The sequence below is a fragment of the Rhodamnia argentea genome, chromosome 10 (assembly GCF_020921035.1).
Source record: "Rhodamnia argentea isolate NSW1041297 chromosome 10, ASM2092103v1, whole genome shotgun sequence".
In the NCBI taxonomy this organism is placed as follows: Eukaryota; Viridiplantae; Streptophyta; class Magnoliopsida; order Myrtales; family Myrtaceae; genus Rhodamnia; species Rhodamnia argentea.
This window is the reverse complement of record NC_063159.1, coordinates 21,362,462-21,434,550: the sequence shown is the minus strand read 5'-3', so window position 1 is coordinate 21,434,550 and position 72,089 is coordinate 21,362,462. Positions and strand designations below refer to the sequence as shown.

The window sequence follows — 72,089 nt, the reverse complement described above, 5'->3', positions numbered from 1 at the left end:
AAAATTCCCCTATATAAGGTACTTTCAGCATTGCAATTGTTACTATGTTTGCTTTTGTCTGCATCTTTTCTGAGCACTTCATTTTTATTTTTTTGACTTATTATACTTGCTGGAATATTGGTCGTTGCAATTGACACTCTTAAAATTTTGTGTTTTTTCTTCACATTATTGACGTACAACATGTATCCTAGAACATTGAAAATTATGGTGGACTCTATGAAACTTATATCCGGCTATAAATTAGGTGACAAGGCAATGGGATAGTCTTAGTAGCAAGACTATGGTTGACTTGATCATTTCCACGGTAATTTCACTGTCCATTTAAATATGCTAACTCGGTTTCCCTCTCTTCATGGTTGCAGCACATTGCCAACCTTGCTGGTAACAGCAAATTGGTATTGCCTGTGCCCGCTTTTAATGTTATTAATGGAGGCTCACATGCTGGAAACAAACTTGCAATGCAGGTCTGCAGTCTGCTTCTTAACTACATTTTACTGTTTATCTTTTTTAGGATTTCTCGTTTCTTACAAGTATCTATGAACCTATGCTGCAGGAGTTCATGATTCTTCCAGTTGGAGCTTCCTCATTTAAGGAGGCCATGAAGATGGGTGTTGAAGTATATCACCATTTGAAGGTGCTGAAACTTAGATTTTCAAATTTTCTAAAATATCATCCTCCTCAAACTGTTGAACTGTTAGAAAACATGATTATGGAGACTAATCTGATATTATGCATTAGTTTTAGCAGATGCATGAGGTTAGTCATCTATTACTTTGCATTGTCTTTGTATATCATCACATGATATGAACATAGAGGACGATCAAACATCTCGTGTGAAAGTTGGTTAATGCAGCTTCATCAAATTTTTTGCTATTAAACTCTTTGTGTGACGATTTTTATACTTTGCTCTAGGCTGTGATTAAGAAGAAATACGGTCAGGATGCCACTAATGTTGGTGATGAAGGTGGATTTGCTCCTAATATTCAGGTGAAAGTATTGGTTTATGAAAGCAATGAAATTGGAGCAATTTTTCTTGTCGCAGAATGTTGTTGTTAGTCTTTTCACTGACACTATTATCGTTTTTTGCTAATTCAGGAGAACAAGGAGGGTCTAGAGTTGCTCAACATAGCCATTGCAAAAGCTGGTTACACTGGCAAAGTGAGTTCTTGGACCAACGACTAATATTCTTGGAGGCATTTTAATATATTTGCAGAAACTTACAATTTCCCTTGCTTTTTATCTTCTTTTTTGTTTTGGAAAAAGAGGGAAAAAGAAGGGAAGGGGAGGGGAGGGGAGGGGATGTTTGACTTATATTATTTTTCAGCTATGGAGAGGGAGACTTAGAGAGGGTTTTCTCTTAATGTACCTTTCCCATTTCAGGTTGTTATTGGAATGGATGTTGCTGCATCTGAGTTCTATGGAGAAGATAAAACCTATGATTTGAACTTCAAGGAAGAGGTTAGTTTCTTTCACTGTTTACGGTCAAATGCATTTTTGTGAAAAGAGATAATAGGTGGTAATGCTTCCTCAAGAAAGAAACTCCTGTGAATGTTGAATGTAACTTGAATATTGGTTCTTGTAGTCATCTAGAAACAGGATGTGAAGTGCTCATCCTCCTCATTCTGTTGATTTATGCAGGGCAATGATGGATCTCAGAAGATCCCTGGAGATGCTCTCAAAGATTTGTACAAGTCATTCGCAAGTGAGTACCCTATCGTGTCGATTGAGGATCCCTTTGACCAGGATGACTGGGAGCACTACTCAAAGATGACCTGTGAAATGGGTGAACACGTCCAAATTGTGGGGGATGATCTGTTGGTCACCAACCCTAAGGTGAGCTTGCGAACTTCGTTTATACTACTCTCTCTCTCTCTCTCTCTCTCTCTCTTTCTCTCTCTCTCTGACAAAATCATATCGTACTCTGCAGAGGGTGCAGAAGGCGATTAATGAGAAAACTTGCAATGCTCTCCTTCTCAAGGTACTTCCCAGGTCATCACTTTTAAGCATGCAATTTACGTCTGACTGTATGTACGTTCACCTGACTGAAATGGTCTTACAACAGGTTAATCAAATTGGAACTGTTACTGAGAGTATTGAAGCTGTAAAGATGTCGAAGAGAGCTGGGTGGGGAGTGATGGCTAGCCACCGCAGGTTTGCACAGCCACGAAGCACAGTCAATATAATTTTTACCTATAATTGTGTTGTCTTCTTGCTTTGGCAAATAGTCACTGACGTAATCTATAATACTTCGCAGTGGAGAAACGGAAGACACTTTTATTGCCGACCTTTCTGTGGGTTTGGCCACGGTAAGTACACAACATCAGTTTGACCTGACTTTTTTAAGCGATTAACTAACCAGTACCACTGGCATTGCTCTCTGAATCAGGGTCAAATTAAGACTGGAGCTCCATGCAGGTCAGAGCGGCTGGCTAAATACAACCAGGTTTGCATTCTTCTGTTTATTTACTTTTTTACACTAAGCTGCTTCGCCTGTACTTATATCATTTCTTGTCATTGGATTAGAAAATAAGAAAGAGAAGAGAGGATCCATCTCTATTCTGTCTTTATCACTTACCTTTAATTCCCGAAAGTTGATAACACCAGCATTTCTTAATGAAAATGTAGTGACTCATGTCTGTATATGCACAGCTCTTGCGAATTGAAGAGGAGCTCAGCGCAGAAGCTGTTTATGCTGGAGCACACTTCCGCAAGCCTGTTGAACCCTACTAGAGCAAAAGCGGCATCCTTATTAGTGCAGATCCAGGTGTTTGGCTTGCTTTATCTGTTGAGCAATAATTTTTGTCTGAAGGCGGGTTGAAAAACACGAGACCTAAACTTTCGTTTGTTCAATAATTTTCACTGTTGGATCTTTTTTGAGCTCTAACGATATAATGAGGAGGTACCTTATGGTTTTCTTTATGGAGGAATTATAACTAAGGTCGGCTTTGACATCAATGTCTTATTTTATTTCCCCCTCTTATGATTTATCGGCTTGCAGCTGTTGGTCTTTTTTATGTATTGTTCATTTTCTATGAGTGATTTGTGCATCATGCGGGAAGCCCTCGAGGAAAACTTGCATTGTGGATATGAATCATGGAAGGGGAAAACATAGTTCACTTTTGTTTATGCGTAGTCTCGTAACTCATGAGAGTTCTGTTATTTATTTATTTTTTAAAACTTGATCTAAGGTTTGTTGTCCACTGTCACTGAGATCAGATGGGGAGACTTCATTTTATGTTTGGGCAACTCGTCTTGCAGTCCAAGGTTTCACCCCAGGTTCTCTTTGAACCGCGTTAGAAAGGGTGATCCGGTCGACAGAACGTCTTTTTGGGTCCTTGCCTTGATCTTCCCCCTTAGAAACATCTTTGGTAGCAGATTTTCTTCATTGTCAAAGCCTGTCCGAAGGTATCCCCATCATCTCCATTTCTGCATCTTTGACTGTCTGTGGACAGGCAACTTTGGGTCATCTTCTAAATCCGCCCCTAATCCGTTATGTCTACGTGGTCATCGGTGCTATTTTGTTCGACTTGGTTAATAGAAGATTCAGTATCTTCTGCATTGTTTGGTAAATATGCATATATAACGCGGATACAGCAAGCTGGAGCGGGGGCTCTGGAGCGACGGAGAAAGTGCTTCACCTCCTAATCGATCACTGCGATAGAGAGCCTTTTCTCTGATCACGTCGAGAAAATGCTTCCTCTCCCAATTCCATAAACCGTTTTCAGGGCCTCCTCCATATGCGTCTTCAGCCTAAAGAATCTGTACTTGAGCTAGATCAACCCAGTGCGTGCGCTTTTGATGCAATTGAAACAGTAGGGCTTTTTTGGAAAATATGATAGCAAAAAAAAAATTACTAATTTAAGTGTATTTTTTTCTAAATTTACAGATTTAGGGCATGTGCAACCCAAGCTCTTGCTGCCGCTTCACTGTGGTGCCGTGTTGCCGTGCCGCCCCTCCGTTCGACCACTCGAGCCAACCACCGATCCGCTGTCCATCCTCGTTGTTGCCACAACCACGAATCACTCGTGGTCCTTTCGCCCGTGGGCCGTGATGACTCGAGATCCGTGAACTCGCAACCTCGTGCTGTGCCGCCATGCCATGCCCCTCTCCGCCGACCCACCGCGAGAGGACCCCCGTGTGCCGCAAGCCCGCGAGCCTCGTGCCGCTGCGGCGCCGGTGAGTTGCCGCCATGTCGGTCATCATTGGTCGAGTGTTGTCGCCGTCACGTGTCGTCGTCGCCGTCGTCGCCACCAACCGTCATTAGTTTGTGAGTTAACATCTCATATCCGATTTGATCGTTAATTGCACTTAGGGTTAATTTAATTAATGTTAATCGTGGATTAGATTAGTTGAATGACGATTTCATTTAGTTAACCATGATTGAGTTAGATTAGTGACTATGGTTAGGTTAGTTGACCACGGTTAGTTTAAGTCAACCTCGATTAGTTAAAGTAACCGTAGTTACTTTTAGTTAACTATAGTTACTTTTCATTAACTGTAGTTATTTTTAATTAACTCTAGTTATTTTAATTAATCGTGCTTAGTTTAATTACCCGAAGTCGAGTTGATTGAATATTGATGTGCTAATTAACTGGAGTCGAGTTAATTAAGATGAGTTAGCTAGTTAAAATCGAGTCAATTAATTAAAGTAGACTTTAATTAATTATGGTTGGACTAATAAATTATAATTAGTTTAATTAACTATAGTCGGGTAAATTAATTGAGATGAATTGAATGATTGTAGTCTGGTTAATTAGTTAAGATGGATTTAATTAATTATTATTAGGTTAAATAATTATAGTTAGATTAATTTACTATGATCGGAATAATCAATTGAGACCGAATTAGGGAATTGATTAATTAAGGTACATTCATTTATTTATTTGTTAATATTTTGGTAATGTTTAAATTATTTATAGGTTGTTATCAACAAAATATAATGTTTTTGTGTTTTTATGTTATTTATAGGTTGTTATTAATATGTTTAATTTTTTTTTTAATGTTAAGATTATTAATATATTTTAAATTTTGTTATTGTAATAGGTGTACATGTTAGTATTGTTTATTTATTTTTTTAGATTTTGTTACGAATATGTTTAAATTTGAAGGTATTATTTTTTAATTTGTTAGTTATATAGAAAAAAAATATTTATCAATTTTGAGATGAAAAAATAATTTCTATTTTCTTTATTTAGTAGAATGTCGTTTAGATCTTTTGCGATTGTGTCTTGGGGAGGTAGAATTGTACAAAATGAATACATACATGATTACGAAAGTGGACAGTCTACTATGTTTGGGATTGTAAAAATATCCACATTTGATGAGCTACATGCTACGATTGAGCGTGTATTGAATCTACCGGAGAACTAATATATTCGTAGTTTGATGTTTAGATAACCGGTTCTAACATCCCGGAGTATTAGATATGACATTGTGGAGGTGGACAATGATGTTACGCTTAAGACAATCCTAGAGTTCGCACTTCGGCGTGGTTCCATGGGATTTTTATAGTTTTATGCAATAGTAGATGAACAAAAAGTGATAAATGCTTCAACTGGTGGAGGTTCGAATGTTAATGAAGATGATATTGGTTTGAATAATCGATGCGTGGAGTATGATGATGATGATAGTAATGAAAAATATGACTTGTAGCTCGATAGTGATGATGAAAGCGATGATGGTGATGGTAGTTATATGGTAGATGAGAGTGATGGAAGTAATAATATGGAGGATTACTACAACACCCATTGTAGTAATCTCATTTTGTTGTTGGTACATTTACCGACCTATTTAGGGATTGACTTTGATATGGTGCAAGTAGATACAAAAGCTAAGTCAGGCCGTAATATGTTGTGTGATCCATCGAACGAATTTGATGTTGGGATATTATTTTCATCACGGGATAATATCATATCTCGTAACTTCGGGATTTTATGGAGTTCATTCAATGGGATTTTAGGCATTTGATTGGCATTTGATTACGGTTTTGGTCGAAAGGTGGAAACCCGAGACTCACATATTCCATATACCCGAAGGTGAGTACACGATCATACTGCAGGATACCGCGGTTCTTATAGGATTTCCCATTGAAGGAAATGCGATTACGGGCCCTACTACTATAGATTGGGGCGCTCTTTGTGAGGATCTACTTAGTGATTGTCCACCCCAATTGCGTGGTTCATTGGTCCAATTAGCCTGGTTGAGAGAACGTTTTGGTATAATTCCCGACAATGTCAATGAGGTTACCATACAACAGCATGTTAGGATATTCATTCTACGGTTGCTTGAAGGATGTATCTTTTCGGACAAATCGGATGCTAGAGTTAGTTTGATTTTTCTTCCACTATTGGAAGACCTCGAGCAACCTACTAGATACGGTTGGGGTTCAATAGCACTTGCGTAGTTGTATAACGAGCTATGTAATGCGATCGATCTATTAGCGCACCAAATCAATGGTACCCTATATGTATTGCAGATTTGGGCGTGAGATCCCTTAAGTTGTGTCTCCCAATCCATCGAAACCCGTAACCCTTTACCAAATGCACTTTTTGGTAGTCGGTATGTGATTTATTACATTTTCAGTTCTTGGGTCATAAATTTTTTTCAATGCCTATAATATATTTAACCGTTCTTGTTTTTTGTTTATTCAACTAGAGTTAAGCCTTGTCGCGACCTAAAAAATAAACAAGTTAAATTCCAGGCTAATGGATTATCGGGTTAATTAATTAACTAACCTAACTCGAACTCTCCCAAGTCCATACCAAATCGCAACTTAAGATTCGAATAATTAACATGCAATGTGATTTGAATTTGGAGTCGCCACTAATCATTTTCGGTAGGTCGATTAGAAACTTAAATAAAATAGTGGGAGAAAACTATCTTATTTCTACGAACCAGAAATTTGAATTCGGGGATTTATTTTACGCTAGATTACTCTAACGCTCTTTCGGTACCATTTTCATGAAAAATATTTGATTTGGCAATTTTGATGGATTTTACTTGAAATTCAAAGGTGCAGCTTTTTGGTTTTTTCCCCCTTTTTTTTTTTATGAGAATGTAAAACATTAAACTTGATCAATATAGTCTCTTCACCTGTCGGAGGTTTAATCATTTTATGCTGCTCAAAATCTCTGCGTATTTCCTCATCGTCGTGGTTAGACTACTTTGAGTCATTCGCCTTGCATACTTCAAGATCCACCAGATTCCCCTCCTCATGTTCGCCCTTGAAACATAAAGTGGCGAAAATCAGAAAAACAAACAAGGTTTAATTGCGGTGTGATTTTTTTCGAAGAACTTTATTTTATTATTATTATTATTATTATTATTATTATTATTATTATAAACCGTGGGACATGAATTCTTGAAGAAGTCCAACCCTCGGTTCTTACCTTGATGACAAACTCGTTGGTCGTTGGTTATCGTCATCGGGTTGGTTTGGGACACTTCAACAAGATTTGAAAAACAGTACAATTTTATTAATATGAAATTACATCTTCTAGGAAAGAAAATCCGAGAGTGCAACACGTAATAGAAGTCCAAAAGCAACTCAAAACCTAAAGGAAAACAAAAAATGTCCCACGTAGGGGATTGCATAAACATAAAGATGTTACTCTAAATCTAAACCCTCCAGTAGATCATCACATATGGCATTGACGAATGATTTGGAAGGTTTAGGCGCCAGGTAAGGTTCCTCCTCATGCGCTTCGTCTTCAAATACAATAGCAATGGTTATATCGTCAAAACAACCGGCGATATTGAAGACCCCTTCATCTTCTTCGGACCCTATTGGCTAAACCGCAGTACCTTGATTCTTCAGTGTGTCGGGGAACACAATCCCCAAGTCATCTTCGAGTTGGGTCAAATTATCGTAGCCTCCGACCACTCCAACTGATCGAAAAGTGGTATATAGAGGTGGGGGTAAAGGATCGCATGCCTGCTATCCGGGACCCATTGCGCATCTTCTATGCCTACGTCCTCGGCATCCCGCACCCGCTATGTGAGATTGGCCTTTGGGTTCAATTGGGGTGCGGATCCCTTGGCCATGTCGACCTAAACCGATACTGGGCTTAAAGCCATTGCCTACCATTATCTTAGCCACCATAAGAAAAGTGGTTGACATTTCGGGAATTGTTAAAGGACTTTCTGGTGATGCATGGATGGTGTGTACTATCTCAAAAGCATAGTAGGAATCTTCTTCATCATGAGTCGGCTCGATGTAAGGGATAACCGTTTCATTGAAAATCCGGTGATCTTCCTCTCCATGGACAATCACCAACTTCTGTTGGACCACGAACTTAATTTTCCGATGAAGGCTTGATGGGACGGCTCCAGCGTTATGAATCCAAGGTCGGTCTAGGAGAAGGTTAAAGGCCGAAGGAATATCCAAGACCTGAAAGAGAATGTCAAACAAAGAAGGCCCGATCTGAATCTCCAAGTTGATCCGCCCCAGCATATCCTTCTTTACGCCATGGAATGAGCGGACGGAAGTCTTGGCCGTCCGCAACCTGGCCGTGTCGATTCCAAGATGATTCAATGTGGCTAATGGGCAAATATTCAGCACGACCCATTGTCAATAAGTACCCGAGCTACGTGAGTTTGCTTGTGTTTGATCGTTATGTGCAAAGCTTTGTTATGACCCCGCCTTTCGAGCGGAATCTCATCGTCGGCGAATGCGACCTGATCCTTTAGAAGGATCGTCCCTACAAAGTTCTCTAGTTTGTCCTGTTCAATATTCTCGGGTACGTGAATTTCACCGAATACCTTCATTAAGGACTCCCGATGCTTCTCCGATGATTGCGTAGGTTCAAGTAGGGATACCCGAGCCCGTGACTTCCGCAATCGGTCGACAATGCTATACTCACTCGCCTTGATTACGCCTAAGAATTCCTTAGCATCTTTTGCAATGACTTGCTTAGTCGGTTGGTCATCGTTATAAGCACGTCCCGATCTTGTTATCGGGGTAAGATCGTAGGACCAAGGAACCGCTTTGTCACTAACATACGGAAAAGGCTGGAGCGAGGCAATGACGATTCCGAGTTCATCGTCCGTCGCATCTTCCAAGACAAATATGTCCGCTAACTCTGGGTCATTTTTGATCGAGTTAGTCACATTGGCATCTTCCACCCGAGACTCTTAAAAGGTCCCGAGTTGGGTCAAAGCTACAAGCTCTTGATTCCGATCAATGATAATCTGGGATATAGTGGCCACTGTCTCGGTTTGACTTGCCCGGACTATAAATCCGTTCTTCATGAGAGCGAAGACATTTTCCTTCAACTGATCGAGTGATATCAATTCACCGACCTTATAATATCATGCCCCGATCAGAACGTTGAGAACATCGACTACTTCAACCTTAACAGCACCAACCTGTCCGATCCATTGCCCAAATACAACATTAACTTTACCCGAATAATCTGGCAAAGGATTATTTTGGACATTTGGTTGTTTGTTGCCTTGGAACGAAAATGCCTTAGAATCGAGTAGATCTTGAATCCGATGCTTCAATATGAAACATCCGTCGGTGTCATGTCCAAGCTCCCCGCAGTGGTAATCACATTTCTTTGATGGATCATATCTCGGCGAGCTCGTGTTACTGAGTCGTAGAGGCTCGGAAGTTAGTAAACCTCTCTTACGTAGAACCGCAAGTACCTGTGACGGGGTTCCTAGTAGAGGGGCAACCTGCCGAGGGGACCATTGATTCCCTCTTTGTCGTTGCACACCGAAATTAGCATGCTACCGATTAGGAATCAGTACATCTTGCGCGTGGGTCGTGGGTTTTTGGCCGTAGGTCATGTTGACTCGTGGGGCCGGCTCCTTATCTTTCCGTACGACAAATCTCTTAGTCGTCGTGGTGACATCACCGTACCAACCTTTCTTCATACCGTTCTCGATTTCTTCAGCCATTGCGATGAGATGGCTGAATAACGTGGCATCAGATCCCAAAATTCGAGTTCTCATAACTTGCGGCGGGGTGGAAACGAATAATTTCATGAGCTTCCTTTCCGAAAGGACTGGTTTCGATTGAGATACCACGTTCCTCCACCCGGTGGCATACTGCTTGATTGTTTCTCCTTTCTTCATCTCAAACTGTTCAAGATCTTCTCTGGTGGTAAGCATGTCCAAGTTAAAGCTAAAATGTTTGATGAAAGCATTAGTTGCCTTCTCCCAATCATCCATTCGATAGATCTCGTAGTCCGTATACCATCTCATGGCGACTTCTTTTAAACTAGCTTGGAAAGTTTGAACCATTAGGGGGCCATTGGTCGCATGCTTGTTCATTCTTGCCTAGTACATCCGGACGTGTTGAACCGGGTTGGAAGTCCCATCATACTTCTCAAAGTCGGACATCTTGAACTTCTCCTGCACCGTGACCTTTGAAAAGACAGATCGGTCAATCTGCGGTATGTTGTGAGTCCCCTCGACCTCTTGGATCCTCTGTTCCATTTGGGCCAACAGCTTAGCCGTATCACCATTCAATCAGGGGGCCACAGGGCTGGCTTGGGGGATTGGGACTACAGGCGGCGTGATCGAGCTCATGCCCGTGATGATCACATCTTCTAGTGGCATTGTCTGATAGGGAGCAGCTTTCGGGGCTTTACCGGAGTTGTCCGTATGAGGATTTAAAGCGGGAATGGTTAGCGGCGGGCCGACGATGGATGATTGAAGTTTGGCGGTGAAGGCGGTTATCATTTCCTCCATCTTTCGGAACATCATCCCTTCAAAATGCTCGGTCAAGGAGCCAAGTTTCTCGCCTAGGGCAAGAATGACGGTGGCGTTGATGTCGGGCATTCTCTTTGCGACTAATCGAGTAATATGTGGAGGATCCGCGATAAATCACATGTACGCAGAAACAAACCCAAAATGAATACAGTGAGCAAGAATAACGAGCCGGCCCATGGCGTCCCTCTAGACTCAAACGTACAAAGTAATTATGACCAAAGGATTGAAACATGTAATTTTCATTTTGTCCACTTTTACGAAAAAATTCGTATTAATTCGCACGTTGATCAAAACACGTCCAAATTTTACGAGCTTATAGTTGAGAAGATGATGAACAACTTTTATGTTGGCCAATCGTACTAGAAATGAGCAGATTAAATCAGTTTTAATGCGTCTTTCCGAAAAATCACGTTCAGAAAACTGTTATAACCGCATGTTGTTGAAAAAACGAAGGGCCATCTTAAATTATGAATTTAATTCTGAAATTTTGTAGGATATTAGTTGAAACATAGGCCTACAACTTTCGTGTTTGGCACTTACTCAAAGCTCGATCGTAGAATTTAGTAAAAATCGCACAACAGGAACAAGCCAAATCAGAATTGAGGACAATTGATGAAATTGTAAAAGCTACAGAAGCAAAGTACGAAATTGGAAACAAGACAATGAGATTCTTAAACAATCAACCCATGAAAGTAAATACATGACTCAATTTAAGCAAACCAAGAAATCAAACGGTCTTTCTTTTTTTAGAGGCCATGTGATCTATAGACGAATGGGCCTTCAAGGCACGCCGTAATCATGCATTCACCTTCGCCAAAGCATCCGCCTTTTCTTGGGCCTTCATCACCTTCTCTTCGCCGGCTTTGAGTTGAGCTTGATGGGTATGCTGCATTGTCACGATCGGGATCTTCGGGAGTATCTCGACGGGGATGGCATGAGACTGAATATACCGAGTTGTGACAAAGTAACTCCTCATTTTTTCGATAAGCTCCTCTATGGGCCAAATCACGCTTCGATTAGAACACTCTCGCCAAGCCTCGGAATGACGTCTCAATTCTGCTATGTAGTTCTTGTTCTTCTCAAATTGAACTTGGAATTTGTTGGGCCCAAGTGAAGGCGGGATATTCTCGCGAACCCGAAATTGTCGTGTAACTCGAAGAGGCCGATAGCTGGTTGCTCCATAAATGCCCATCAAAGGCACGGGCTTCTAATTGCCATGGCATAGTCGAGCTTCCACCACTCGGAACCATACAGCTTGCCAAAGGAAAATCTTAGAGTTTGGATTCTCGAATAAATGGACCCACTACGTATAGTACAAGTTTTTAGTTCGATATTGTATTTGTTTTAATCTTAAACTAGGGTTGTCGGTTTTACCCATTTCAAATACAATCATGCTTTCCCCGAATTGAGAAAGTTATAAGAAAAATTAGATTTGTAAAAGCTCAATTGGGGCTCGAAAAATCTTATCTTTTTCTTTCTTGTTTTCTTTTTTGGAATGAGCAAAACGTGTTAATGAAATGAAAGGTTTAGCAATAATGGTGTTTACAAAATTGACCCCGCCACAAGCTTGTTTTTATTGTCCATGCTATCACGGGATCTATAGTATTATGATGGAATGGAAAAATGATAAGTCCGAAAAAGGTTAAGATAAAAATCTTAGATCTCATGAGGCCGGAGTTATTTTCAAAACATTCAAATTTTTTGTCTCTTATGCCCTGTTATCTCATTTTTATTTTGGGTTGGTCCATGATTTAGGTTGATTTAATTGGCACGTGATCTATATACGAATGGGTCGCAACGATATCCATTTCGTGCCTACTTCGAAGCTAGAGCTCAAGAAGCTATGGGGTAAGTTGAAGCCCGATGGCCAGCAAGACGTGCTCAAGCATATCGGGTTCATGTTGCCGATTCTTGACATCGATGTTCAGAATCGGATCATGCAAGAACTTGCTCATTTTTGGTGTCCCGAGACGACCACATTTGTGTTAGGAGGTAAGTTTGAGCTCACCCCCACCTTGGAAGAATACAATATTGCCATTGGAAAATCAATTGAGTTGGATATGGTTGAACCACCTATTCGGGTAGATCCGGTGGTAGTGCTTGCTGAATTTTTGGGTTTGACTAAAAAAGAAATTGAAAAAGTGTCGAGGAGTAACTACCGGGCATGCCCGACTCTGAGAAGTATGATGGGATTTTCAACCTGGTTCAAGACGTCTAGATGTACCAGGCAAGAATGAACAAGCATGCGACCAACCGCCCCCTAATGGTTCAAACTTTCCAGGCTAGTTTAAAAGAAGCTGCCATGAGATGGTATACGGACTACGAGATCTATCGAATGGATGATTGGGAGAAAGCAACTAATGCTTTCATCAAACATTTTAGCTTTAACTTGGATGTACTTACCACCAGAGACGATCTTGAATAGCTTGAGATGAAGAAAGGAGAAACAATCAAGCAGTATGTCACCAGGTAGAGGAACGTGGCATCTCAATTGAAACCGGTCCCTCCGGAAAGGGAGCTCATGAAATTGTTCGTTTCCACCCCGCCGCAAGTTATGAGAACTCGAATTTTGGGATCCTCTACCACATCATTCAGCCATCTCATCGCAATGGTCGAAGAAATCGAGAACGGTATGAAGAAAGGTTGGTACGGTGATGTCACTACGACGACTAAGAGATTTGCGGTAAGGAAAGACAAGGAGCAGGTCAACATGACCTACAAACAAAAACCTATGACCCGGACGCCGGTCGTATGCATTCCTAATCGGCAGCAGGCTAATTTCGGCGCGCAACGACAAAGAGGGAATCATCGGTCCCTTCGGCGGTTTACCCCTCTACCAGAAACCTCGTCGCAGGTACTCGCAGTTCTACGTAAGAGAGGTTTACCGACTTCCGAGCCTCTACAACCCAAGAACACGAGCTCGCCGAGATATGATCCATCAAAGAAATGTGATTACTATTGCGGGAAGCTTGGACATGACACCAACAACTGTTTCATATTGAAGCATCGGATTCAAGATCTACTCGATTCTAAGGCATTTTCGTTCCAAGGCAACAAACAACTGAATGTCCAGAATAATCCTTTGCCGGATCATTCGGGTAAAGTTAATGTCGTATTCGAGCCGGGGATTAGACAGGTTGGTGCTGTTAAGATTGAAGTAGCCGATGTTCTCAACGCTCTAATCGGGCAGGGATATTATAAGGTCGGTGAATTGATATTACTCGATCGCTTAAAGGTAAAGGTCTCCGCTCTCATGAAGAATGGATTCATAATTTGGGCAAGTCAAACCGGGAAAGTGGCCACTATATCCCAGTTATCATTGGATCGGGATCGGGAGTTTGCAGCTTTGACCAAACCCGGGACCTTTCAAGAGTCTCAGGTGGAAGATGCCAATGTGACTAACTTGATCAAGAATGACCCGAAGTTAGCGGATATGCCCATCTTGAAAGATGCAACGGACGATGAACTCGGAATCGTCATTGCCTCGCCCCGACCTTTTCCGTATGTTAGTGACAAGGCGGTTCCTTGGTCCTACGATCTTGCCCCGATAACAAGATCGGGACGCACTTATAACGATGACCAACCGACGAAGCAAGTCTCTGAGAAAGATGCTAAGGAATTCTTGGGCGTAATCAAGGCGAGTGAATGTAGCATTGTCGACTAGTTGCGGAAGTCACGGGCTCAAGTATCCCTACTTGAACTTCTGCAATCATCCGAGAAGCATCATGAGTCCTTAATGAAGGTACTCGGTGAAATTCACGTACCCGAGAATATTGAACAGGACAAACTAGAGAACTTTGTAGGGACGATCCTTCTAAAGGATTAGGTCGCATTCGCTAACGATGAGATTCCGCTCGAAGGGTGGGGTCATAACTAAGCTTTGCACATAACAATCAAACACAAGCAAACTCACGTAACTCGGGTACTTATTGATAACGGGTCGGCATCGAATATTTGCCCATTAGCCACATTGAATCGTCTTGGAATCGACCTGGCCGGGTTGCGGACGGCTAAGGCTTTCGTCCGCTCATTCGATGGCGTAAAGAAGGATGTCTTGAGGCGGATCAACTTGGAGGTTCAAATCGGGCATTCTTTGTTTGACATTCTCTTCCAGTGTTCGGATATTCCTTCGGCCTTTAACCTTCTCCTAGGCGGATCTTGGATTCATAACGCCGGAGCTATCCCATCAAGCCTTCATCGGAAAATTAAGTTCGTGGTCCAACAGAAGTTGGTAATTGTCCATGGAGAGGAAGATCACCAAATTTTCAATGAAACGACTATCCCTTACATCTAGCCGGCTCATAATGAAGAAGATTCCTACCACGCTTTTGAGATAGTACACACTATCCATGCATCACCAGAAAGTCCTTTGCCGGTTCACAAATGTCAACCACTTCTCTTATGGTGGCTAAGATAATGGTGGACAATAACTTTAAGCTCGGTACGGGTTTAGATCAACATGGCCAATGGATCCGCACCCCAATTGAACCCAAAGGCCAATCTCACACACCTGATCCGGGATGCCGAGGACGTGGGCATAGAAGATGCGCAATGGGTCGCGATAAGTAGGCATGTAGTCCTTTACCTCCACCTCTATATACCACTTTACGATCGGCCGGAGTGGTCGGAGGCTACGATAATTTGACTCAACTCGAAGATGACTTGGGGATTGTGTTCCCCGACACACCGAAGGATCAAGGTACTGCTGTTGAGCCAATAGGGTCCGAAGAAGATGAAGGGGTCATCGATATCGCCGGTTGTTTTAACGATATAACCGTTGCTGTTATATTTGAAGACGAAGCGCATGAGGAGGAACCTTACCTGGCGCCTAAACCTTCCAAATCATTCGTCAATGCCATATGTGATAATCCACTGGAGGGTTTAGATTCGGAGTAACATCTTTATGTTTATGCAATCCCCTACGTAGGACATTTTCTATTTTCCTTTAGGTTTTGGGTCGCATTTGGATTTCTATTCTGTGTTGCACTCTCGGATTTTCTTTCCTAGAAGATGTAATTTCATATCAATAAAATTGCACTATTTTTCGAATCTTGTTGAAGTATCCCAAACCAACCCGATGACGATAACCAACGACCAACGAGTTTGTCATCATGGTAAGAACTAAAGGTTGGGCTTCTTCAAGAATTCATATCCCACGGTTAAAAAAAATAATCATAATAAAAAATAAAGTTCTTCGAAAAAAATCACACCGTAATTAAACCCCGTTTGTTTTTCCGATTTTCGCCACTTTATGTTTCAGGGACGAACATGAGGAGGGGAATCCGGTGGATCTTGAAGTATGCAAGGCGAATGACTCAAGCGAGTCTAACCTCGACGATGAGGAAATACGCAGAGATTTTGAGCAGCATAAAATGATTAAACCTCCGACAAGTGAAGAGACTATATTGATCAACTTGGACGATACGTAAAACCCTAAAGAGGTTAAAATCGGGCGTGGCCTTTCCAACGATATGGCTAAACGTTTGATTAATCTCTTAAGGGATTACCAGGATATTTTCGCCTGGTTCTATGCAAATATGCCAGGACTTGATCGATCCATCGTCGAATATCGTCTACCGACCGATCCTTCGGTTGAACCCGTAAAGCAAAGGACACTACCGGCTAAACCATAGCTTGAAATGAATATTAAGGATGAAGTCATGAAGCTCTTCGATGTAGGATTTATTGAGGCAACCCAATACTCCGATTGGGTCGCTAATATTGTCCATGTGCTAAAGAAAGACGAACAGGTCCGGGTCTGTGTTGACTATCATGGACCGAATAAGGCTAATCCCAAAGATGATTTCCCACTCCCGCGCATCGATGTACTCATGGATAGCACAAATGGATTCGACTTATTTTCATTCATGGATGATTTCTCGGGTTATAATCAGATTTTGATGAACGTGGATGATAAACTAAAAACTACATTCACCACTCCGTGGGGGTTGTTCCACTACAAGGTGATGCCATTTGGTCTAAAAAATGCCGGTTCTACTTACCAACGGGCCATGGTCACTCTGTTCCATGACATGATACATAACGAGATTGAGGTATATGTCGATGACATAATTGCAAAGACAAGGCGGGGAGAGGATCGCATAAAAACTCTGACTAAGTTGTTCGAGAGACTCCAAAAGTTCAGGTTGCGGCTCAACCCGGCCAAGTGCGTCTTTGGTACTAGCTCGAGCAAATTGTTCGGATTCATTGTCAATAGTAAGGGCATCGAGATTGACCCATCTAAGGTGAAGGCCATTTGTGAGCTCAAGTCGCCTATGACAGTTAAGGAGGTTCGGGGCCTCATGGGTAGATTGAACTACGTCGCTCGATTCATTTCACAACTATCTGAGACCGCTAAGCCCTTTCTCAAGTTACTCAAGAAGAACGCGCTAGTCAATTGGGATAGCAAGTGCGAGGAAGCTTTTGAAGAGTTGAAACGACATCTCATGAATCTGCCCGTACTTGTTCCGCCAACACCTGGCCAACCTCCGTTACCATACCTCACAATCCATAGCGAGTCTTTGGGCACCATGCTTGCTCAAGTAAGGCGGGAGGATGGGAAAGAACGAGCCATTTATTATTTGAGCAAGAAATTCATGGCTTCCGGATGAATTATTCCGAGACCGAGAAGACATGCGCGGCATTAGTTTGGGTGCTACATAGACTTCGCCAATATACTCTACATTATCATGTGTTCTTGGTAACGGAATGCGATTCTATCAAATATCTGCTGAATCAACCTGCTTTGATCGGTAAACTCGCCAAATGGTGGATCCTCATTTCTGAATTTGATGTTCAATACTTATCTCAAAAATCAATTAAGGGACGAGCCATAGCCGATGCTTTAGGCGAGAGTCCAGGGCAAGACAATGACACATACTATCCCGAGGGTCGAATCATGTCGGTAGATCATTACGTCTGGACCATGTATTTCGACGGAGCCGTGAATTTATCCGGATCGAGCACTGGAGCGATTCTAATATCCCCCGGTGGCTAGCATTATCCTGTAGCAACAAAATTGGTATTTCCTTACACGAATAACATAGCAGAAAATGAGGCAAGCATTCTCGGTCTACGGGCCGCGGTTGAAATGGGGATAGCCTGACTCAAGGTATTCGGAGATTCCGCTTTGATTATCCTTCAGATTGTTGGAAAGTGGAAGACAAGAGATGCTAAATTGCTACCCTACCATGAGTATCTGGATGAGCAGGCGGAGGAATTTGAGGATATCTCATTCGAGTATCTATCCTTGACTCATAATCGATTCGGCGATGCATTGGCTACCTTGTCTTCAATGTTACAAGTCGCCAACGGACTTGAAGTTGACCCACCGAAGATCGAGGTATTAAAAAAGCCGGCAAATTGTATGGCCGTGATTGATGAACCCGATAGTAAGTCGTAGTACCATGACATCAAGACTTATATTCAAAAGCAGGAGTTCCCCGAAAAAAGTACCGTATCTGACCAAAAGTACATAAGGAAGATGGCCTCGAAGTTCTTCCCGAACGGAGAGAATTTGTACAAGCGGTCATTCGATTCTGTCCCGCTAAGATGCGTTGACTCAACCAAAGCGGTTCGTCTGATGATGGAAGTACATGAAGGGATCCGTTAGACACGGTCGGTTCCGTGGAACCGCCCTGTCTTGCCCCACGAAAGGTGGAACCGGAACCGACCGTTGGAAATTCCGGTTCCGAGCCGGTTCAGGTTCGGAACCGGCGGTTCATTCCGGTTCCTTTTTTAATATTAATTTTTAAAATAATAAATAGTAAAATAAACATAATAAATTATAAAATACAATTAAATTGTACATTGTAATAAAATATGGGGAAAAAAAAGAGAGATGAGGAATGGGCTTGAACTTAATGAATTATCATTAAGCGCCTACATATCTTCTTGGGGATAGAAGAATCAAAACCCATGTAGTTCTTTTACCTTTGAGAACCCCAACTTACATCTTCGTCAATTGTCGCTACCCGTTGTGGTACCCGTGGCGGTGGTATCTCCAATATCATCGCTAAAAAATTCGTGTTCACGATCTAGCTCTTGGTGTCGATATTTCGCCCTCGTCCAATCGTCGACACAAGCTTGAGCTTCCACAGAGTCCGGGCTTAATCTTGAACGGCGAGAGTCCAAAATTAATCTTCCAGCACTAAATGCTTGTTCAACCGCAACCGTTGAAGAAGGGGTTGCTAATATTTGACGAGCGATGAGGGCGAGAACTGGATAATCGATTTGTTGACTCTTCCACCACTTCAGGATTTCAAAATCAGTACTATGTTCCGCATCACGAAACTCAAATTGAGTGGTTAAATATTTTTCTAATTCAGAAAAACTACCTGTTGCCCCTTTTTGTTTTTTTTTCCTACTCTTAAGCATATTATACCCTATACTAAGTGAACTACCACCTTCGCTACGTGAGACAGTAGATTGTAAAGATCTAGAATCACTTAAACCATATCTATTACAAAATTCTCCATATAATACTACTATAGATTCTTTAACATTTCCTAGTATATTTGAAATATCTATTGAATTTTTCAAATGTAAACAATCATGATAATACACATTTAAATAATCTAGTAAACCGTCTAATTTAATACGTGGATAAAAAACAATACCAACTAAATAGACAAGAGGAATTTGCAAATAATAATGCAACCATTTTTCTCGCATTACTAAAATAGTTCGACCTAATTTGGTATCATTTTCATATTCACTAGAAACACCACAAATATTAACACACTCTATTAAAAATAAATGCGTAGTAGGATAATAAATACCAGATAAAATCTTAGTAGCATCATTAAAAATTTTCAAAAAATCTAAATTTTTTTTGCAAACGTCTCAATGTTGAGGAAGTAAAGTAATTTCGGGAATATTTTGTGAAATAAATATACACAATAAATCTTTATAATCAAAAGTTTGCCGAAACAACCGTACGTAGAATTCCAACGAATCGGAATATCTTTTGGAAATCTTCTTGCCCTTCTCCCATTTTGTTTACAAAATTTTCCCCATGATTTCATAGAGTAGGGACGACTCCATAAAAATTTAATTGCACCCTTTATTGGGGCGAGAGAAGTGTACACATAAATTTAAAACATGACAAGCACATCTAATGTGAAAAAATTGTCCGCCAAAAGTGTGTTTGCAAATATTTTCTAATTCGGGAATAGAAGCGGTATTTGCGGCAAGATTATCAAAACCAATTGAAAATACTTTATTTATTAAATTATATTCTTCTAAAACTTGCCTAATTATTCTATAAATATTATGAGCCGAATGTCTTTCATCAAAAACTCGAAATGCAATAAGTCTTTTTTGAATCGTCCAATCGTCACCTATCCAATGACACGTGACACCCATATAAGAATGAATTTGCCAAGGATCACTCCAAATATCGCTACCTATATGCACACGTCCATTGAATTCCGCAAAAAATTTTGCTAAAGATTTTTTTCCTTTTTTATAAAGATGAAAAACTTCGCGTTTAAGAGTATTTTTTGGAATAGTTGGCACTTGTGGAACCAACGCAGTATTTATCAAATATTTCATATTAAAATTTTCACTAGTATTAAACAGAGCATGATCAAGGGCAACATATTCAGCTAATGTTTGTTTATAAAGTGCATCGGTGTAACGAAATATAGGATGAGGATTAGAAGTGGCGTACCCGGAAATTTGTTGTTGCGTATTGTCGATCCCCGCTTGCGTTGGATGTTTTTTCGTCAAATATCGACGGAATGTTCCGTAGCCGTCTCCTTTCGTAAATTTATATGTTTGCGAACAATATTTACATTTTATATTATACTTACCTTCGCCTTCATCACGTACCTTGTCGAAGTGTTGCCACAAGTCGGATGTATTATCTCAGCCCTTCCGTTCCGACTCATTTGCCGTTGACGTTTCTTCGATACCAAAGGGAGGATGAAGACTTTCTTGTGTTGGGATGTGCTCGACGTTCGAAATCGGGACGTAGTTGATATTATCGTCGTCGTCTTCCCAATATGCATACTCACGAGGATCATATTCAGGAATGGGATACTTGGAATTTCTCATAGTCATCTTGCCCCGGTCAACATTTCTGCTTCCACTTGTCATTTTTGAGAGAATTGATTGGAAATCCGATTGAGAGAATTGAGTCGGGATTGAGAGAATTGGGAGAATTTGAGCGATTTGAGAGGATTTGAGAGAATTTGAGAGATTGTTCAGAGAATTTGTGACAAAAATGAAGGGGGAGCATATGTATTTATAGGCAAGAATTATTTTTAATTCTTTTTTTTTCCCAACAATCAAATTGGTCGTTGGTTGTGCAACGGCCAAAGAGCCGTTGGTTTTGGGGGGAAGAAGGGGGCGCAGGGCCGGGGCCGGCGCAGAGAGTCGTTGGGCTCTCCGCTCCACGGGCCCTTTTTTTTTTTTTTCACGGTTTGGAATCAAGGTTCCGGTCCGGTTCCCACGGTTATGGAACCGTGGGCCCGGTCAAGCCGGTTCCCGGCCCACGGGCCCAAATGGCATTGTCTAGGATCTGTGGTCCACACATGAACGGCCACATGTTAGCTAAGAAGATTATGAGGTTGGGTTATTATTGGCTCACCCTCAAAAGAGACAGTATTCGGCTTGTCCGAAGCCGTCACAAGTGTCAGATTCATGGTGACAAGATTAATGTCCCTCCGAACGAGTTGCATCGCTTATCCGAACCATGGTCGTTTTCTATGTGGGGCATTGATGTTATCGGCCCTATCAACCCTAAAGCATCCAATGGGCATCGATTCATCTTGGTGGCAATTGACTTTTTCTCCAAATGGATTGAAGCCACATCCTATTTAGTGGTCATGGCACGAAATATCGTGAAATTTATCCACCTGGATATCATTGCTCGATACGGTTCACCCGAAGCCATAATCACCGACAATGACTCGAACTTAAACAACAAACTAATGGACGAATTGTTTAAGGAATTCAAGATCAAGCATCCGAACTCTTCTTCATATCGTCCTCAGATGAATGGAGTAGTAGAAGCCGCCAATAAGAACATTAAGAAAATCTTAGCGAAGACGGTTGAAAATTATCGCGATTGGCATGAGAGGTTGCCGTTTACACTTATGGCATATCGTACCTCGATCCGGACATCTACTAGGGCAACTCCGTATTCTCTTGTATATGGAATGGAGGCCGTTCTACCGATTGAAGTGGAAATTTCTTCCTTACGTATACTGTCTCAAGCTAAGGCGATGGAAGCTAAATGGATCCAGCAGAGGGCTAGCCAATTGAATCTGATCGACGAAAAGAAACTTAAGGTTGTATGCCATGGCTAGTGCTATCGCCAGAGGGTTGCTAAATCATTCAACAAAAAAGTTCGGCCTAGATATTTTCAAATCAATGACCTGGTCTTGAGAAAATTGTTGCCAATAGTCCCACTCCCAGAAGGGAAATTCGCTCCAAACTATGGTGGTCCATATATAGTAAAGAAGGTACTCCCTGGTGGTGCTTTGATTCTGGGCGAGATGGAAGGTCGTGTCTTTACCAACCCAATCAATTCTGACGCTGTAAAGAAATATTATACTTGATTCACTCTGATGTTTTCATAATCGAGTTATAATATTAATACAGATTCATGAGTCTTTCACATTTGGGCATTCGTTTGTTTCCTCACTACTAATCTTTGCCGAGAGATTGTTTCAAATGGGGGAGTCTCTCTAGCCTAATTGAATTGACCATCAGTAGCGTGAGATTTATATATTCACAGAGTAAAAGGGGTTATCTTGCGAAAAAAAAAATATGACGACCAAGACGAAATGAGTAAAAACTTGCATTCATTTCATTCAGCAAAAAACCTTACAAATAGATCATCGAGGTGGGAACGTAAAGCCGAACCGAGCCCTAATGAGCATCACAAATGAGTTTAATCGACTCTCTATACGGTTGATGCTCTGCCTACACCGATCGCTCCGAGAATCGAGATCCGCCAGCTTAAAGAGGAGGAGCTCACATTTCTCTTTAAGCCTGGCTACCTTGTCCTCGTGATACTCGGCAACAAGTTTCGGGTCATGGATCAGCATTCTCCCGCGGGCTATATCCAGGGTCAGATCGTTAAGTCTTTCTTCCAAACAGGTGCATTGAAATTTCAAAGCAATATTGAGCAGATCGCGCTCGAAGAGGGTCCGGGACATGGCCAAACGTCCCACCAAGTTTCCCCTCTCACGAATCAGCAGTGAGACTTGTTCATTACCATAGTCAAGGGCCTTCTTATGATTGTCGCCTACAAGACCGGCCAACACCAAGCTCTCCGACCGATCCCGATAGCAAGCTCTCACAAGTTGGGCCAAGGTAACATCTTGATGAGCAAGATGGTAAGCCTCCGGGAAGTTAGTGAAGAAGGTAGGAAAGATCCCGTATTCCTCTTCTAACTTGGTACCTTCAATAAAAACGGTGTCCATATCCGTAAACATAAGACGGATTTCGATTTCGGCCTCCGGATAGTTGGCTATATAAGAGTAGCCCCGACCCAGGAGATTATAAAGTTTCTCACATTTGGCCAAAACTTCAGCCGAGAAGACATGTGCGGGGAGGGAGGCCATTTTTGTTGAAGCGGCTGAAAAAGAATGGATACGAAAGAATGATTAGAAGGCTCAAGACGAAGATATGAAAACGTTAATCGTCCCGGCGTTAAATCCTAATTTAAAGGGCAAGAAAAGTCGTAGCAATAATTGCAGTAGGGACCGGGTTAATTATTTGGGTAAAACAACAGGCGTTTCGTCCGTGAATCATGGATCTACCATCTCGAGCCTCACAAATTCGAAAAGTTGCGAAACGACTTAAAGGTCCCACCACAATTGAAAAGTTAAGAGACGTACAAGTCTACTCCCGCAGAAAAGATTTGAGGGTCCCACCATGTCAAAAGGAAAGGAAGAAGACAGAGCAGGAAACACGAAATCTTGGGAGAAGCACCGGCTTGGTGGTTTTCATCCACGTTAAAAGGGGAGGCTCGGAACATACATGTTTACTCAAATAAAAAAATTTAGAGAGAATAAGCGTACATCGGAGAGTAGAGGATCCCGAGTGAACAAAATTCAAGACGAGCTATTTCAAACCAACATGTTTAGAGGCTACTAGCACTTACTGGAGGCGACCGACCCGGATATCCCGCAGAGCGAATTACCGAGAGGCATTAAAGATTTCGAGGTCCAATCCAGTCTTGAAGCCATAAAACCCAACCCCCTCGACGATGAAGTTCAAAATCTCAGTAACAGCAACAACAATGGCAGCAGTAGCCGTAGTCAACCCCAGAAAAGAAAACATCACTACGCTCAGAGACAAACCAAAGAGCTCGAAGCTTTCTTCAAGGAGTGCCCTTACGTAGACAAGAAACGAAGAAATGAATTGAGCCTGAAGCTATGAATGGAACCCTTGAAGGTCAAGTTTTGATTTCAAAACAAACGGGCCCGATTGAAAGTTCAACATGAAAGTCATGAACTTGCATTTCTAAAGGAGGAAAATGAAAAGCTTCGAGTAGAGAACAAGAGGTATAGGGATGCTCTTAATACCGCCGTTTGCCTTGTCCGTAGCAGTCCTATCGCCCTTGGTGACATGTTCCTCGATGAGCCATATTTGAGCATTGAAAATGCTCATTTATCGATTCATCCCCTAGAGCAAGTTCTCACACAATCAGATTTTATTGGGGATACATCCCATTAAATCGATCTTGCGGAGACAGAACCGATGCCCTTCGAGGAAAGAGACATGCATCACTACAATTGGAGTTTCCTTGATGATGAGCTTAATGTCACAATCGGCCGGTTCAACGCCGATGGAACTCCAAATATGTAGCTTACATGAAGCTTGAGTTGTTTATTATGGGCTCTCAAAATATCGCTCTTTTGAGCACTATTAGCCAGCCCCTACGAATTCTCAAGAAAAATAGGGACATGCATAAATGAATGCACTGTTTGTTACGAAGTCTCCACGTTGGACATTCAATTTTTTTTACGCCTAGAGTTAATCCGGGGGCAAAGAACAAGATTAGCCACGAGTATTGTCATACTTAAATGCGTGAATTCCTTGTCGGATCCGACAACGCCGAAAAGAAAAGCATTGAAAGCATTCACATAGGTGAATGTGAAAAGATTTGAGAAAAAATAGCCGCCTCGTTCGTAGGAGAAAGCGAAAAGATTTGAGGAGAGAAATAATTGCCTCGTTCGTAGGGAAAACGAAAAGATTTGAGGGCTCCTCAATGTCAGAAAAGAAAGAAGATGACAGATTGAGTGAGAGGTAAGAGTTATTACGAAATAGGTCCAAGGCATTAAGACTTAAAAGGAGAGAAAAAGCTGTCCTCTTTGGTAGAGAAAGCGAGAACCTATCTGCGAGACTAACGGATCAAAAAAAAAAAATAATAAAGAACCCGAGGTCTCCATACCCCTAGCGACCCCCGGAACCCGTCACGAAAGACCATCATCGCTTTTGTGATTTTCGGGCAATTTTTCATTGCAAGTCCAAGAACATCTAAAGGTGGTTCTTTCATCTAGCCTTTCGCATTAATATTCTCATCCTTTGAGACCACCACGTACCACAGCCCCGGCCCCGGTCGAAATACCCATTCTCGGTCTGTAAACATATGGAGGATTTTAAAAGAAAAAAAAGTGTGCGTTCGTTCCAGGCGCAAGCATGGGAAGTCTCCTATCCCGAGGATCTGCGAGTCATGGCCATTGATGGCAACCCCATTTCCGTCTCGGTCCTTGTGGCTATGCTGGGAAAATGCATGTACAGGGTTTTAGCTTACGCGAAAACAACGGAAGCCTTAGAAGTGCTAAGGCGATATGATTTTGACATCGTCATCACAACCATGGTAGTGATCGACATGGACGGTCTCGGTCTCTTGAAGATCATTGATTCCGAGTTGGGCATACCGGTCATTGTAGCATCAGCAAGTGATGATCAGCAGTTCATAACGAATGCCATATTGTATGGGGCTCAAGACATCCTAAAGAAGCCAGCATGTATTCGAGTGCTCCAAAACATTTGGCAGCATGTTGTAAGGAAGCAATTATTCGAACCAAAGAACGATGGCCGAGCTAACGACGACGATTTTGTTGGCAAGAAAGCAAGGTCCCTTTGGACCCCCGAGCTTCATTCTAAATTCATTGACGTAGTTCAACAACCAGGAATCAATTCAAGACGACTAACGGCGATATTCGAAATAATGAAAGTAGACGGACTCACTATATGAAGTGTCATGAATCACTTTCGAAGATTTGGAGAAAAACTCAAGAAGCATGAGGAAGCTTGGAACCAAGGCGACCGGAACAGGGTTGATCGGAAAATCAATACCGTGAAAACCTACGGAGTAAAAAATACCCGACCACTTCCCAATATCAATCAAGAATACCGGCCGTACCAACCTTCCGCTGGTGGTTCTAGCAACAGACCAGTTGATCATCCCTACGAGTTCCCGGGCAACGGCGAAGGCTCAAGCTCAAGGAGTCAGACCGCTCATGGCGAAAACAAAGTGGGAAATCTATCGCCGGTGTTAGCAAGTAACAATACCCAATTCGAGTATCAATTGCTCGAAAAATCAGAAGATTACTTTGATGATGAGCTTATCACCTTGATCGCCCGGTTCGGAACCGAAAAACCTCCCGAGTTGTGATCCGAAGCAAGTGATTATGGATCCTCAAACAACGATCGTTGATATATGATCCAAGATAAAATCGATCGATCATTGGAATGGCCAGTAAAAGTGGTGGAACCAATCTCACATGAAAACTCCTTTAATTCCATGTATAGTTCCCCTGCGTGGGATATTTTTTACTTTCTAGGTGTCTAGAATTTATCTAGAGTTAAAGAGAAAATTTCCTCTTCTCTTATCAAATGCATAAGTTCCTTGTTAAGCCGGGTCTATAGCAAATCAATTTGTGGACGACGTCCCGGAACGCCATAAAGAGGGGTTCTGAATAGCCTTACATGGGAGAATACGAATAAAAGACCGAGCAGGCTCAAAGATGGGTAACTCCGTATCGTTCCAATTGGCTTTCATGTCGTTTCGAATTCTAAACTTATTTCATTCTCGACAAGGGATTGCCAATCGCTTTGAGAATAACATAGCAAAAAAAAAACCACCTATGGACGCCAACAAACACCACAGCCTAGTAGTTGGGGGAATGACAGTGGTCCGAGGAGCCTCGGGTTCGATCCTGGGATTTGGCATCAATGTACAAAGATTAATAAAAAAAACTTATTTTGCTTGGCGATCCAAGACCGGCCGAAGTTTTGGCCTAGATGGTTACAGAACTTGGAGAGATAACATTCCGAACATACAATCCGATCCAGATGAATTGATCTTTTCAATTCAAAGTTCGCAAGGAATACATACAAGGGTAAAGCGGTATCGTTTCAACTCTTTTAGAACACGGGGACGTACATTGACGCTTTCCCTTTTGATTTTTACAGGGGTCACCGCCTTCCTAGATAGGGAAGTATCCATTCTCCCTAAAAATTAATGAAATGAGAAATTCTTGAAACCTTTGACAATCTCATGTCTCGAAGTAGACAACACAGTTTCGCAACTCATTTGTAGGACTAGGGGCAACTCACGATCCACGCCCCTAAGAATTTTCTCACTTGCTTGCGAATTTTGTTCGCCAAGATAAAAGGTTGATGCATTTTGTATGCTCGAAAACACTCATACACTTCATGGTTTATGCATGATTGTTTATCATGTTTAATTTACCAACTCTAAATAAGGAGCATGAACTATATAAGATACATCAAATGTACATAATGGGGCAAGACAGGATGATGAAAGGCAATCTTTTTCCAAACACATCCCTTTTTTTCAATTTTCGAATGAACTCATCAAGATACTGAAAAATGCAGCACTAAAAGTGAGGCAGGAGTAAAAGAAAAAGGAAAAAAAAAATGGGAGAGCAAAGGTTAATTCTATAGAAAATTCTTGAGGCATCCGAAAAGCAAAGTGCCTACCAAAAGTAAGGCCAATGCCCATTCAATTCATTGCTCAATACATTTGAATGCACAATTCTCTTGTACATTTCAAGAGGGGTTCCCATTAAGTGTCGAATTGCAAAATGCAATCCTCAGCTCATACCATCCTCAAAACAATGGTGGCACTCGAAAAGGCCAAGATCGGTGACAAGATTGCAATGGGAACCAACATCAAACCGCTCCTCATACATTTTCCGAGCCAAAATGAATCCTTTCTTTTCCAAATCCCCAAATCATAACCTACGGCACAACCCTTCAAAAGTCTTTTCCGACTAGGGCACTTGAGTTAACGTAGAGTTCAATGATTTTAAGCATCGCTCGAAGAAGTTCGAGCAAAATTTCTCTCTCATTTTTGCAGGGTTTTTGACATGTAAACCCGCACAAGATGACGAAGCAATTCATTTCAGCAACCTTAACTCAACTAGAGTCTCTTTTGTAAACCTTTGACCTAGCCCTCATTACGGTCCTATTCAAGACCTCCAGATCGGCTCGATTGTATCAATTGCGAGATTACTTGGATCCTTGTCGAATGCGATGATCGTAAGATTGAGTGATTTTTCTTGAATCCTGCAGACAGGATAAATAGCTTTTCCTCAGAGTGAGAGAAAGCCCTTTCGAACCGAAGTCTCCCCATTCAGCTCACATTTGAGGTATTCATAATGTGAGAACCTCCCCCGCACGAATTGGTAATGCAAACTTGATAGAATGGTTATGCATGAATCATAGTATGATTGATTGCATTATACACATTTTATTTCTAATCATTGCAAGCTCGGCAGAAAAGTTTTGCATGAACTTATTGTTGAATATGTATGCACATGTTACCTCCGACATTCTATGATATGTAATGCATTCCCGATGTTCGAGTTCCCTCCCAAGTTCTCAAACTTCATCCAAGGATTATTGAACGAGCAAGTTATGTTGGCAAATGCCTACTAGGTACGATACGAGCAATCTGTTCCATTCCTTGATTAATCGTTCGGAGAACCCGGGTAAGTTTTCCGAACCCCTTTTCAAATTAACAACTTTTATGATGACAGTTGTTATAATTGAATTCGTGCAATATGCCCTTTTTCGTACTTATCGATTCCATTCGATGGTGCTCCTATCAAATATTGTTCAATTCGGGCAATATGCCTCTTCCGTCAGATCGTGAAGACATATGCACCGATGATCTTGACATCTTATCAAATCATAACGATGTAACTCTTATGATTTCGGTCTCATATCACGAAGATATATGCACTGGTGATCTTGACCTTTAGTCGGCTCATAATGACATAGCTCTTATGATTCTCGGCCCTTTCATCAAATCATGACGACATAAGCACCCATGATTTAGGTCTAAATCAAATCATAACAACGTAGCTCTTATGATTTTGGTTCCCCTTTGTCAAATCGTGAAGACATATGCACTGGCGATTTTGACATTTTTTTCGACTCACAACGACGTAGCTCTTGTGATCTCGAAGGACATACATATCTTGCGCTGTCTCGCACCGAAAAAAAAGTCTCTAGTAACGAATAAGGCACCGATACCTTAAAATCCTTGCACCCGCAAAAAGAAGCTTGGAAATTAAGAGAATCATCGGCTTATAAGATATCCGGTAAAATAAGTACTCTCGTATGTGATCCATGTGCAAGTTTCTCTAACATGGAAAAAAGAGAAGTTTTGGCACATGTCATTTACAGCCTTGCATATCATGCATCACTTCATTACATAAAAAAAAAAAATGGGATTAAAACTCATGCCAAAAAGTTCATTCATCATTTGCACTGTCAAAATTTAGGGTTCAACTTTGTCTTTAAGCGGAACCTCTACGAGCCTCCACTCAAAGAGGGGCAGCTGCTGACGCCTAAATTTTGACTAATCTATTTTTTTTTTGCATAAAAATTAGAACTAATTTTAGTTCTAAACAAAAATCATCTCACATATTTATTTAGCGTATATTACATTGGCATATAATTGAACAAGCAAAACATTTGAGCTTAATTTAACAGGCGTCTAAAAATTTGGGCTCTAAAGAAACATTTTCTTAGGGATTGTATTGCAAATACTTAGAACTTCAGTGATCGTATTGTAAATACTTAGAACTTCGTGAACCGTATTGCAAATACTTAGAATCTCGGGGACTGTATTGCAAATACCAAAAAAAGATGGAGAAAGGAAGATGAAGAAGAGAAAATGAAAATGGAAGATGTGGAAATGAAGATGAAGAAGAGAAGATGAAAATGGAAGATGGGGAAATGAAGTTAAAGAGGAAGAAGAGAAGATGAAAATGGAAGATGGGGAAATGAAGATGAAGAATGGAGGATGAATAATTTTGTCTATAAAAAACGAAGAGTTTTTGAAGAGAGGAGAGGTTTTTTCGGGTGGAAAAAAGAATTGAGAGAGTTTTTGAGATGAATTCTTAGAGAGGAAAAAGAGAGTTCTTGAGAAAAACCAGGAGAGAAAATTCGAGAGTGAAGAAAAGAGCTTTAGTCGAGCATCATCTTCGACAAATCCCGACACATACTTTGCCTCTCGCCACCCAACAACGCCGCTGCTTGCCATTTTCGACGACAGCCACGTTCTTCCAGCTCCTAGATTTTCAAACGAAACTATAACGTGCACGTGAATAAGATTTTGTGTAATAGAAGGTAATCTTCTCCATCTCGATCTACAAAGATGTAATCGTTTGGTTGGAACATTTGTTTGTTTATTTTAGATATGCCACGTGTCCCAAAGTTTAGCATTATTACACGTCAATTTAGTTTTATAAATACTCATGATCGGCTGAGTTTTCTTTCTTTCTAAATCATCCATGGTGTATATTGCATAAAGTTCAATGTTTTACATTCTCATAAAAAAAAAAAAGGGAAAAAACCAAAAAACTGCACCTTTGAATTTCAAGTAAAATCCATCAAAATTGCCAAATCAAATATTTTTCATGAAAATGTTACCGAAAGGATGTTAGAGTAATTTAGCGTAAACAAATCCCCGAATTCAAAATCTCTGGTTCATAGAAATAAGATAGTTTTCTCCCACTATTTTATTTAGGTTTCTAATCGACCTACCGAAAATGATTTGTGGCGACTCCAAATTTAAATCACATTGCATGTTAATTATTCGAACCTTAAGTTGCGATTTGATATGGACTTGGGAGAGTCCGAGTTAGGTTAGTTAATTATTAACCTGATAATCCATTAGCTTGGAATTTAACTTGAGCTGTCGCGACCTAAAAATAAACAAGTTAAATTCCAGGCTAATGGATTATCAGCTTAATTAATTAACTAACCTAACTCGGACTCTCCCAAGTCCAAACCAAATCGCAACTTAAGGTTCGAATAATTAACATGCAATGTGATTTGAATTTGGAGTCGCCACTAATCATTTTCGGTAGGTCGATTAGAAACCTAAATAAACAAGTGGGAGAAAACTATCTTATTTCTACGAACCGGAGATTTTGAATTCGGAGATTTGTTTACGCTAAATTATTCTAACACTCTTTCGGTACCATTTTCATGAAAAATATTTGATTTGGCAATTTTGATGGATTTTACTTGAAATTCAAAGGTGGAGTTTTTTGGTGTTTTCCCTTTTTTTTTTATGAGAATGTAAAACATTGAACTTTATGCGATATACACCATGGATGATTTAGAAAGAAAGAAAACTCAGCCGATCATGAGTATTTATAAAACTAAATTAACGTGTAATAATGCTAAACTTTGGGACACGTGGCATATCTAAAATAAATAAACAAATGTTCCAACCAAACGATTACATCTTTGTAGATCGAGATGGAGAAGATTACCTTCTATTACACAAAATCTTACTCACGTGCACGTTATAGTTTCGTTTTAAGATCTTGGAGCTAGAAGAACGTGGCCGTCGTCGAAAATGGCAAGTAGCGGCGTTGTTGGGTGGCGAGAGGCGAAGTATGTGTCAGGATTTGTCGAAGATGATGCTCGACTAAAGCTCTTTTCTTCACTCTCGAATTTTCTCTTCCGGTTTTTCTCAAGAACTCTCTTTTTCCTCTCTAAGAATTCCTCTCAAAAACTCTTTCAATTCTTTTTTCCTCCCAAAAAAACTCTCATCTCTTCAAAAACTTTTTCTCTTTTATAGACAAAATTCTTCATCCTTCATTCTTCATCTTCATTTCCCCATCTTCCATTTTCATCTTCTCTTCTTCCTCTTCATGTTCTCTTCTTCATATTCATTTCCACATCTTCCATTTTCATCTTCTCTCATTCATCTTCATCTTCTCTTCTTCGTCTTCATTTCCTCATCTTCTCTTCTTCATCTTCATTTACTCATCTTCCATTTTCATCTCCTCTTCTTTATCTTCTCTTCACCATCTTCCTTTTATTATCTTATCTTCACCATCTTCCTTTCTCCATCTTTTTTTGGTATTTGCAATACAGTCCCCGAGATTCTAAGTATTTGCAATACGGTCCCTAAGAAAATATTTCTTTCAAGCCCAAATTTTCAGACGCCTGTTAAATTAAGCTCAAATGTTTTGCTTGTTCAATTATATACCAATGCAATATACGCTAAATGAATATGTGAGATGATTTTTGTTTAGAACTAAAATTAGTTCTAATTTTTATGCAAAAAAAAAATAGATTAGTCAAAATTTAGGCGTCAACAGCTGCCCCTCTTTGAGTGGAGGCTCGTAGAGGTTCCGCTCAAAGACAAAGTTAAACCCTAAGTTTTGATAGTGCAAATGATGAATGAACTTTTTGGCATGAGTTTTAATCCCATTTTTTTTTTATGTAATGAAGTGATGCATGATATGCAAGACTGTAAATGACATGTGCCAAAACTTCTCTTTTTTCCATGTTAGAGAAACCCGCACATGGATCGCATACGAGAGTACTTGTTTTACCAAATATCTCATAAGCTGATGATTCTCTTAATTTCCAAGCTTCTTTTTGCAGGTGCAAGGATTTTAAGCTTCTTCTTGATTAGGACCGTAATGAGGGCTAGGTCAAAGGTTTACAAAGGAGACTCTAGTTGAGTTAAGGCTGCTGAAATGAATTTGTTCGTCATCCGGTCCGGGTTTACAAGTCAAGAACCCCGCAAAAATGAGAGAGAAATAATTTTGCTCGAACTTCTTCGAGCGATGCTTAAAATCATTGAACTCTACGTTAACTCAAGTGTCCTAGTCAGAAAAGACTTTTGAAGTGTTGTACCGTAGGTTATGATTTGGGGACTTGGAAAAAAAAAGGATTCGTTTTGGCTCAGAAAAAGTATGAGGAGCGGCTTGATGTTGGTGTCCATTGCAATCTTGTTGCCGATCTTGGCCTTTTCGAGTGCCACCATTGTTTTGAGGATGATATGAGCTGAGGATTGCATTTTGCAATTTGACACTTAATGGGAACCCCTCTTGAAATGTACAAGAGAATTGTGCATTCAAATGTATTGAGCAATGAATTGAATGGGCATTGGCCTTACTTTTGGTAGGTACTTTGCTTTTCGGATGCCCCAAGAATTTTTTGTAGAATTAACCTTTAATCTCCCCTTTTTTTTTCTTTTTTTTTTTACTCCTGTCTCACTTTTACCGATGCATTTTTCAGTATCTTGATGAGTTCATTCGGAGATTTTCTATTGATCCGACTTTCCAAGTCTTTCTACTCAAAGATGGGCCATATTTGCTTTGGGACGACAATGATCACTAATAAGGGCTTTTATAAATGAATTTGCAGGCTCAAATGGGTTCCGCAAATGGATATAAATGTGTAGGACAGACAAAGAAATGCTCTTCGTCATCCGAAGGCACTCGAATTAAAGCGCAAGTACAATGCAAAGAATCGCCCGAAGATTGATGTTAATCCAAGCAAGAAAATTTCTAACCATTTGCCTCGTGATGCTGATGGAATTACCTCTTTTTTGCCCCAACGTGGGCTGGTTCTTGACAGGGTTGTAGAAGTGAAATCTCCGCTCAAATGGGTTAATCAATGGATAACCTGTAGTGTTTAGGATAGAGAAATGAACGCCCTCGTCACTTCGGTTATCATACCTTTCGCGAGAAAACTCTTTACCTCGAGAAGCGCAGAACTTAGCCACCGTTTATCTCGCTTGAAAAAATGGGACGTGTTTGGAAAAGGATTGCCTTTCATCATCCTGTCTTGCCCCATTATGTACATTCAATGTATCTTATATAGTTCATGCTCCTTATTTAGAGTTGGTAAATTAAACATGATAAACAATCATGCATAAACCATGAAGTGTATGAGTGTTTTCGAGCATACAAAATGCAGCAACCTTTTATCTTGGCGAACGCAATTCGCAAGCAAGTGAGAAAATTCTTAGGGGTGTGGATCGTGAGTTGCCCCTGGTCTTGCAAATGAGTTGCGAAACCGTATTGTCTACTTCGAGACATGAGATTGTCAAAAGTTTCAAGAATTTCTCATTTCATTAATTTTTTGGGAGAATGGATACTTCCCTATCTGGGAAGGCAATGACCCCTGTAAAAATCAAAAGGGAAAGCGTCAATGTATGTCCCCGTGTTCTAAAAGAGTTGAAACGATACCGCTTTACCCTTGTATGTATTCCTTGCGAACTTTGAATTGAAAAGATCAATTCATCTGGATCGGATTGTATGTCCGGAATGTTATCTCTCCAGGTTCTGTAACCATCCGGGCCAAAACTTCGACCGATCTTGGATCGCCAAGCAAAAGAAATTTTTTTTATTAATCTTTATACATTGATGCCAAATCCCAAGATCGAACCCGAGGCTCCCCGAATCACAGTCATTCCCCCAACCACTAGGCCGTGGTGTTTGTTGGCGTCCGTAGGTGGTTTGTTTTTAGCTATGTTATTCTCAAAGAAATTGGCAATCCCCTATCGAGAATGAAATAAGTTTAGAGTTCGAAACGACATGAAAACCAATTGGAATGATACAGAGTTACCCATCTTTGAGCCTGCTCAGCCTTTTATTCGTATTCTCCCGGGTAAGGCTATTCAGAACCTCTCTTTATGGCGTTACGGGGCGTCGTCCACAAATTGATTTGCTATAGGCCCAGCTTAACAAGGAACTTATGCATTTGATAAAGAAGAGGAAATTTGCTCTTTAACTCTAGATAAATTCTAGACACCTAGAAAGTAAAAAATATCCCACGCAGGGAAACTATACATGGAATTAAAGGAGTATTCATCAAGATTGGTTCCACCACTTTTGCTGGCCATTCCAATGATCAACTGATTTTATCTTGGATCATACACCAACGATCGTTGTTTGAGGATCCATAATCGCTTGCTTCGGATCACAACTCTGGAGGTCCTTCGGTTCCGAACCGGGCGATCAAGGTGATAAGCTCATCATCAAAGTAATCTTCTAATTTTTCAAGCAATTGATACTCGAATTGAGTATTGTTACTTGCTAACAACAGCGACAGATTTCCCACTTTGTTTTCGCCATGAGCAGTCTAACTTCTTGAGCTTGAGCCTTCGCCGTTGCCCGGGAACTCGTAGGGATGATCAACCTGTCTGCTGCTAGAACCACCAGCGGAAGGTTGGTATGGCCGGTATTCTTGATTGATATTGGGAAGTGGATGGGTATTTTTTACTCCGTAGGTTTTCACGGTATTGATTTTCCAATCAACCCCGCTTCAGCCGCCTTGGTTCCAAGTTGCCTCGTGCTTCTTCAGCTTTTCTCCAAATCTTCGAAAGTGATTCGTGACACTTCGTATAGTGAGTCCATCTACTTTCATTATTTTGAATATCGATGTTGGCCGTGCTGAATTGATTCCTAGTCGTCGAACCGCGTCAATGAATTTAGAATGAAGCTCGGGGGTCCAAAGGGACCTTGCTTTCTTGCCGACAAAATCGTCGTCGTTAGCTCGGCCATCATTCTTTTGTTCGAATAATTGCTTCCTTACAATATGCTGCCAAATGTTTTGGAGCACTCGAACACAAACCGGCTTCTCTAGGATGTCTTGAGCCCCATGCAATATGGCCTTCGTTATGAATTGCTGATCATCACTTGCTGATGCTACAACGACCGGTATGTCTAACTCGGAATCAATGATCTTCAAGAGCTCGAAACCATCCATGTCGATCCCTACCATGGCTGTGATGACGATGTCAAAATCATACCGCCTTAGCACTTCTAAGGCTTTCGTTGCTTTCACATAAGTTTAAACCTTGTACATGCATTTTCTCAGCATAACCATGAAGACCGAGAAGGAAACGGGGTTGCCATCAATGGCCATGACTCGCAGATCCTCGGGATAGGAGACTTCCCATACTTGCGCCCGGAACGAAAGCACACTTTTTTTTTCTTTTAAAATCCTCCATATGTTTACAGATCGAGAATGGGTATTTCGACCAAGGACTGGGCTATGGTATGTGATGGTCTCAAAGGATAAGAATATTAAGGTGAAAGGCTAGGTGAAAGAGCCACCTTTAGATGTTCTTGGACTTGCAAAGACAAATTGCCCGAAAATCACAAAAGCGATGATGGTCTTTCGTGACGGGGTTCGGGGGGTCGCTAGGTGTATGGAGACCTCGGGTTCTTTATAGACTTTTTTTTATCTGTTAGTCTCGCAGATAGGTTCTCGCTTTCTCTATCAAAGAGGACAGCTTTTTCTCTCCTTTTCGGTCTTAGTGCCTTGGACCTATTTCGTAATAACTCTTACCTCTCACTCAATCTGTCATCTTCTTTCTTTTCTGACATAGAGGAACCCTCAAATCTTTTCACCTTCCCTACGAACGAGGCAATTATTTCTCTCCTCAAATCTTTTCGCTTTCTCCTACGAACGAGGCGGCTATTTTTTCCTCAAATCTTTTCGCATTCACCTATGTGAAGGCTTTCAATGCTTTTCTTTTCAGCATTGTCAGATATGACAAGGAATTCACGCATTTAAGCATGATAATACTCGTGGATAGTACTGTTCTTTGCCCCCGGATTAACTCTAGGCGTAAAAAAATTGAATGTCCCACGTGGAGACTTCGTAACAAACAGTACATTCATTCATGCATGTCCCTATTTTTCTTGAGAATTCGTAGGGGCTAGCTAATAGTGCTCAAAAGATCGATATTTTGAGAGCCCATAATAAACAACTCAAGCTTCATGTAGGCTACAGATTCGGAGTTCCGTCGGCGTTGAACTGGCTGACTGTGACATTAAGCTCATCATCAAGGAAACTCCAATTGTAGTGATGCATGTCTCTTTCATCGAAGGGCATCGGTTCTGTCTCCGCAAGATCGATTTTATGGGATGTATCCCCAATAAAATCCGATTGTGAAAGAACTTGCTCGGGGGGATGAACCGATAAATGAGCATTTTCAACGCTGAAATGTGGGTCATCGAGGAACATGTCACCAAGGGCGATTGGACCGCTACGACAAGGCAAACAAGTGGTGTTAAGAGCATCCCTATACCTCTTGTTCTCTACTCGAAGCTTTTCATTTTCCTCCTTTAGAAATGCAAGTTCATGACTTTCATGTTGAACTTTCAATCGGGCCCGCTTGTTTTGAAATCAAAACTTGACCTTCAAGGGTTCCATTCCTAGCTTCCGGCTCAATTCATTTTTTAGTTTCTTGTCTACGTAAGGGCACTCCTTGAAGGAAACTTCGAGCTCTTTGGTTTGTCTCCGAGCGTAGTGATGTTTTCTTTTCCGGGGTTGACTACGGCCGCTGCTGCCATTGTTGTTGCTGTTACCGAGATCTTGAACTTCATCGTTGAGGGGGTTGGGTTTTATGGCTTCAGCACTGGATTGGACCTCGAAATCTTTAATGCCTCTCGCACAATTCGCTCTCCGACATATCTAGGTCGGTCGCCTCCGATAAGTGCTAGTAGCCTCTAAACATGTTGGTTTGAAATAGCTCTTAGTGCCTTTTGTTCACTCGGGATCCTCAACTCTCTAATGTACGCTTACTCTCTCTAAAAATTTTTTTTTTTGAGTAAACATGTATGTTCCAGAGCCTCCCTTTTAACGTGGATGAAAACCACCAAGCCGGTACTTCTCCCAAGATTTCGTGTTTCCCGCTCTATCTTCTTCCTTTCCTTTTGACATGGTGGGACCCTCAAATCTTTTCTGCAGGAGTAGACTTGTCTGTCTCTTAACTTTTCAATTTTGGTGGGACCTTTAAGTCGTTTCGCAACTTTTCGAATTTGTGAGGCTCGAGATGGTAGATCTATGATTCACGGACAAAACGCCCGTAGTTTTACCCAAATAATTAACCCGATCCCTACCGCAATTATTGCTACGACTTTTCCTGCCCTTTAAATTAGGATTTAACGCCGGGACGATTAACGCTTTCATATCTTCGTCTTCAGCCTTCTAATCACTCTTTTGTATCCATTCTTTTTTTGCCGCTTCAACAAAAATGGCCTCCCTCCCTACACATGTCTTCTCGGCTGAAGTTTTGGCTAAATGGAAGAAATTTTATAATCTCCTAGGCCAGGGCTACTCTTATATAGCCAACCATCCGGAGGTCGAAATCGAAATCCGTCTTATGTTTACGGATATGGACACCGTTTCTATTGATGGTACCAAGTTAGAAGAGGAATGCGGGATCTTTCCTACCCTCTTCACTAACTTCCTGGAGGCTTACCATCTTGCTCATCAAGATGTTACCTTGGGCCATCTTGTGAGAGCTCGCTATCGGGATCGGTCGGACAGCTTGGTGTTGGTTAGTCTTGTAGTCGACAATCATAAGAAGGCCCTTGACTATGGTAATGAACACGTATCACTGCTGATTTGTGAGAGGGGAAACTTGGCGGGACGTTTAGCCATGTCTCAAACCCTCTTCGAGCGCGATCTGCTCAATATTGTTTTGAAATTTTAATGCACCTGGCTGGAAGAAAGACTTAACGATCTAACCCCGGATATAGCCCGCGAGAGAATGCTGATCCATGACCTGGAACTAGCTGCCGAGTATCACGAGGACAAGGTAGCCCGGCTTAAAGAGAAATGTGAACTCCTCCTCTTTAAGCCGACGGATCTCGATTCTCAGAGTGATCGGTGTAGGCGGAGCATCAACTATATGGAGAGTCAATTAAACTCCTTTGTGATGCTCATTAAGGCTCAGCTCGACATTACATTCCCACCCCAATGATCTATTTGTAAGGTTTTTCGCTGAATGAAATGAATGCAAGTTTTTACTCATTTCATCTTGGTCATCATTTTTTTTTTGTGCAAGATAACCCCTTTTACTCTGTGAATATGTAAATCTCACGCTCCCGATGGTCAATTCAATTGGGCCGGAGAGACTCCCCCATTTGAAACAATCTCTCAGCAAAGATTAGTAGTGAGGAAACAAATGAATGCCCAAATGTGAAAGACTCATGAATCAGTATTAATATTATAACTCCATTATGAAAACATCAGAGTGAATCAAGTATAATATTTCTTTACAACGTCAGAATTGACTAGGTTGGTAAAGACACGACTATCCATCTCGGCCAGAATCAAAGCACCACTAGGGAGCATCTTCTTTACTATATATGGACCACCATAGTTTGGAGCGAATTTCCCTTCCGGGAGTGGGACTATTGGCAATAATTTTCTCAAGACCAGGTCCTTGATCCGAAAATATCGAGGCCAAACTTTTTTGTTGAATGATTTAGAAACCCTCTGCTGATAGCATTGGCCATGACATACAACCTTAAGTCTCTTTTCGTCGATCAGATTCAATTGGCTTGCCCTCTGCTGGATCCATTTAGCTTCCGTCGCCTTAACTTGAGACAGTATGCGTAAGGAAGGAATTTCCACTTCAACCGGTAGAACAGCCTTCATTCCATATACAAGAGAATACGGGGTTCCCCTAGTAGATGTCCGGATCAAGATCCGATACGCCATAAGTGCAAACGGCAACCTCTCATGCCAATCGCGATAATTTTCAGCTATCTTCGCTAAGATTTTCTTAATGTTCTTATTGGCGGCTTCTCTTGCTCCATTCATCCGAGGACGATATGGGGAAGAGTTTAGATGCTTTATCTTGAATTCCTTAAACAATTCATCCGTTAGTTTGTTGTTTAAGTTCGAGCCATTGTCAATGATTATGGCTTCAGGTGAACCGTATCAAGCAATGATATCCCGGCGGATAAATTTCACGATATTTCGTGCCGTGACCGCTAAATAGGATGCGGCTTCGATCCATTTAGAGAAATAATCAATTGCCACCAAGATGAATCGATGCCCATTGGATGCTTTAGAGTTGATAAAGCCGATAACATCAATGCCCCACATAGAAAATGGCAATGGTTCGGATAAGCGATGCAACTCGTTCGGAGGGACATTAATCTTGTCACCATGAATCTGACACTTATGACAGCTTCGAACATGCTAAATACATTCTCTTTCGAGCGTGAGCCAATAATAACCCAACCTCATAATCTTTTTAGCTAACATGTGGCTATTCATGTGTGGACCACAGATCCCTTCATGTACTTCCATCATCAGACGAACCGCTTTGGTTGAGTCAACGCATCTTAGCGGGACGGAATCGAATGACCGCTTATACAAATTCTCTCCGTTCGGGAAGAACTTCAAGGCCATCTTCCTTATGTACTTTTGGTCAAATACATTACTTTTTTCAAGGAACTCCTACTTTTGAATATAAGTCTTGATGTCATGGTACCACGGCTTACTATAAGGTTCATCGATCACGGCCATACAATATGCCGGCTTTTTTAATACCTCAATCTTCAGTGGGTAAACTTCAAGTCCATTGGCGACTTGTAACATTGAAGACAAGGTAGCCAATGCATCAACGAATCGATTATGAGTCCTTGATAGATATTCGAATGAGATATCCTCAAATTCCTCCACCAGCTCATCCAGATACTCATGGTAGGGTAGCAATTTAGCATCTCTTGTCTTCCACTTTCCAATAGTCCGAAGGATAATTAAAGCGGAATTTTCGAATACCTTGAGTCGGGCTATCCCCATTTTCAACCGCAGCCTGTAGACCGAGAATGCATGCCTCATATTCTACTATGTTATTCGTGCAAGGAAATACCAATTTTGCTGCTACGGGATAATGCTGGTCACGGGGGATATTATAACCGCTCCGGTGCCTAATCCAGATAAATTCACAGCTCCGTCAAAATACATGGTCCAGACGTAATCATTTACCGACATGATTCGACCACCCTCGGGATAGTATGCGTCATTGTCTTGCCTTGGACTCTCGGCTAAAGCATCGGCTATGGCTCGTCCCTTGACCGATTTTTGAGATAAGTACTGAACATCAAATTCATAAATGAGGATCTGCTATTTGGCGAGCCTACCGATCAAGGTAGATTGATTAAGCAGATATTTGATAGGATCGCATTCCGTCACCAAGAACACATGATAATGTAGAGTATATTGGCGAAGTCTGTGTAGCACCCGGACTAATGCCGCGCATGTCTTCTCGGTCTCGGAATAATTCATCTCGGAAGCCGTGAATTTCTTGCTTAAATAATAAATGGCTCGTTCTTTCCCATCCTCCCGCCTTACTTGAGCAAGCATGGCGCCCAAAGACTCGCTATGGATTGTGAGGTAGAGGATCGAGGGTTGGCCAGGTGTTGGCGGAACAAGTATGGGCGAATTCATGAGATGTCGTTTCAACTCTTCAAAAGCTTCCTTGCACTTGCCATCCCAATCGACTAGCGCGTTCTTCTTCGATAACTTGAGAAAGGGCTTAGCGGTCTCATACGGTTGTGAAATGAATCGAGCGACGTAGTTCAATCTACCCATGAGGCCCCAAACCTCTTTAACTCTTGTAGGCGGCTTGAGGTCACAAATGGCTTTTACCTTAGATGGGTCAATCTCAATACCCTTACTACCGACAATGAATCCGAGCAATTTGCCCGAGTTAGCACCAAAAACGCACTTGGACGGGTTGAGCCGTAACCCGAACTTTCGGAGCCTATCGAACAACTTAATCAGAGTCTTTATGTGATCCTCCCCCTGCCTTGTCTTTGCGATCATGTCATCGACATATACCTCGATATCGTTATGTATCATGTCATGGAACAGAGTGACCATGGCCCGTTGGTAAGTAGCACCAGTATTTTTGAGACCAAATGGCATCACCTTGTAGTGGAACAACCCCCACGTAGTAGTGAATGTAGTTTTTAGTTTATCATCCACGTTCATCAAAATCTGATTATAACCCGAGAAACCATCCATGAATGAAAATAAGTCGAATCCAGCTATGCTATCCATGAGTACATCAATGCGCGGGAGTGGGAAATCATCTTTGGGACTAGCCTTATTCAGTCCACGATAGTCAATACGGACCCGAATCCGCCCGTCTTTCTTTAGCACTAGGACAATATTAGCGACCCAATCAGAGTATTGGGTTGCCTCAATAAATCCTACATCGAAGAGCTTCATGACTTCATCCTTAATCTTCATTTCAAGCTCCGATTTAGCCGGCCGTATCCTTTGCTTTACAGGTTCAACCGAAAGATCGGTCGGTAGACGGTGTTCAACGATGGATCGATCAAGTCCCGGCATATCTGCATATGACCAGGCGAAAATGTCCCGATAATCCCTTAAGAGCTCAATCAAATGTTTAGCCACATCGTCGGAAAGGCCTGCCCCGATTTTAACCTCTTTAGGGTTTTCAGTATCGCCCAAGTTGATCAATATAGTCTCTTCACTTGTCAGAGATTTAATCATTTCATTCTGCTCAAAATCTTTACGTATTTCCTCATCGTCGGGGTCAGACTCCCCTGAGTCATTCACCTTGCATACTTCAAGATCCACCAGATTCCACTCCTCATGTTCGCCCCTGAAACATAAAGTGGCAAAAATCAGAAAAACAAATAGGGTTTAATTGCGGTGTGATTTTTTTCGAAGAACTTTATTTATTTTTTTATTTTTTTTAAATAGTGGAACATGAATTCTTGAAGAAGCCCAACCCTTAGTTCTTACCATGATGACAAACTCGTTGGTCGTTGGTTATCGACATCGGGTTGGTTTGGGAAACTTCAACAAGATTCGAAAAATAGTGCAATTTTATTGATATGAAATTACATCTTCTAGGAAAGAAAATCCGAGAGTGCAACACAGAATAGAAATCCAAATGCGACCCAAAACCTAAAGGAAAACAAAAAATGTCCCACGTAGGGGATTGCATAAACATAAAGATGTTACTCCGAATCTAAACCCTCCAGTGGATCATCACATATGGCATTGACAAATGATTTGGAAGGTTTAGGCGCCGGGTAAGGTTCCTCCTCATGCACTCCGTCTTCAAATATCGCAGCAATGGTTATATCGTCAAAACAACCGGGGATATCGAAGACCCCTTCATCTTCTTCGGACCCTATTGGCTCAACTACGGTACCTTGGTCCTTCGATGTGTCGGGGAACACAATCCCCAAGTCATCTTCGAGTTGGGTTAAATTATCGTAGCCTCCGACCACTCTAGCCGATCGGAAAGTGGTATATAGATGTGGAGGTAAAGGATCGCATGCACCGCTACCGCGACCCATTGTGCATTTTCTATGCCCACGTCCTCGACATCCCGGACCGGCCGTGTGAGATTGGCCTTTGGGTTCAATTGGGGTGCGGATCCATTGGCTATGTCGATCTAAACCCATACCGAGCTTAAAGTCATTGCCCACCATTATCTTTGCCACCATAAAAGAAGTGGTTGACATTTTGTGAACTGGCAAAGGACTTTTTGGTGATGCATGGATGATGTGTACTATCTCAAAAGCGTGGTAGGAATCTTCTTCATCATGAGCCGGCTCGATATAAGCAATGGTCGTTTCATTGAAAATCCGGTGATCTTCCTCTCCATGGACAATCACCAACTTCTGTTGGACCACGAACTTAATTTTCTGATGAAGGCTTGATGGGATAGCTCCGGCGTTATGAATTCAAGGTTGACCTAGGAGAAGGTTAAAGGCCGAAGGAATATCCAAGACTTAGAAGAGAATGTCAAACAAAGAAGGCCCGATCTGAATCTCCAAGTTGATCCGCCCAAAGACATCCTTCTTTACGCCATCGAATGAGCGGACGGAAGTCTTGGCCGTCTGCAACCTGGCCAAGTCCATTGCAAGACGATTCAATGTGGCTAAAGGGAAATATTCAGTGCCGACCCGTTGTCAATAAGTACCCGAGCTACGTGAGTTTGCTTGTGTTTGATCGTTATGTGCAAAACTTTGTTATGACCGCCCTTCGAGCAGAATCTCATCGTCGCCTAATGCGACCCGATCCTTTAGAAGGATCGTCCCTACAAAGTTCTCTAGTTTGTCCTGTTTAATATTCTCGAGTACGTGAATTTCACCGAGTACCTTCATTAAGGACTCCCGATACTTCTCGGATGATTGCAGAAGTTCAAGTAGGGATACCTAAGCCGGTGACTTCCGCATCCGGTCGACAATGCTATACTCACTCGCCTTAATTACAGCCAAGAATTCCTTAGCATCTTTCTCAATGACTTGCTTAGTCGGTTGGTCATCGTTATAAGCGTGTCCCGATCTTGTTATCATGGCAAGATCGTAGGATCAAGGAACCGTCTTGTCACTAACATACGGAAAAAACCGGGGCGAGGCAATGACGATTCCGAGTTCATCGTCCGCTGCATCTTCCAAGACGGGCATGTCCGCTAACTCTGGGTCATTCTTGATCGAGTTAGTCACATTGGCATCTTCCACCCGAGACTCTTGAAAGGTCCCGGGTTGGGTCAAAACTGCAAGCTCCTAATCCTATGCAATGATAATCCGGGATATAGTGGCCACCGTCCCGGTTTGACTTGCCCAAACTATGAATCCGTTTTTCTTGAGAGCGGAGACCTTTTCCTTCAATTGATCGAGTGATATCAATTCATCGACCTTATAATATCCTACCCCGATCAGAGCGTTGAGAACATTGGCTACTTCAATCTTAACAGCACCAACTTGTCCGATCCCTAGCCCGAATATAGCATTAACTTTACCCGAATGATCTGGCAAAGGATTATTCTAGACATTCAGCTATTTGTTGCCTTGGAACGAGAATGCCTTAGAATCGAGTAGATCTTGAATCCGATGCTTCAATACAAAATAGCTGTCGGTGTCATGTCCAACCTCCCCGTAGTGGTAATCACATTTCTTTAATGGATCATATCTCGACGAGCTCGTGTTACCGGGTCGTAGAGGCTCCGAAGTCGCTAAGCATCTCTTACGTAGAATCGCGAGTACCTGCGACGAGGTTCCCGGTAGAGGGGTAAACCGGCGAGGGGACCGTAGATTCCCTCTTTGTCGTTGCGGGCCGAAATTAGCCTGCTGCTAATTAGGAATCTGTACGACCGGCATCCGGGTCATGGGTTTTTAGCCGTAGGTCATGTTGACTCGTGGAGCCGGCTCCTTGTCTTTTCTTATCGTAAACCTCTTAGTGGTCGTGACGACATCACCGTACCAACGTTTCTTCATGTCGTTCTCGATTTCTTCAACCATTGCGATGAGATGGCTGAATGACGTGGCAGCGGATCCCAAAATTCGAGTTCTCATAACTTGCGGCGGGGTGGAAACAAATAATTTCATGAGTTCCCTTTCGAGAGGGATTGGTTTCAGTTGAGATGCTACATTCCTCCACCTGGTGGCATACTGCTTGATTGTTGCTCCTTTCTTCGTCTCAAGCCGTTCAAGATCTTCTCCGGTGGTGAGCACGTCCAAGTTAAAGTTAAAATGTTTGATGAAAGCATTAGTTGCCTTCTCCCAATCATCTATTCGATAGATCTCGTAGTCCGTATACCATCTCATAGCAGCTTCTTTTAAACTAGCTTGGAAAGTTTGAACCATTAGGGGGCCGTTGGTCGTATGCTTGTTCATTCTTGCTTGGTACATCCGGACGTGCTAAACCGGGTTGGAAGTCCCATCATACTTTTCAAAGTCGGGCATCTTGAACTTTTACGGCACCGTGACCTTTAAAAAGATAGACAGGTCAATCCGGGGTATGTTGTAAGTCCCCTTGACCTCTCGGATCCTCTGTTCCATTTGGGCCAACAGCTTAGCCGTATCACCATTCAGTCCGAGGACCACGGGGCTGGCTTGGGGGATTGGGATTACGAGCGGCGTGCTCGAGCTCATGCCTGTGATGATCACATCTTCTAGCGGCATTGTCTGATAGGGAGCAGCTTCCGAGACTTTACCAGAGTTGTCCGTAGGAGGATTTAGAGCAGGAATGGTTAGCGGCGGGCCGGAGATGGATAATTAAAGTTTGGCGGTGAAGGCGGCTATCATTTCCTCCATCTTTCGGGACATCATCCCTTTGAAGCGCTCGGTCAAGGAGCCAAGTTTCTCGTCTAGGGCAAGACCGACGGTGGCGTCGATGTCGGCCATCCTCTTTGCGACCGATCGAGTAATATGTGGTGGATCCGTGATAAATCACCTGTACACAGTAACAAACCCAAAATGAGTACAGTGAGCAAGAATAGCGAGCCGGCCCATGGCGTCCCTCTAGACTCAAACGTACAAAGTAATTATGACCAAAGGATTGAAACATGTAATTTTCAGTTTGTCCGCTTTTACGAAAAAAAATCCGTATTAATTCGCACGTTGATCAAAACACGTCCAAATTTTACGAGCTTATAGTTGAGAAGATGATGAACAACTTTTATGTTGGGCAATCGTATTAGAAATGAGCGGATTAAATTAGTTGTAATGTGTCTTTCCGAAAAATCACGTTCAGAAAACCGTTATAACCGCATGTTGTTGAAAAAACGAAAGGCCATCTTAAATTATGAATTTAATTCTGAAATTTTGTAGGATATTAGTTGAAACATAGGTCTACAACTTTCATGTTTGGCACTTACTCAAAGCTCGATCGTAGAATTTAGTAAAAATTGCACAACAGGAACAAGCCAAATCAGAAGTGAGGACAACCGATGAAATTGTAAAAGCTACGGAAGCAAGTGAGAAATTGGAAACAAGACAATGAGATTCTTAAACAATCAACCCATGAAAGTAAATATATGACTCAATTTAAGCAAACCAAGAAATCAAACGGTCTTTCTTTTTTTAGAGGCCATGTGATCTATAGACGAATGGGCCTTCAAGGCATGCCGTAATCATGCATTCTCCTTCGCCAAAGCATTTGCCTTTTCTTGGGCCTTCATCACCTTCTCTTTGTTGGCTTTGAGTTGAGCTTGACGGGTATGCTGCATTGTCACGATCGGGATCTTCGGGAGTATCTCAGCGGGGATGGCAAGAGATTGAATATACTGAGTTGTGGCAAAGTGACTCCTCATTTTTCCGGTAAGCTCCTCTATGGGCCAAATCAGCTTCTGATTAGAACACTCCTGCCAAGCTCAGAATGATGTCTCGGTTCTGGTCCGTAGTTCTCGTCATTCTCAAATTGAACTTGGAATTCGTTGGGCCCAAGTGAAGGTGGGATATCCCGCAGAACCCGAAATCATCGTGTAACCCGAAGAGTCCGATAGCTGGTTGCTCCATAAATGCTCATCAAATGCACGGGCTTTTGATCGCCATGGCATAGTCGAGCTTCTACCACTCGGAACCATCCAGCTTGCCAAAGGAAAATCTTAGGGTTTGGATTCTCGAATAAATGGACCCACTGTGTATAGTGCAAGTTTTTAGTTCAATCTTGTATTTGTTTAAATCTTAAAATAGGGTTGTCGGTTATACCCATTTCAAATACAATCATGATTTCCCCGAATTGAGAAAGGTGTGAGAAAAACCAGATTTGTAAAAGCTCAATTAGGGCTCGAAAAGTCTTATCTTTTTCTTTCTTATTTTCTTTTTTGGAATGAGCAAAACGTGTTAATGAATTGAAAGTTTTAGCAGGAATGGTGTTTAAAAAATTGACCCCGCCACAAACTTATTTTACCGTCCATGCTATCACGGGATCTATAGAATTCTGACGGAATGGAAAAATGATAAATCTGAAAAAGGTTAAGATAAAAATCTTAGATCTCATGAGGTCGGAGTTATTTTCAAAACATTCAATGAGGAAAGATAATGGGCATACCCGGCGGTTACCCTTCAGCACTTTTTCAATTTCTTTTTTAGTCAAACCCAAAAATTCAGCAAGCACTACCACCGGATCTACCCGAATAGGTGGTTCAACCATATCTAACTCAATTGATTTTCCAATGGCAATACTATATTCTTCCAAGGTGGGGTGAGCTCAAACTTACCTCATAACACAAATGTGGTCGTCTCGGGACACCAAAAATGAGCAAGTGCTTGCATGATCCCGCTCCGAACATCGATGTCAAGAATCGGCAACATGAACCCGATACGCTTGAGCACGTACTGCTGGCTATCCAGCTTTAACTTACCCCATAGCTTCTTGAGCGCTAGCTTCAGAGTAGGCACGAAACGGATATCGTTGCGACCCATTCTTATATAGATCACGTGCCAATTAAATCAACCTAAACCATGGACCGGCCCAAAATAAAAATGAGATAACAAGGCATAAGAGACAAGAAATTACCGCTCATAGAAAGAAAATGTCAATCACAAATACATGCGCATGAATTGTGGATTCAAATTTTAGTTCTTTTAGCAAAACGAAATGAAAGACAGAACGACATGTCGCGCCCTCGCGCACGTTCATCATGAATAGTTGCCACATCGCATACATAGTCATGACTAGTCGGGTCCAATCATCTCGACTTGGTTCGGTCGACAATGGCAACTTTCATGCATCATAGCCTCACGTGCATGAGAACAACCCTTAAGCCATTTTTTGAAGAATTCGGGATCCAAGTAGGATAACTTTTAGCGAAGCCTTACCGTCAAGGTTAAAGAACCACATAAATACCATCCTGAAACTATCGGGTGACCCGGGTTCCGTCACAAGTCAAGGTGGTGTATTGCAATTATATTAGGGGCATGCACGACATTTTAAAAGCAATCAGCACTCCAATAGTTCAAAAATTAAAATTCTCATCACCAAGCCTACAAAACAGAGGTTAGCCACAGACTCCTCCCCTTATAACTCCCTTTCCTACAAAACCATTTAACACCTAGGGATTAAAATTCAACCAAGATTGCCAAATCAAGTGATTTTCTTTTTCATGAAATTATCTAGCCTAAGTCCTCTTTGGGTCCCCAATGAGTCGCCAAGTCTGTCGCGACTTAAAAAGTAAACAAGTTAAATTCCAAGCTAATGGATTATCAGGTTAATTAATTAACTAACCTAACTCGGACTCTCCCAAGTCCATACCAAATCGCAACTTAAGGTTCGAATAATTAACATGCAATGTGATTTGAATTTGGAGTAGCCATTAATCATTTTCGGTAGGTCGATTAGAAACCTAAATAAAATAGTGGGAGAAAACTATTTTATTTCTACGAACTAGAGATTTTGAATTCGGGGATTTGTTTTACGCTAGATTACTCTAACGCTCTTTCGGTACCATTTTCATGAAAAATATTTGATTTGGCAATTTTAATGGATTTTACTTGAAATTCAAAGGTGCGGTTTTTTGGTTTTTTCCCCTTTTTTTTTATGAGAATGTAAAACATTAAACTTTATGCGATATACACCATGGATGATTTAGAAAGAAAGAAAACGCAGCCGATCATGAATATTTATAAAACTAAATTAACATGTAATAATGCTAAACTTTGGGACATGTGGCATATCTAAAATAAACAAACAAATGTTCAAACCAAACGATTACATCTTTGTAGATCGAGATGGAGAAGATTACCTTCTATTACACAAAATCTTACTCACGTGCACATTATAGTTTCATTTCAAGATCTCGGAGCTGGAAGAATGTGGCTGTCATTGAAAATGGCAAGCAGCGGCGTTGTTGGGTGGCGAGAGGCGAAGTATGTGTCGGGATTTGTCAAAGATGATGCTCAACTAAAGCTCTTTTCTTCACTCTCGAATTTTCTCTTCTTGTTTTTCTCAAGAACTCTCTTTTTCCTCTTTAAGAATTCCTCTCAAAAACTCTTTCAATTCTTTTTTCCTACCAAAAAAACTCTCCTCTCTTCAAAAACTCTTCCTCTTTTATAGACAAAATTCTTCATCATCCATTCTTAATCTTCATTTCCCCGTCTTCCATTTTCATCTTCTCTTCTTCCTCTTCATCTTCTCTTCTTCATCTTCATTTCCTCATCTTCCATTTTCATCTCCTCTTCTTTATCTTCTCTTCACCATCTTCCTTTCATTATCTTCTCTTCACCATCTTCCTTTCTCCATCTTTTTTTTTTGTATTTGCAATACAGTCCTTGAGATTCTAAGTATTTGCAATACAATCCCCGAAGTTCTAAGTATTTGCAATATAGTCCCCGAAGTTCTAAGTATTAGCAATACAGTCCCCGAGAAAATGTTTCTTTCAAGCCCAAATTTTCGACGCCCTGTTAAATTAAGCTCAAATGTTTTGCTTGTTCAATTATATGCCAATGCAATATACGCTAAATGAATATGTGAGATGATTTTTGTTTAGAACTAAAATTAGTTCTAATTTTTATGCAAAAAAAATAGATTAGTCAAAATTTCGGCGTCAACATGCCCGACAGATAGCTGAGGTCTCCACTCATACTTTGCCACATCTGCGGTACCAATTTGATAGAATGGCATCCGCAGATATAAGTAAGATAGCGACCAACGAGTTCAATGTAATGTTAGTTTGTAAATTAATTATTTTTGCAATTTGTTCATTTAATTTGATATGTTTTAATACAATAACAGATTATGTGGGAGCCCTACACCGATCCCACTCTCCGGACTCTACCAGACATCTGCTTACAGGGACAACACATTTGGAGAACTCGTGTCTCACTCATCCGTTTTCATATCGTTGAGTGGCATTATCCAAAACGAGTACTTCGACGGTTTGGTATGAAATAACCAATACCTATTCCTCCCGTGATCCAAAAGCCTTTCATAATACTGATAAGGCAATCCGAAAAGAATTGGGTCCATTTCCACAGACGATGAATTGATATATGGGACAATCATCATAATCATATTGTTCCCGGTATTCCCGCAACGGAGCCACTTCATTATTATTCAAAATATATTGAGTGGTACCATAAACACGCACGGAGATGGATTTCTTATGAGGGAGGCGCAATGGGTGCAGTGGTTCATGAAACATTTTTAAATTACTTCATTAATTATTTTTTTAGTGACATAAATTATTGGCATTTAACAACTTCTGTTGACTTTGATTTCATGAACAGATGATGGCATGGAACAAATCCTACAATTAAGTTCTGTTACATCTCGCGATAACACGCAGGCTACAGCGAGGATAATTAGGGCAATATTATTCGCATATGATGAGAAGAGGTGAATAACAATGATACCAATACCCCAACCAGCACCTGCAGTAACATTCATTGGACCGCATGATGATGACCCACCCGAGACGGTTCGGTCGATCCAAAGAACTACTCGAGCTCATCCAGCTAATGATGTCATCCCCTACCCCGTGGCCTATCATAGACAATCACATTTTACAGTCCCCAGTAGCACGACGCATTTCACTCTAGGGTTCGGCTAGTTGGCCCGCCAATTTTATGAGGGATCCGCTTTTGGCTTCCATGAAAATCGACAGTCTCAAACTCCCGCTCAAAATATTTTCCCTACTCAAGGAGCATTTGATAATTCTCAGAGTTGTTATGGACAAGATATGTCATTTCATTTCTCTCCTTTTTACCCAAGTCCTTCTACAATAGGATATGTACCGTCTCGGCATGGACTATTTTCCCATTTTGATGATGTATCCACATCACAGCTACGTTTCCCATCACAGGATATGCCCTCGTCATATACACTTTCTACTTATTCGAAACCTCGTCTTCATCCTCGTCCTCGTCCTCGATACAACACTAGACCCGCCGAACGATGGAGACAACCCGATTGGGGAACAAGAGGCCACGTAGAAGGACGACATCATCATTAATGATACTTTTGGGTGGTGGATATTATCTATTATTACACTGTTTATTTTATGCATCTTACCAATTTATTTTATGCATTTTTATTTTTATTTTTTTAGCAATTTTATCTATTATTTTATCTATATCTATTAATTATTCACATACAAAATAAATTAATTACATAAATATTAAATTATTTATTAATTATATGTCTTGATAAATTTTAAATTAATTATTAATAATTACGTTATAAAAAAGGTTTAAAATAAAATAACATTATATTTATAAAGTTGTATTAAGTATAAACTTTATAAATAAACGTTATTATAAATATAAAAAGAAAAAAAAAGTAAAAAAAAAACATAAAATGTGCAGCCACAAAAATAAGTAAAAAAAAAAATTAAGGTGTGTGTGCCTGCCATAGAGGCGCACAAGGCATGTGCGCTGTAATAGAGGCGCACATGCCCTAAATCTATAAAATTTTAAAAAAAAAAAAAACTTAAATTGGTCATTTTTTTTTTTATCCTATTTTTGAAAAAAGTTTGAAACGGTATTGGGCTCGACCTTTGCCTTTGCCCCAAATCTAGTGTCTTGAGGTCAGTAACCTAAAATTTGAAGTTGTGAACCTCAAATCCAAGGTATGACGGTAGTGCTCGCACCGATTTGAGACGGTGAAGCTTGTGCCTATTTGAGTTGCACGCTCCATTGCGTTGGTTTGACACGGCGGAGCTCGTACGATAGGAGAGCTCACATTGGTCGAGATGACGAAGCTCTACCAAAGCAAGCTTGCATACGATGCAGCTTTCTCTAATTTGCGACACCGAACACCTTGGCTCACATTTTTCTTTTTCTTTTTTTTTTGTTGAAATTTTCCCTAATAGGATATACCTCTTATATGTTTTTATTTGGGTTATATCCAGGCAAATCCAGATTTTGTGTTACCCCATACACCGAATAAGATATAAATTATACTCTCGGAGTTATATATGGTTCTCCAAACATAACCAATGAATTTCAACATAAGATCCCGTCAAACTCAATGAAGCAAATTAGAGAAAGCTACATAGTGCGCGAGCTTGCTTTGGTCTCTACCAAAGCAAGCTCGCGCACAATGTAACTTTCTCTAATTTGCGACGCCGATCACCTTGACTCACATTTTTCTTTTTCTTTTTTTTGTTGAAATTTTCCCTAATAGGATATACCTCTTGTATGTTTTTATTTAGGTTATATCCGGACATATCCAGATTTTGTGTTACCCCAAACACCGAATAGCATATAAATTAAACTATCGGAGTTATATATGGTTCACCAAACGTAACCAATGAATTTCAACATAAGATCCCGTCAGACTCAATAAAGCAAATTAGAGAAAGCTACATCATGCGTGAGCTTGCTTTGGTCGAGATGATGAAGCTCTATCAAAGCAAGCTCGTGCATGATGTAGCTTTCTCTAATTTGCGACACCGAACACCTTGGCTCACATTTTTCTTTTTCTTTTCTATCTTTTTGTGTTGAAATTTTCCCTAATTGGATATACATCTTATATGTTTTTATTTGGATTATATCCGGACATATCCAGATTTTGTGTTACCCCAAATACCAAATAAGATATAAATTATACTATCGAAGTGGTTCACCAAACATAACCAATGAATTTCAACATAAGATCCCGTCAGACTCAATGAAGCAATTGGGTGGTTCCTCGCCATAGTACTTTAATGTCTCCAACATTATTTCTCTAGAATAATTATCCAAAAAGTCCTAAATCTACAGTATAGTTGTCAATTTAGTACCTAATGATTTTATTTGGCCAATTTAATCTAAACCTTGTGACCATTTTCTAATGTATCCTACCGGTCAATTTGGGTAAAATATCACTGCCATGGATGCTAGCACGTGCTAATATAGACAATTTCTTCAATTTTTTTAGAATTTTCTGAATTTTGAAAAAATCTTTTCCTTTTTACATGTCCACTTTTCATCTTCACGGAATGGCAGGCAAGAATAGTTTGTAACTAGGCAAGGGCGGGAAAATTATCAAAAAAGTCTTAAACCTATTGCACTTTTACTAATTCAGTCCTAAACCTTTTAATTTTTCCAATTCAGTCATAAACCTTTTGCATTTATGTCAATCCAATCCTAAACCTTTTTTTGGTACCAATTTAGCTCTAAACCTTTTGTATTTTTGCTAATTCAGTCCATCCGATTGACTTTGACCGGCCGGTGCTGATATGGATACCGGCCGTAGCCGACATGAACTCGATCAATATTGACGAGGTAATTTTTACTAATATTTAATATTTTTTTTCAATTTTTTCATTAAAAAAAAAAAAAAAAAAAACATTTTCATTTTTTTTTGGCATTTCATTCTTGTTCTTTTTGTTGTACATTTTCCTCCTCGTTAGACCGGATTCATCTTTTTCCTCCTTCCTCATTAGGGACTTGCTGAAGGCGAGGTCATCGGCGACCACTACGTCATCGTTGGGCGAGGCCGGCCCTACCATCGTCGTTTGGCTACCTTATCTCGACCAACCCCATCTTTCAACCACAACTTCTTTGGACACTTCCAATGATTGGCTATTCTCCGCTTGACAACAATTTGTCTCTGAATCCTTCACGTTGCACATTCTCGGCACATCGCTCTACGGTTTTGTGGATCGTGTGAACACCCAAAAGTAGGAGAGAGACATTTTAACAAAATAGTAGAGGAATGACCGACGATGACGTGATGCAATGGCTGGGCGAGGCCGAGCTCGCCCTGCAATGACTAGAGGATAAGGCCGGTGAGGTCCTCGCCGGCCTCGTGCAAAGCTCGCTCGGCCATGGGGGGGCGCGACCTAGCCAAATCTGACTCGGGCGAGGTCCTCCTCGCCATGGCTGGCGAGGTCCGAGCGACACGGTAGCAATATCCCCCTCCTTTGTTTATGTTCTTCTTTAGGCAAGAGATCTACGCAGAGGAGGAGGAAGGAGACCTCGACCAACAATGGCAAGGTGCAAGGCAAGGTCGGATCCGGGCGACACGGTGGCGGCGACAATCATTCCTCTTCCTTGTTTCATGTTCTTCTTCAAGCGATGGTCCGCATGAAGGAGGAGAGAGAAACCATGAGAGAGAAAATGGAGAAGAAAAAGGAAGAGAAACCAAAGAAAAAAGAGAAAAAAATAAAAAAAAAATTGAAAAAAGTACTAAAATATCATTAAAATTTGTACACGTAAGTACCGGTGTCCACATCAGCACAGACCGGTATCCACATCAGAGCTTGTGACACCCCAAAACCTAGGGCCAATACAAGCTTAGGACTCGAACTATAGACGGATAGCGGCTAAGGGTTGAGCTGGCCACCAAAGAATAGAGATTGCCTTTGATATATCAATCGCCCGTGCTATCGATTGAGGGTTGATTGTGTGGCGACCTTAAATCAAGCATGGCTCGATTATAATTGATCTCGTCTAGCTGCGAAACGACCATAGAATCGCCCTGAAGTCGATTAGAGAATTGATCCGTGGAACGATTTGCAAGCTAGCATTGAGCGACAACCAAACTAGCCATGAATTCAACGAAGGTAAATTCTTATTAGAACACCATACCAACCACACACTAGTCAAGGACTAATCACCCTGGACTATGTGATATGTGTTGGAAGACTACGGATCCAGTTGAACCAATCCCGCATCAATTTTAATTGGTCATGAGAGGTAATCTCAATAGTGTTCGATTATATTATCTGTTTAGAAACAGTGATTCCAACCCTAAACTGAGATAAATTGGGTGGCTCTTGATCCTATTTGTAACGAGACACAATCTTGAGCGCACGAAACTACACCTCTTGATGTGCTCGGCCATGAGCCGACTTGTTCGGCAAAGAAAACTTGGTCCAAACATTAGCTTGTTAGGTGCCTAAAATAGATGATTTTCCCTAGATGTTCCAATAGTTGACAAATGGCGGTTCCAAATCTTAGAGCGATGATTAAGAGATCCATCATTAGACGACCATGTCCATTTAAATAGAATGCCAAAATTGCCATTAGTGTTAGTCATGAACGGCATCTATAGAACAAGAAGGGAGACCAAGAACACATCGACCATGCCCCCGCCATGCAGCACCCTCTCATGGAAGTCGCAGATTGAACAATTGCCGAGAGACCCTATCGATTTAGAGCGGCACAAATGGTGCCGAGATGCACATATTGAAGTCTAAATTAAAAAATAAATAAAAATAGACTAGTAACCCTTCATACAAGAGGCGTGGGAGCTATAGGTAAAGGAAAATGAGATTTTTATTATTAAAAAAATGTGTCATCAATAGGACCTAAATATTATAGAATTATAGGATAGCTAAATGGACTACTTAAGAATAAGACACGTGGCACCAAGAATATTCTTAATTATTAAACAAATAACAAAATTGTTTGGCTTAGAGAACAAGTCGGAATATGGAAACGACAAGTGGAAAGTGAATAAGACAAATCCGACTTGGAGAACAAGTCAAGCATATAAGATAAATTTGGCTTGATAAACCAAAAAACTAATCTAGTATACAAAAATAAAAATATCTAATTTTTGGATTGGAAAGCAAGAAAAATTGCCTAGGACATTAGGATATCCTAGACCAACTATGTGGCAATAACAAGAGTATTCTCTAGAATATTTCATGCCAATTATTTAGAAAAGACAAAAGAAATTATGTTTATACAATTAATGAACTTAAATGAAGAAATGAAAGTAAAAAGAATGAGACAATACCTCATGGCATGCATGAGGTATGAAATGGACACCAAAAGAATTTATTTTTTAGAAAAAGGTGACATTTAATAAAACTTGAAGAGCAAGATAAGGTTTCTAGAAATATGCTTTGTAAGCTCATCTAAAAGCTTAGTCTACTATAAAGTAATCATAAAGGAAATTAATGCACAAAGACATGTGGAAAAAATTTAATCAAATGAAGAATTAAATCCCTCTTAGGCGTGTAAGCTAGGGTGGAATGTGTAGATAAATGACACATAAGCAAACCTAAAAATATAGCCTTAGAGAATAGTTAGGTGGAAAGATTAAATGCATGACACCTGGACTATATGATTAATGAAAAACTAAAGATTGAATTAAAATAGAAAATTAAACAAGAGAGAAATGGGACAAGTGGCAAACTAGGTTACTAGACCTAAGAAAATAGGATGTCAATGTGGCAATATATCATTAACTCTTGAAATAATGTGAGAGGCCAATAATTGAATAGGGAAAATGACAAAACCTAGCTACATAAGCATACAATGATTAATCCTTAATTATTAAGTCACAAGTGGCAAACTAAAATAAATGTAAATTGTCATTATAAATAGACTCGATACCACCCACTACTCACCTTTTTCTTCCCTCTTATTCGGCCACCATCTCTCTCTCTCTCTCTCTCTCTTCACCACTGGCACCACCACCCTCACTGCCGCAAACCACTACCACCGAACTACCTCCGGAGCTGCCCCACGACCAGTCAATCCTTTTTATTTCTTGCATTCATCTACTTGAAGTAAGTGACATCTAATCTTTATCTAGGGCGCGAAGTGTGACGCCCGACAAATTCCAACTTTGTAAATTTGCCCGAATTCAATAAAATGGAGAAAATTGAATTTCAGTCGGTGCAAATTTTTGGATCGAAAGGACGAAAGTGACGAATTTGGACGAGTCTCGAAATTTTGTTCGGTTTCGATTGGGTCTCGAAACCATGGTCGCCGCGACTTAGGATTTTTAATCCTCGCGCCTAAATTTTTCCGGACCGAACCTAGCCCGTGAAATTCTAAATTTTATTCCCAATCGATTGAGCTAAATGTCCAACCAGTCCTATATTAGCTGATATTCCATTTATCCTTCAGATATTTATGCATAAGAAGTCAAAAAAATTTAATGGTGATAGGACATCAATAGTCCCATCACCACTCACCCTCACCCTCCATTAACCCTCTCTCACGTCACCCTCTCTCTCCCACGTGCTCTCTCTCTCTCTCTCTCTCTCCCCTTCCTTTTTCCTCGTGCGCGACAGCCCCCCTTTCCTCCTCCTGTTCATCTTCTTCTTCCTTGGTCTTCTTCTTCTTCTTCTTCTTCTTCTTCTTCGCTGGTCGTCTGTTTGGAGCGAGAAGAACCCCCACCCAACGTCTTCCTCTGCTGCTGCTTAGCCCGACCGACGCCACCACCGCTCGCGTTGTCGCCGCGCCGCCAAAGGTCCGCCTCGCGTCGCCGCCGTTGCCAACCCGACCCCGATCCGTGAGCCACCGTCACCTTGCCACCCCGCCGAGCCACTCCGTCAGCCTTGCAACCCACCTACGTCCCGGAGCCGAGCCCGAGCCGAAACCCCGCGACCCGAGATCTCAGCCCGTGCCGCCCGAGCTCAGCCCCGACGTTCTCTCTCTCTCTTCCGCTCGAGCTCCAGCCATCGCCACCCGAGCCGCCGTCGTCGCTCCGCAACCGCAACCTCCAACTCAGCCCGCCGGAATCGCAGCCCCGGCGTCGACCCGTGAGCGTGCAGTCCAGATTTTCCGTTCGGGGTGAACAGTGCCGTGAACAGTGTTCGGGTGAACAGTACCGGGTGAACAGTATTCGGTGAATAGTGCTCGTGAACAGTACCCGGCGTGAATAGTGCCGCCGGCCGGTCGTGAACAGTAATTCCGGCGGTGAACAGTAATTTCCGACACCGGTCTCAAAGTTCGTGCCGAGGAATTTTCAAGAGTCGCCGATCGTCATTGGGCCGGGCAGAGTTCGCGTTGCCGCCGCTCGAGTTGAGACTGCCCGAGCTAGTTAAAATTTGTGAGTTAGCCCCTAACACTTGGTTAGGACGCTAATTGCGTTCGGAGTAGTTTAATTAGATTATTAGGTATTTAAGTAACTCGATTAGGGCCGGTTTAGGTTAGAAATTTGGTTTAGGTTCAATGGCCCTAATCGGTTAAGTTAGTCTAATTAGTTAGGATTTCATGCCTAATTAGATTAGATTGATTGATTGATTTGATTGTTTGCATTGATTGATCGCGAGCGAGCGATAGGTCAGAGACGAGTGCGCAATTGGAATTGAAATTGGGATTAATAATTGACTGGCTGCAATTGGCTAATTGAATTATTGAATTGTTGGCCGTGAGTGCCGGTTTGGCTGTTGATTGCCGTGGGGGTCCGATTAGAGGTTAATCGCCCCAAATTGCTTTGTGTGTCGGTCAATATAAATTGCGCATTCATGTGACCACGTATGAGATAAAATTGCATGTTTTTGCACGAAAACGGCCTTGGGCCAAGTATTTGAACATGCGAGTATGAGCATTCGACCTAAATCCAAGAAATGAACTGGCTGGTTGTCGAAGTGCCCGAGTGGTCACATAATGGGATAATTCCGACGATCATTGTCTTCTGGTCGTTCGGTCCTGGCAATCATTGTCTTCCTGTTGTTGGATGCGCGTCGGTCATTGTCTTTTGGTCGTACGTTTGCCGGTCGCAGCTTGTGATGGGCCGAAGCCTTTTAAGGATTCCCGTTAGCTCCGTGCCGTGTCGACAATCATTGTCTTCTGGTTGGTCGAGCGGAGTCACATGGACTATCAGACGCCGTCGCCGGAAGTAAGGGACGATGCCTGGTCCGCGAGAAGAGCACCAATCGACTAGTGTGCTAGCACCAACCGACTAGTGTGCTGGACCTACGGGTCGGATATGATAATAAATGGACTACGTGTGGTGTCCTGTGCATGCAAGTGCCGTGATGCTTTGCGGTGGTGAATTGATTTGGTTGATTGACTGTTGAGTCGAGTCCGCATTGCATTACGTGTGGCCCGGAGGATAAGTTTGCCTGTGATTGAAATATTTGATCCGTGCCGATGTGATTGCCTTTTAGGGTATTCGAGCGAATCAACGTCCTAACCGGGCTTAGGCGTTGGCTCACCGAGATTAATTTCTCACCCCGTCGTGGTTAACAATTTTCAGGCGGTGATGGAGGCCGTGGACGCCGATCTTGGAGGAGTGTGGTAGGATTTTTGGGAGTAGACGAGGGATTAACCTTACCCGACCCCGTGTCTTTTGAGGTCCTAGTGAGCCGCCCCGAAGTATGGGGTTGTACATATTTTTCCGTAGCTCGGTAGGGTTAAGATTCGTCTACTTTGGCTTTTGAATGAAGTTATGTTTTGATGAATTGACCGCGTTGATTTTCCTGCTATACTATCCCCGCCGATCTTGTTGTGCGGGAGAATTGCACGTTCCGCATGCGCCGTAATTTCGTAGGTCGATAGCTACCCGGGACGCTATCCTTCATGACCTGTGGCGAGTAAGGTAGGGATGTCGCGAGCTCGAGAGTCGGGGCGTGACACGAAGCTTTTGCGATTCTAACGCTTGCTTGAAAAGTTATATGGTTGCATGCTCTCTTTGATATTGCTACTTGGTAGTGAGACTATATGAATATGATATGTCTCATCCGCAAGAGTGAAAACGCCTTTAAATGTGCACAATACGATATGAAAAGCAGAGATGCCATGCGAATTTGATATGGAACTGAAAACGGTTCATACATGTTATAGTTGCTCGCATTATGAATTGTGTTTTAGCTTGCTTCCTATGTTTAGATTAGATATTGCTTACTAAGATAGTTGTATCTCACTCTTAAATTTTCAGATTTGTAGGTAATGGCTAGTATGCCACCTTCTCGTTTTGGTGTAGTTATGTTCATGGAAGTTGCTCGTGTTGATGTCATCGATTAGGAACATCAAATAAACCTTAGGCGCTACTTGACTATTGTTTGGGTGGACGAAGGCTTGCCCTATTACGTACCTCATAAGTTTATTGCATGGCACCTTATTTCGAACGGCAACCTCATGGGGCCCTTTTCCGATGCCGCAAGTCCACCGGGCTTTTGATGGAGGATTGCCGCATGTGGATTGAAAAGGCAACATAAAGGTGGAATCTTTTGATGAGAAAGTGGCAACATGAAGAAGGATGGCATACACCCTAGGCGACCGGGTAGCTTGGAAGACTTTTTGAAGCCCAATAGCATCTTTTTGGGGCATTTTACTATCCCAAAGTAGAAAACCTAGATGGAGCCATGTATATGAAAGTTTATGATACATATATATGTTGTAAATCGACGTAGTATGATGTAAATGATATAAATAGACGAAGCATATTATTAATACGTGGTCCCTCTAGATTCTTAACTAATCAAAAACTTAATATGTGATCGCTTCCGCGTGCGTTCATTAATAAGTTTAAAAATGATTAAGGGTCGTTTATGAGGACGGTGTATCCGGGACACCACATGTCCTCCCCCGCAACATTGTGACTTTACGATCCTCATACGGTCTCGGATTATAAACGGCACAAAGCCGTAGTGCTCCCGGAGGGATTCAAGAGATCGAGAGCCCTAAAGGAGCTTGCGACTCCTATTACAGGCACGAGGGTCGAGTCGGGGACATCACAACACCGGCAAGTCAAAGTCAATCGAATGGATTGAATTGGCAAAAATACAAAAAGTTTAGGATCGAATTGGCATAAATGCAAAACATTTATGACTAAATTGGAAAAATTAAAAGGTTTAAAACTAAATTGGCAAAAGTGCAATAGGTTTAGGACTTTTTTGACAATTTTCCCAAATAAGGGCCACAAAGCCCACGCCAGCCACAGAGGGTCGTAGCCCTCTCCTAAGATCATCAGTCCACAATGGGAAAAGAAGAAGAAAAGAAAGGAAATGAAAGAAAAGAAAAAAATAACAAAGTTTATACAAAATTTAGAAAACTTAAAAGAAAATTGCAAAATTTACTCATGTCGGGATTGGTCGTTTTCGACCCCCCCGCAAAAAAAATGGTAATGGTCGTTTGGTCATACCATATAGGACGGTTGACATCCACTTTAGTAATTTCCGACCAAATTGAAAACAATTAGGACTAAATAGACTGTCGTACTAAATTGTCCACGTTAGTTGTGCTTTGTTTCATATTCCTTCAAATTCTGTCTTCAAACCATCCTTTTTTTCTTGCAATTTTCAATTCTATTCCACCTTTGAAGAAAACCAAATTCCAATGTTTTATTCACTACTTCTATATCACATTGGTATTTACTTTAACGTTGAGTTTGGTCATCCGGATTTCTAGTCGAGAAAGGATTGGATAGGATAAAATAGGAAATCATGGGATATCGCTATATCCTATCTTATGTTTGGTGAACTACGAATTTAAATTCGGATATTCTAATATCCTATCTTATCCATTGTTTAGTGAAAATTGGATATCACTTTAAATGACAGATATTGTGCCCACGAAATAATAATTTTTTTTTCAAAGCTACAATTCCTTTTTTCGATAGGTTTACAGGAGCAGTAAATTTTTTCCTGTTTTCAAAAATGCGTCAAAAATTAATAAAAAGCCGAAATAAAAATTATTATTCTTAAAACAACGAATTAATAAGTTCAGCTATTACAATCACAAGTTCATAATCCCCAAAACCTTCACTATCCGAAAACTCTCATCCGTCTAAAAATTTAGTTCCCACGCCTAATGCAGCAACAATCAACACCGACCCTCCAAGTGTCGAAGGGGGTAAGTATTTTTTATCTTTCTCTCACAGCCGTGTGTCCTTGATGGTGAATAACCTTTGTGAGTACTCACACCGTTGAATCTGGCAAAGCAGGCTATGTGGGCACCGGAACTATTCTGCATCACGGGTTGGCTCGCGATAACGTTTGCGAAGGTTTCTTCTATTTTCCTCCTCTTTGAAGCATGTTCCATGGCATCGGTCTTACTGAGCAGTTCTATTTGCACTCTCATGGACATTCATCGAAAAGTTTACGTGCGTAGCAGAATTGCTCAGCTTATTTTCCTCCGCTTACGAATGGCAAGTGTTCTGAAAATTGAAGACACCAGCTGGAACGATGAAATTTTGTAGATTAAAGCCAGAACTCGCCAAAGATGGAGCTTGAATTTGTCAAATTAGAGCGGAACAAAAGACCTTCGACTATTTTCGTCGACGAAACAAAGCGATGACGTGAGATGAGAGACGACCTTGGACTGTTAATAAAGCGACGTGAATGAGTGGCGCCATGAAGGAAATGAAGGAGTCTATTCTCTAGGGTAGGGTTTTATATTTTGAATAAGAGAAATCATATTCGGATTTATTCACCTCTCTCCTTAGGATTTTTTTTATTTGGGCTATATCCCCTTTATATCCGAGTGTATCATATCCTAGACGACTACCAAACACATGACATGATAAAATATTCTATCCTGATTTTTATCCGAAAGGCCAAACATAGCCTAAATGTTTTCCCATGTGATCTCCAATTAAGTTTTTCACTTTAAGGTGGCAAGAGTTGGATGAATGAAATCTCAAATCATTTTGTTACATCAGTTCCTCTAAGAGAAGTACTATAAAACACGAGGAATTTTTCCTTCCAAGCGAAAAAAAGGCAGTCAATTAGTCTTATCCATTCCCCTTCTCCTGCTATTGGCTCTTTATTTTATTGCTACTGGTAGCATTAGCACTATCGTCGCCTCTGATGATCTTGGTCCTCGTCTGCAGGAGCAATAGAAAAGAAAGACAAGTAGGGAAGTCTTAGGCATTCGTGCTCCTTTCCGACCACGGCTGCCACCGTGCGATCACGAGAGATTTGAGGGACTAGCAATAATGTAGCTATTGTATCGCATTTCGAGGGACGATTATAAACAAGTACCGGAGGTGAGGTGGAAGAAAGGCGAAGCGTTGCGGACCTATTAGCTAACTAGGTTGATTGATATCTAAGGGTATCCATCGTCCTATCCGCATCGAATATAACATGCTAAACCAAATCTTTTTCATGTAAAACCCGCTCAATTTACATCAGAAAAATCGTACGGTTTTATGAAACCGTATGCTATGGCTCGAATCCGTATTCAATCTGTATTTTATTGTTGGCAAGCTACCTTTATTTGATCATCCTTTCCGGGCAGGGAAGAGAACGCAAATATGCTGCAAATGGTGGTCGTGGTAGGTTCGAGGATCTTAGGCGGCCGAGCGAACTTCTCTATCGTGTTCAATTTCCTCGGGCCGAACCCCCGAATCCATCGTCTTGGAACAATCCGAGAAGAACGATTAGGCTCATATTCTATCCTTTCTACAATGCCCATAGACGAAGTGCTTTGTTTCAGATCAATTCTTCGCGGCAATCGCTTCTTCTTTTATGGGACTGTCTAAAGATACTCCTAATGTGAAAACAACTATGTAACTTAATGAAGGACTATGGCAGAAAATCCTTAGGTGCTTTTAAGCCCTCTTGGCAGACTATGACCAATTGGATGGTTGGAGAACAGGCCTCCCCCTCGCGTGGTTCCAATTCCAATTTTGATTGATGAGGTTGATCTGCCGGTTTAAGCATCAATAGTGACCCTTGGAAGCGGCACCAGTTGATTGAGTTGGCCGAGCAGGAGAGAGAACATATGCTTAGTAGGCATAGACATCGTAGACTAGGGCGGGAGAACAAGCATAAGTAGCAACTACCCGTAGTGAAGAAGAAGTTAGAAAGCCATTGCCCGTTTCAGCTTTCCTTTGTCCGTTTACAGATCCTATAGTTAGCAGTAGAGCCTTGGTTCACTCTTTGGTGATTTACCGTAACTTTCGACTTCTTTATGTCTTTCGTACTAGAGTGCTATCTTCTTATCTCTTTGTTCCGGATGCCCCTCCCCTTCCCTTTGTGTCTCTCCCTAAGACAAGAGGCTAAAAAGCGATGTTTGATGAGCCCGCGTAGTACTAGATAGTCGGTCGGGTAAAGGCTAACCAAGCCAATGATGCTTAGCTAGTCCTTTCGGATGATCAGCCACACTGGGACTAAGACACGGCTCAAACTCCACAGAGGGCAGCAGTGAAACTAGAAGAGAGGTCGGTGTGAAGAAGCTTGGTTAGTGATAGTCTTCCCCATATCGTATGATGGCTATGCAATCTTCTTCTTCAATTACTATAAGAGTTCTTGATGAAACAATTCCAGCTGTTGTTCCTCTCCCAAAGGCAGGTTGTTATGCGTTACTCACTCGTCCGCCACTGGAAACATCACTTCCCGTTCGACTTGCAAGTGTTAAGCATGCCGCCAGCGTTCAAAACTTAGTTCATGAAGTTCCGGCACAAACGAAGGTGATTTGCGAACGTTCTCTACATTCATTGAGAAAGGGTTTAAGTGAGATGAGAGACGACCTTGGACTATTAACAAAGCAACGTGAATGAGTGGCGCCATGAAGGAAATGAAGGAGTCTATTCTCTAGGGTAGGGTTTGATATTTTGAATAAAAGAAATCCTATTCGAATCTATCCCATCCCTTTCCTTAGGATTTTTTTTTATCGGGGCTATATCCTCTCTATAGCCGAGTATATCCTATCCTAGACAGCTTTCAAAGACAGGATAGGATAAAATATATTATTTATTGATTTTAATCTAAAAGGCCAAACACAGCCTAAATGTTTTCCCATGTAATCTCAACCGTATCTTACAATGTGGAACGAGAATGAAGATGCATAATGACACGGTTGCAACGGGGCATTACGGCTCAGTTAGTTCTTACTACTCTCTCTATTCAAAGTTTTCCTAGGTATTTTGTTTTTTGTTTTCCATTATATTGGAGTTTGAACAATAATTTTATGTTCCTTTTTAGGAAAAAGGACACAAATGATCCTCAATTCATTCGTACTTACGTTTTCCAGAAAGACTGAAAACAAATGGAGTGAAAGGAGGAAGATGCAGGCTGTGGGGTTCGAACCCACGCGCACTTTTGTGCAGAATATCTTAAGTCTTCCCCCCTAACCTCTCGGGCAAACCTGCTGTTCACTTGATTGTAGTCCGAAATTAATAGTAGCATACTCATCTTTATACGCTAACCTCGTCCCACGGTAATCGAGATGCAGGCTAGAATTGTGTTTCGCAGATCCTAACATTACCAAAGAGCTTAAATCGTTTGGCATTGAGTTGATTGCTTATATAAATACAGACGGAGCACTGTCCGCTTAGAACTATAGCATGCGCCGTGTGGGGCTACGGCGCAATGCAATCTCGACACACGAGCCCCTCAACTTCCGAGAAAATCCCAATCTTCCCATCGGGTATTTCCTCAAATCCATTTCTGCATTATTCTTATCATGATATCAGAATAATAAATTCTGAATTCAAATTTTTCGGACTTCTATCTACATCAAGCCTAAACGTGAGGCGAGGAATGTCAACGTCTTCATCTAAATCTCACAATCACCATTTCGACTGCTGCTCACCATCGAAAATGTTCAATGACGTTGACAACATCTTCCCTCATTTCCCATGCCTCTTAACAGAAACGAAAATTCACTTCCCATCTGTCTTGGTATGAGAAATAAAGCATGACACCAGCTTCACTGTCTTTCTCATCCGGCGAACTCTTCCAGTTTCACTTACTGACATTATAATCTGATCTCCAAGCTCAAGTTAGAATATGCTTTGCACAATCGCCTTTGCACATCAACCATTACTAAAATTTCTAGCCCACACCACCAGTATCAGAAACTATTTTGAATAATTCCATATGCGAAGTTTCGCCCGGACTCAACATGTGAACAGCTAACTGAAGGACATGAGTGTTTGAACTTCAAACGTTTGAAGCCGCTAAAGGACTGTTAAATCCCATATTTCCAGAATGGAGTGTCACGAAAAGCTGCATCTAATAACCAAAAAAGAACATCCCGGTTGACTTGTAGCGGAACTCTCTTCAATTGGCATCACCCACCTCATTCAGACAAAATCGCCAGGGTCTTCAGACTTCCAAAATTTTAGCTTGTGCTATGCTTCGCCTTGTTGTGAGATTGAAGAGCCTGATCCGACTTAAAGGACCTGCAACAGATGACAACCACGCTCGTGAATTCGACTCTGAAAACATCAAACTTTGACACCGTATAACTTCTATGAACGCTGTTCGAGACGACAAGCATCTACCGGTTGCAAGGTTTGCACGAGAACTCAGTGGAGTTTGGCGTTTGTTGCTTAGCTTGACCTTTGTTAGCAATCGCCTTCACAGCTTGCTTAGAAGGGTATGGGGTTGCTACATGCTCACTGGCTTTCTTGCCATCTGCACCAATGTCATATACCACAACCGCGTAAATCTCAACGGCAGCACAAAATACTTGTGGCTTTATTTTTAATAAGAGCATAATATAGTTTGTTCATAAATCATTGCATTCCAACTGCAGGTAAAAAGCAGCATCAAGAATGAAATGCCACGTAGTGTTTGCAACTTGAAACAAAGATGGTAAAATGACCTTGACTTTCATTCCCGACCAGACTATAATACTATCAAACTCCAACATGAACAGCTCCTCAAAAACTGAATTTTGAGAACACTTCAACCAAGAAACTTCTATTGCGGAATAGACGACATTAAAATGAGATTGCTTTAACTTTTTACTTTTATTTTCCCTTTTCACCAGTAGTTCTTTTTCCTGGGGACGGCAGGAGTTAATTTTTAGAGTTTAAACAACATACCAGTCTTTTGAGGAGTTTCCAGTTTGGATTTCTTAGCTGATGCAGGGGTTTTCAGGACAGAATCAGCAGGTCTCTTCTTAATCGGTTGAGCCTTTAAGAATCCAAAATAGAAAAAGCTATCAGCGAGTCGGAAATCTTCCCGGCAAACATAGATCTTTCATGACTCAAACATATTGCAGAGAATATAATTCCTACAACCTTAGCCTCTTCCTCTTCAGAACTTTCCCCTTCCTCACTGTCGTAATCGTCTTCATCGCTACTTTCACCACCTCCATTGACCATGTCCTAAAATAAAGAAAGGCAAACATTGTTCAGAAAAAGGATCACTGCCCAGGAGAGCAATTTAATTGTCGATTCAGCTGAAACACACTCGCATGTAAGCAATATAGTCAAAGTATATATCAAGCACTTCGAAGTCCCAGGCTCCACAAGAAACTATTTCCACTGGAAATCCATGAGATTGAAAAGTATCAGGTGTACATATCATCCAAAGTCTTAATAGGGATTTCAAGGTTCCTTTGCAACACAAAAAGACCAGGATTATTACACGGCACAGCTAATACCATCATCAATTTCATTTATGTCATTGAACATCTGGATACAGTTATGACAAAGAAAACCAATCACACCCACATATATTTTCATGATTTGCAGGTACAACCTCTCAAACTATGAGATTGTAATGATCTCCAGTGACCCAGTTAATCATCGATAAGTTTACACATCTCTATGCTGCATTCTACTATTAGCAATGTCCTGCCACCACCATCTAAAGATGGATCAAGTAATTCAACAGCATTCCGCTATATAGAGAATAAGCTCAGAGAATTTGAAGGCTAACATTATTCTGCTTCTCTGATCTAGTTGAAACCCACATATTTTCTTTTCTTTTCTTTCCTTTCCATTGAATCATTTCGGTGTTGTCCTTTATTACCAAAAGACAAAGTAAGTCTCCAAGAGCCATAGCAAAACTTCTCAGAACACATCCACCTCAGTAGAAGCTACATGCATCAGCAGTCAATAGCATTAAAGAAGCCCTTTACAAAAGATGAACTGATTGAAAATGTCATTCATCAAGTACCTCATCACCAGAATCATCCTCAGCATGATCATCTGAAGATAAATCAGTGCCCTCATCATCATCTCCTTCGTTTTTCCCATCCTCGTTTAATTCAACAATCTTTACCTTTTGCTTAGCAGAAGCAAGGTTGGGCTTCACTGCATTGGCATTAGCAGTGACTGGTGCTTTTTTCGCAGGCACATCAGCTTGAGCTGCACAAGCATAAGTAGACCAAATTAGGTTCTCTACAGAATGAAGATCTCGTACCCAACATGCACAATTGAGCAAGAAAACCATTCTGTCAAGCATAACAACATGCCCGATCTCTGAATCATCTACCATTCCATTACTCACCAGTTACATTAACTGGAAGACCCTCTTCAGCATCGGAATCAGAATCTGAAGCAATAGAACAAGCATAGATTGTCAAATTAAAACAGCACACCTCAAGAAAAAAGAAAAAATGAACCATACATTTATGAAAATACTCACATAGACTGTCAGCTTCGGATGTGATGGCCCACGAAGGAGGGTCAAGGAAAGAACAGAAGTAAATGAAAAAGGGACATAACTCACTACTAGCTGATCACTTCCAAGAAAACTGGAACCTTAACAAATGCAATATTCAAAGATGAAGGACCAAAAAGCATTTGTTGTGACTAAGGGCATCTCGAGAGTCAACACATACAAACTTTTAAGAGCATAAGATCAAGAAAAAGGATATCCAGAATGAAGTTGTGTCTTATATCCACTAAAGAAGACGCTTCCATTTTTCCAATTATGAGAAAGCTCAAAACTTTTCTCAAACACCAGATCAAAAGGTATCTGGGGAAACTTAACAGCAGAGAGAGTCCCAAGGACAAATTTCTGACCCCCGATATTAACATACAGAAGTATAGATTCCTTTGCTTTGTCCTTGGCTTCTCCCAGACAGGCCTATATCACCAAACCAACGTAAGCAAAAGTAAAACACAAAGAAGGACAAGAAAATATTACAACAAACTTGGTAGTATGATCATCACCTGTGACAGATGCACAACTGTCTCATTCCCAGGTTCGACTGCAAGGGTTTCCCCACTTTTGACTTCCACACCTACTCAAGGGCCATACAAAACACCAAAATTCTCATTAGAAATCAAAAGGACTTCTGCGTTCCCTTTGCTCGAGTGCCAGAGCAATGATGCAGCGTGATACACAATGGTAACAATTGGATCCCAGAGCTATGATGCAGTGAACGCACCAGTAACGATGTCAAAAAATCCTTCAAGCCCAAACTACTATTTATCTCCACGATGAAATTGAAACTGAAAAATTATTTGAATGATAGAGATGTCTCCATAAATCAATTGTGGGTTAATGCGAGTCTGCGGAAAATACCACTGAAGAGGCAATAAGGGCAAGAAACGGCTCAGACAAGTAAATACCAAACTTGAACAATCGTAATATGACATTTATTCCAGATGGAAAAGTGCCTGCAGACTGGACAAGTTTGCGTGAAACAGAGAAAATGCAAAACTACAGTCTACGAATCTTTCAGCTAAACGGGAAGGTTATCCCAAGACTTTAACCCATGGCTTAAAAAGTCTCATGTGCTGTTCTAATTCGCAGAACATGCGAGCCATGTTAGTACACAGAAATTTTCCCTGAGGCGAACAAGCAGGCAGTAGCTAACAAGAACCATGATGACACCAACAGCAGCATGGGAAAAAAAATCAACAGGACCCAAATGCACTGGCAGAAACTCGCGGAAGTTCCACAAACCAGTTCGCTAGCTGTGAAATCAAATCATAAAAGGACAACACGAAGATCACAAAAGTAAAACAAAAAGAAACACATCCGAAACCCTAGTCATCCGTCAACTCAACATAGAGTGACAGAAACAGTCCTCGCAGCTCGACAAAAACTCAGCGAGAGAAGCAGCTACGCTATGCGGTCTACAGCACAAACAAAGATGATCCAAGCACGCAGAATCACAAGCACAAAACAGTATCTCCGCAGCCAAAACTAGTACAAGCGATCGTATCTCAAGGCAAAGCACGAGAAGTCGGGTTCCACGGGAAGCGCTTCAATGGAAGGGGAAAAAAACACAGGCACTCACAAGCGCGAATGTAATGCAGCGACGACCACAGCAAACCACAGAGAGAGAGGGAGAAAGAGAATCACCCCAAAACTCCATTGCTGATGACGAGAAGCTTGCGCTGCGGGAGATGGATTTTCTGGAAGACACCAGAAGAAGAGGAAATTGTAGAGCGAAAGAAGGAATTAGGGCATTCAAAAGGTCCGTATTTATACATGCGAATATAAATGGGGCTTGCCTCGCCGGAGCTACGATGTAGTGCGACGCGCGACGTGTTTCGCTCTTGCGATCGTGAATTTGGACGGTCGAGATGAGATGCACGAGTCAAATTCTTTAGTCTTCTCTATGGCGTCAAAGTCCCTTCTTCACCTGTTGACCTTGTTTGTGTAAATCAAGTAGACTGGCCCGTTGAAATTAGAAAGATAAGCTTGAATTTTCCTTGTCATGACCTAGTTTATTTCCGGGCCGATCAAAAGGGGAATCCATAAGAGATGTCTGACGTGGCGTCCGTGATGAAAAAATAAGCGTCATTAATGGTCATGGCGACGAGTTTCGATTTGAATTGATGGCTCCGACAAGGTGAGTGAGCTTCTTTTCTGAGGTTTGGATTCGGGTCATTGGTGTGGAGATGATGGGGACGATTCATGAATTTTCTTTCTTTCTTTTTTGCCGCATTTTTTCTCAAAGGATTGAAAGAAGATAGAGCATTAAGCTATTTGCAATGGCCAACTTGACCCTCTCCCCTAAAGATCTCAGATGAGGGGAATTAAAGAGAACGGCCGACCTCAACTACCGTCAACGTACAATCCGTGCTAAATCTGTCTAACGGCCCATCCTATCTCCTGTAAGTTCTTGACAGCCCATCATTGTCCATGTAGAGTCTTTCAATGGCACGTTTTGGCCATCTTCCCTCTCACTAGATTGGACTTATGCTTATTAGAAGAATGGAACGAAGAGTGATGATCCGCCCTATGATCATTCCATGTATCATAATGAATTATCGAACTATTTAAAATTTAAATAGTACTAGTAGGTACAATCTACGAATCTATTTGAACTATCAACGAATTCCTAGAATTTTAGACGGGATGAGAATCGTAGTTCTTTTTATTTCTCGAGGTATAATGAGAGATTGAGAGGCTATACGTATAGCATTTTACATTTATAATTACATTGACTCTATTGTTGATTCTTGAATATGTATCGAGAGTTCCATTTGCTTTCGCGCATTCTTTCTTGGACATAGGAAACACGAACTTAGATGTTATGTTAATTACCACAGCATTCGGTGCTTAAAAAATAAAAAATAAACCATGCGCTCCAATGTTTGGAAAACGCCAACAATGATCATCGGACTTAGGGGTGAGCATGCTTCTAGGGTAGTACCTAGAACCCGGAACTAGACCAGTGAGGAATCCGTGTGGTTTCGAGTTTCAAAAATTGGAGAGCCTATTCCGATAGGTGGGTTCTATGTTCCAAGTAGATAGAACTGGAACCCGAAATATGTAATATAACATGTATCAAGTGTTTGCGTTTTTCTTAGTATATGTCTTCTCACAATCCTGTTGTATTCGATGGGGTTCAACGATAAGTGTGTAATCTGGAACCACTAGTCTAAGCTTCATTTTTTATAATATTTATTATTGAAATTTTTGCTTTGTTAATGTTTCATATTTATTATTATGATCGAGATTTTTATTTTGTTAACATTTCATGTTTTTTGTTGTATCTAAATATAAGTTATGGTCAATGGATTGTAGTAGAAAATGATGGTCATTAAAGGTAATTATTCACTGCAATCGTTCAATTTACGTGGAACTTGTATAGACCCTAAAACCTATGACAAAATAGGTTCCATGTTTCAATGTATGCAATGTAAGTTCTAAGTTCTAGAAAATGAGGAACTTGTTCTGACATATGGGTTCCGGGTTTCAAGTGGTATGCGGAATTTGGAACCACTCGCCCCTAACCGGATCCTCGTTGGTGATTAGG

At 41.2% G+C, this 72,089-nt stretch overlaps 2 protein-coding genes and 1 long non-coding RNA gene across 4 annotated transcripts in view; 2 read left to right on the top strand and 1 right to left on the bottom strand.

The window, feature by feature from the left end:
• LOC115735016 (enolase) overlaps positions 1 to 2,955 on the top strand; it is a 4,436-nt gene extending 1,481 nt beyond the window's left edge. The window contains exons 6-17 of the mRNA XM_030666058.2: positions 1 to 18; positions 363 to 464; positions 554 to 634; positions 913 to 987; positions 1,096 to 1,158; positions 1,381 to 1,458; positions 1,639 to 1,833; positions 1,928 to 1,978; positions 2,063 to 2,151; positions 2,255 to 2,306; positions 2,387 to 2,443; positions 2,650 to 2,955. The exon at positions 1 to 18 is cut by the window's left edge and continues 63 nt beyond it. Of these exons, the coding sequence (XP_030521918.1) occupies positions 1 to 18; positions 363 to 464; positions 554 to 634; positions 913 to 987; positions 1,096 to 1,158; positions 1,381 to 1,458; positions 1,639 to 1,833; positions 1,928 to 1,978; positions 2,063 to 2,151; positions 2,255 to 2,306; positions 2,387 to 2,443; positions 2,650 to 2,730 (942 nt within the window). The 3' untranslated portion in view covers positions 2,731 to 2,955. The remainder of the gene's footprint in view (positions 19 to 362; positions 465 to 553; positions 635 to 912; positions 988 to 1,095; positions 1,159 to 1,380; positions 1,459 to 1,638; positions 1,834 to 1,927; positions 1,979 to 2,062; positions 2,152 to 2,254; positions 2,307 to 2,386; positions 2,444 to 2,649) is intronic.
• A 44,046-nt stretch (positions 2,956 to 47,001) lies between these two features.
• On the top strand, positions 47,002 to 64,345 carry LOC125312624. Of its 2 annotated transcripts, XR_007196681.1 has the most exons (4): positions 47,002 to 47,012; positions 52,522 to 52,526; positions 57,148 to 57,154; positions 64,185 to 64,345. It is a non-coding gene; the product is annotated as an uncharacterized LOC125312624 (long non-coding RNA). The 2 variants fall into 2 exon arrangements; XR_007196680.1 differs by lacking the exons at positions 47,002 to 47,012; positions 52,522 to 52,526 and adding an exon at positions 48,649 to 48,658.
• A 1,590-nt stretch (positions 64,346 to 65,935) lies between these two features.
• On the bottom strand, positions 65,936 to 70,421 carry LOC115735084 (histone deacetylase HDT1). Its single transcript, XM_030666151.2, has 10 exons — positions 70,184 to 70,421; positions 69,043 to 69,113; positions 68,745 to 68,956; positions 68,513 to 68,532; positions 68,375 to 68,419; positions 68,042 to 68,232; positions 67,159 to 67,245; positions 66,961 to 67,051; positions 66,415 to 66,547; positions 65,936 to 66,312 (listed from the first exon to the last, which is right to left on the bottom strand). The coding sequence occupies exons 1-10, from the start codon at positions 70,194 to 70,196 to the stop codon at positions 66,252 to 66,254; spliced, it is 924 nt and encodes a 307-aa protein (XP_030522011.1). The 5' UTR covers positions 70,197 to 70,421; the 3' UTR covers positions 65,936 to 66,251.
• Between the last annotated feature and the right edge of the window lie 1,668 nt (positions 70,422 to 72,089).

Bases quoted from the DNA above. Each gene is read 5' to 3' on its own strand.
- LOC115735084 (XM_030666151.2), bottom strand. The intron at 68,420-68,512 runs GTGAGTATTTTC...CTATTGCTTCAG, and splicing joins ATCCGAAGCTGACAGTCTAT to ATTCTGATTCCGATGCTGAA. The intron at 67,052-67,158 runs GTTGTAGGAATT...GGATTCTTAAAG, and splicing joins CTGAAGAGGAAGAGGCTAAG to GCTCAACCGATTAAGAAGAG.